This window comes from Babylonia areolata, chromosome 27 (assembly GCF_041734735.1).
Source record: "Babylonia areolata isolate BAREFJ2019XMU chromosome 27, ASM4173473v1, whole genome shotgun sequence".
Classification (NCBI taxonomy): domain Eukaryota; kingdom Metazoa; phylum Mollusca; class Gastropoda; order Neogastropoda; family Buccinidae; genus Babylonia; species Babylonia areolata.
Window position 1 is genome coordinate 23,903,963 of NC_134902.1, and position 62,719 is coordinate 23,966,681.

Consider the following 62,719-nt stretch of genomic DNA (forward strand, 5'->3'; position numbering starts at 1 on the left):
TATATAGCTGGGTCTGTTTGGATCTTCCAGTGTATTACTAGGTACGATCCGGAAAAATAATCATAATAAGACATGGTTTTCCAGGGGTGTGTGTGTGTGTGTGTGTGTGTGTGTGTGTGTGTGTGTCTGTGTTTGTTTACAGAACACGAACAGTTATAACACAAACAACAACAGTCACAAGAGCACAGAGACAGCAGCAAAAACCAGTGTCAGTTTATCAAGGCGTCACTGCATTCGGATAAATCCATGTAAGCTACACAGTATCTGCTAAGTAGACAGATGCCTGACAGCGGTATAACCCAGCGCGCTAGTCAGGCCTGGAGTGCTTCAGTTTCAGTTTCAGTAGCTCAAGGAGGCGTCACTGCGTTCGGACAAAACCATATACGCTACACCACATCTGCCAAGCAGATGCCTGACCAGCAGCGTAACCCAACGCGCTTAGTCAGGCCCCGAGAAAAAAAAAGAAAAAAAGGGGGAATAAATAATAGATAAGCTTACATAAATAAATAAATAATAATTATAATATAGAAAAGGTAGTAGTAGTAATAATATATATATATATATATATATATATATATATATATATATATATATATATATATATATATGTAACAGGGTGAAATTGTCCTCTTTGCCCCGCAGAGAGAGAGAGAGAGAGAGAGAGAGAGTGAGTGAGTGAGTGCACGTTTATGACCCGTGTTAGCTTTAGCATGATAACTTCACGTGCAAAATAATAATCATGTAGGGTGGATGTGCTGCATCTTGATATGTTTTTACGAAGTGAGTTCTCCTACCCTTTCCTTGTAGAACCAATATCATCAGTTCTCAGTTAGCTTTAAAAAAGAGAACAGGCAACAGCAGTGTGTGTGCGGGCCTCTGTCAACCTGATAGGGTGAGTGAAATATATCGTACTTTACAGTAAGCGTTTCTAGCATTGAGAAATTGATACCAAAATGTAAATGCTATTTGTATTTCCTTATTAATATTATTCTATCAGTTTATTTTGAGTTTAGATGTTATGCATTTGAACGGATTTGCAATTATTTTGAATAACCGAGTTAATCTTAACTGAACGTTTTGAAGTTGCTAGGATTTATATAAATATCTTTAAGAAATTAGACAATTTCGAATTGGGAAGCAATTGCTCATTTCAATTAATGGGATAGTTTAGTCTTATCACACGTTTGTAACAATTGTAGATTCATGTGAAATATTTGGTAAAGTGATGTTTGGAGTGAATGAGTGAATGAACGTCGATAGACATTACTGTACGCTTGCTTACGAGGACTTTGTTGTTTTGTCCACAGGGTAATCAATCATTCATTTATTTATTTATTTCCCGCCTTTCACGAGGACAGTCCCTTGCCCTTTAACCCCCCGCTCTCCTGTTCCCTTTACCCAAGTCCCGATATGTTCCCCGTCTTGTCCTGAATAAAGCCTTGACGAAAACTGGTGCTGACGTGGTGAAAGAATCCTGCCCAACCGGCTACAAAATGGCGCCCAATATGGGACAGTAGATACTGACAGTGAAGAGGATCTGGAGTTCGAAGTCTGCATTCAGCAGCGCAAGGATGTGCGTTCAACTCCTGAGTTACCAAGAGTTGATTCTTCCGAGCTGGGAGGAGGTGGCATACCGCAGGAAGTCCAGGACCTCAGACAACACGGTGACGACTGTGGCCTTCAGGAGGAAGGTGTCTCGGGTTCAGGACGAAGCGGCGATAAGGAAGGAAGCAGAGATGGTGTTGTGGATGCTGTTGAAGAGGAAAGCACTGCTCCGCCCCTGAGACGGTCATCTCGTCACAGACGGCCCCCACGCTGGATGACATCTGGGGACTACATCTTGTCACAACAAGACACGGCAGGCTTGGGAATTTCTGGGTGGACATTTACTGAACGGAAATTAACATTTCTCAAACAGCTGATGAAAGAGACAGAAGGAAAATCTTCCAAAAAGATCATTCTTGAGAAACTGATATCACTTGTCTAGGCTGTACAGTTTGTGTTTAGGCTGCATAGTTTTTGTTTGCATTGATTTGAAAAGTTTCGAACTGTGATTTATTCAATAACTGTGAAAAACGGCATTTTTGAAATACTACGTTTTAATCTATATCTTAAGATTCAAATAATTACTGGTCAAGCGCATTTGTAAGTAAATGACGGGACGTCATTTCATTGGCCAGGGGAGGATGTAACAGGGTGAAATTGTCCTCTTTGCCCCGCAGAGAGAGAGAGAGAGAGAGAGAGAGTGAGTGAGTGAGTGCACGTTTATGACCCGTGTTAGCTTTAGCATGATAACTTCACGTGCAAAATAATAATCATGTAGGGTGGATGTGCTGCATCTTGATATGTTTTTACGAAGTGAGTTCTCCTACCCTTTCCTTGTAGAACCAATATCATCAGTTCTCAGTTAGCTTTAAAAAAGAGAACAGGCAACAGCAGTGTGTGTGCGGGCCTCTGTCAACCTGATAGGGTGAGTGAAATATATCGTACTTTACAGTAAGCGTTTCTAGCATTGAGAAATTGATACCAAAATGTAAATGCTATTTGTATTTCCTTATTAATATTATTCTATCAGTTTATTTTGAGTTTAGATGTTATGCATTTGAACGGATTTGCAATTATTTTGAATAACCGAGTTAATCTTAACTGAACGTTTTGAAGTTGCTAGGATTTATATAAATATCTTTAAGAAATTAGACAATTTCGAATTGGGAAGCAATTGCTCATTTCAATTAATGGGATAGTTTAGTCTTATCACACGTTTGTAACAATTGTAGATTCATGTGAAATATTTGGTAAAGTGATGTTTGGAGTGAATGAGTGAATGAACGTCGATAGACATTACTGTACGCTTGCTTACGAGGACTTTGTTGTTTTGTCCACAGGGTAATCAATCATTCATTTATTTATTTATTTCCCGCCTTTCACGAGGACAGTCCCTTGCCCTTTAACCCCCCGCTCTCCTGTTCCCTTTACCCAAGTCCCGATATGTTCCCCGTCTTGTCCTGAATAAAGCCTTGACGAAAACTGGTGCTGACGTGGTGAAAGAATCCTGCCCAACCGGCTACATATATATATATATATATATATATATATATATATATATAAAATAAAAGGAGTGCATGCAGATGTACTTCTGTGTGTACCAATCAGAGTGAAATTTCTTCTACAGAAGTTTGCCAGAGGACAATACCTTTGTTCCCATGGGTTCTTCTTCAGTTCGTCAAGCGCGTGCTGCACACTGGACCTCTGTTTATTGTTTCATCCGAATGACTGGATGCTCAGTTTGATGTTCTAGTCCAGTCCAACTAGGGAGAAAGAGTGGGAGTGGGAATCGAAACCAGATGCTCACGACGGACATCGTATTGGCAGATAAGCGACTTAACCATTTTGCCACCTTTTTCCAGAGATAACAAGAGCTACACAAACAGAAACACTCAGCAAAGCAACAGAAACATCAACAGCACAACAACACAGACAACAAAGTGGGGGGGGAAAAAACACACACCAACAAACCAATTAGACTAAGAGCAGTAACAGCATGTGCAGAGGCTGGCAAAAGCAAGGGGCAGAAGCAACGACAAGAGCAGCAACAAGAGAAACGGTATATATATATATATATATATATATATATATATATATATATATATATATATATATATATATATATATATATATATATATATATATATATATATATATATATATATAACACTAGTTAAAGAAAAGAGAAACACCATCAACACACAAATAACATCATGAACGACAAGCGAAACAAAAATTTGTGCAACAACATTGGAACATAATCGTTCCAGTCTGATGCATGTGATCGAGAAGACAACTTGAGAAACAACACGAGCATCAGCAGCAACAAGAGAGCCACGAAGATATGGCGAGAAATTAGGAGAGAGAGAGAGAGAGAGAGAGAGAGAGAGAGAGAGAGTCCAATTCAAGGGAGAAGACTGCATGTAATGTCACTGTGCTTTTTATTGTTTCTCCATTTGTGAGGTCCCTTCAAACTCCTTGCTTTCCGTCATTTTCATTATCACTGAATAACTGAAACAGGAGATGTTCCTGTGGGTAGTTTTTGTAATAATTGTCACCATGACGAAGAACGTAACGGTGGTAAAGATAATAAAGGAGACAAGTCCAGCCTTCCAGACCTTAGAGAGAGTCCCTGCCTTTGCAGGCCCGATATCGCAGTCTCCTGGCTATCGAGCTCAGCTCAGTGCTCCTGGCTAGGCCGGCGTCCTGAAACTCCTTCAGAAACTGAGTCCCAGTAAGTCAACTGGTCTTGACGGCATTCCTTCCCGCCTGTCTGCATCGTCGCTGCAGAGACAACCCCAACTTTCACCTTCCTGTTCAAAAAGTTCCTCTGCTCTGGCAACTTTACAGAAGCCTGGCTGCGACGTGACATGCCCTTGTATACCTCATTTTCAAGAAAGGCGACCTCCGCAATCAAGCCTCAAACTACAGTCACTGACATTTCCGTGACTTCTATCTGCGGGAAGATGTTGAAGCACTTCGTCAGATCTGCACTGACTGTGCATTTTGACAAATACCAAATGCTAATCGACTGACAGCATGGTTTCACTTGGAAGAGCAGACCAAGCCAAACCCAGCTCATCCTCAACATCGATGATCTTGCCAGAGAGCGTGACAGAGGAAATCAAACTAACATCATTCTGCTCCATCGACTCTGTAAAGGCCTTCGACAAAGTCGCCTAACGACGCCTATTCCTGAAATTGAAAATCTTTTACTTTGGGATCCGTGGCTCCACCTGAACAGGAATCAAGAAGCAGTGTTTGAGCCAGGGCTTCGGTCACGGATTGGTCAGGTCATCTTTGGGGTTCCCCAAGGAGGTACTTGACCCTTCTCTCTCCCTGGTATACATCAACGACCTGAGCGAAAAACATCAAAGCAAAGGTGTGCCTTAATACTGATGACGCCATCCTCATCCTCTTCATCAAGCACATCAACAGTGCCTCGAACTCGTTCAAGTTGCAGGAAGATCTGTGTACTCAACATGGCTGCTGAACTTTCACGTTGGCAAATGCCAAGTCCCCACCATCTCTATGAAGATAACTCCAGTCCTGGTCAAATTACAAACTGCGTAGTAAGTCGCTTTCAAGAGTAAACAGTGCCAATAAGTACCTGGGAGTCAAAATCACGCGTCGAAAGATCTGCACTGGGGCTCTCACATCAGCACATCATCCGCTGCAAAGTCCAACAAAATATCAGCCTTCACCTACAGCAACATTCGTGGCTGTTCCACACCACTAAGGTATTTCAAGGGCATTATTAGATCCATTATGGAGTAGGCTCAGGCTGCCACCGGCCGGGATCCCCACAGTCGGAACATCAGGATCAACAATCTAGCGCTATCCAGCGGCGCGCAGTCAGGCGCATCATGCAAGACTTCAAGCACTGCCACCGGTACCTCAGAACTCGTCTCCAGGATCATGCTTGAACGGCTTCAAAGCCGCAGGAAAACTGCAAAAGCCATGTTATGTATAAGATTTGACAAGGTCCTCTTTGACCTAGGATTCCCCTCGGACCCCCCCCCCCCCCCCCCCCCCCCCCCCCCCCCCATCCCCCAACAAAAGTCCCTGGCCTTCCAGAGTGCAACTTGGGAAACTGTTAATTTTCATATTCCCGTACCGATGTCCACAGTCATTCCTTCTTCCCCTCTGCTATTCCGCGCATCTGGAATCCTTTTCCCTTCTCCTCCGATTCATGGGGATCGCTTTGGTAGCCGGCCGGATCGGCCCAGCTAGAGACGTGAACATTCCATTTTTTTAATATTTTTTTTATCCTAGCTCGCTCTCATGTCCATGTGCGGTTTCAGCTCAGACCCTTTGTTTGGCTTTTCACATTGTGTGCAGAAGAAGAACTAAGACTGAATAGAATGCAGGGTGCAGACTGAATACTTTCTTATCTCAACTTGACTCAAAAGAAATTCATATGTGAAGAAGAAGAAGAACTCATAAGAATTTGAGAATAACCGGCACCCTGTTCTGACAAAATCTCTCTTCCATCTATTTTCTCCCAGTCTGTCTCTCTACCGACTATATATCTTTGTTTCTCTCTGTCTCTCTCTATCTTTCTGTCGGCCGTGTGTTTCTCTCTCTGTCTCCTGCTTCTTTTGCACTGATGACTTATAGTACACACACACACACACACACACACACACACACACACACACACACACACACACACACACATCACACACACACACGCACGCACACACACACACACACACACACACACACACACACACCGACACACACACACACACACACACTGACACACACGGCACACACCGTGGCACACTCACACACACACACTGACACCGTGGCACACACACACACACACACACACACACACACACACACACACACACACAAAGCCAGAGCCTACTATCAATGACTACCTGGAGGGTTATGTTCAGTGTTATTTCTCATGTCAGTAAAATAAATAATAGTTCTTGTCAGTTCTCTCTCTACGCCATGTCAGTCAGTTGTCAGTCCGTCTGTGCTCTCTCTCTCTCTCTCTCTCTCTCTCTCTCTCTCTCTCTTTGTCTCCGAGTCTCCATGTCTGTCCCTGTCTCCGTCCGTCTGTCAGTGTTTCAGTGTCTCCGTTGCTGCCTGTCTGTCCGTGTCTTTCTGTCTCTCTGTCTGTCTCTCTACTGAACTCACTGGCCGCGTCTCAATCGCTCCCGCGAGCATCTGCACCGTGACACTCTGTCGGTCTCTCTGCCGGCTGTGTCTCAGTCCAGTCTGTCTCTCATCTGTCTTTGTCTTCAGTTCTTTCTCAAAAGTTTGGGATAAATTGGGCGCCGGCCGAGTCCGAGAGTGGATGCGCCCGGCGGTCACGGCCGGCCGTCCCACCGGTGTCGGAATGTCACGTTTGTCACGTTTCTTTCTCTTCACACGCACAGCATTGTATAAACATTTTCACTGATTCTTTTTAAAACAACGTTACAATTCAGATTCAGATACCAAAACAAATGGATCTTCCAAGCATTGTACCGGCCAACTCTTCTTGGTCTGATCCAAAAAATGTTTTGCCCGTTTCTGCAACTTTGGACTTGTGCATAAACATCCTATGAGCCATCGTGGATCCATTTCGAACTTCCGAATCCGGGTCTTGACGGAAGATATAACTTCAATCCTGGACGAAAACAAAAGAGCAAGCTGACATCTTTGAGTTTTCGTAAGGCATTATTTTCAGAAAGCTGACTGATACATCACTTTTTATGCTGACGTGCAGTCTCTAGTAGAATTAGAGTTTCTAAAACTTGTTTTGTTTTGTTTTTTTCAGCTTAATTGTAAGCTCAGACCGACCGAATGAAGCTGTGATTGGGTCAGACTCACAGACTCTGTCAGAACAAGAGTCGAGGAGATAGGCACAGACACATAACAGGTGGCTGCCGTTATCTGTTCGGTGTTGAAATGAACACCCGAACAGAGACACTGGAATTGGTAAGAAAATAATCGTTTGGATAACATTTGTTTTCTTTTTACTTTAACAACAATGAGTATACAGTTTTAAAGAATGAGTCGGATCAATCGTTACTATGTAACTATCAATACTCTGCTGGTGTTTCTTTTTCTTTGCCAGTGAATCATCCTGCACAAACCTGTCACTCATCAATATCACACCTCACAACAATCAGGAAATACATCTGTTGACGGTATTAAAATATATAGTATTAACTTATTAAGCCACTGTCACTGTGCCACGTTCTGTATACATCATTTGTACCCACTTTGGACAGAAAATTCTGCCAGCACTGTGTATAAATTTGTTGCACTATGCAGAATTGAGTGTGATTGATTAATCAAAATAAATTTGATCTATCCAAATCCCAACTACAAAGAGGTCATAAACCTGATGGCCAACATTTGCTTGCTTTTTTTTTTTTTTTTTTTTTTTAATTTTGTTTCATGATGATGGTCATAATGACATAAGCCTATGATTTTGATTCAGTTTATAGTCTACAGAATCTTCACAATGATGAAGGCGGTAGTCAAGAGAAAGAAGAAGTTTCTTAGCTTCCAGTTGTAGTGATCTGTGCTACTGTTGTCTGAGTAACTGGAAGACACAGACACTGTGTTAACAGATTTATAAGCATCTTAACCATTATTCCCCTTCCAATTTTTGTGGGTCATTTTCAAAGATGCACCAGTGATGCTAAAAGTGAAATGACCGCATGGTTTTGTGTTTGCACAAGAGAACAACAGGTTAGCCAGAAATGAATGCCAACTCTGTAACAAAGAGTCCACAGGTTCAGCAGTTACAAGTAGTTTTATTCAGATATAGGGGAAGAATTTTGATATAAAACAACAGCAAAACCTGTTATGGCATTGTATTTTTTTTATGCTCTGCAACTTCACAAATGTATCATTGCTGCAAAATGTGTGTGGCAGTTGTTTACAGAAATAATTTCTCTCCTACAGGACGTCTTGGGCGGGCAGATTCCAGAAGCTGTTTGCAGTAAGTTTTTAACGTTTGCCTGTTTTGCTTATACATAGATTGGAAATGGAGTTTTTACTCAGCTGTTTGATATAGCAGCACTGTCCTTTATTTATATGTTTAAGATTTTTGTCAGATTTATTCATACACTACAACTTTACATATGTTCATTCAGATCTGTTGTAATTTATGTAAATGATCACTGTTGTGCTTGATAACTCTGAATGGTGGTATTGACTGCCAACCAAAAAACAAAAAGAAACCAAAGGCACACAAAAAAGCAACAACTGCTGCTGACCATTTTCACATTGAAAAGTAAATGTTATTATTCACAGGCATATGTATTGCTTCATTTGAGGCGCTTACAGCCCATTCTAATTTCTATAGAGAGTTTGTCGATATATTATTAGTACTATTTATGATTATTATTATTATCAAATACTAAGGGTATAACATAACTAGAAATATGTACAATAACTTGTTTTGGCATTTTAAACAAGGAGAGTCCAGGTTGTTGTTTTTTTTTTTTGTTAGTTTCCTGTTTGTATTTTGCCATAAAGCATTTTTTCCCTCTTCATTTAAAAAAAATGCTTAAAATTCACCAGAAGAGACAAAGAGTATTATATTGCTACTGAGTACTGTGTTTAAAATTTTAATCACAAATATGAAAATCTTTGCTTATATTGTTATAACAGTAAAATGTAAAACCGATACTGTGATACAGAAAACATCATTAGTTCATGTGACATACACTTGATTATTTGATGTTTTCAGAAATTTTTCGTTTTTATACTATTCACAAAGAAAATTTATTCTGTTGCAGGTATTTTTCACACAATTCTGTTCTTCCGTAGCACAGGAAAGGTAAGTATGGGTCTTTGACTTTTTCAGTACTACTACTATATCACACACTTCTGCCAACCCTGTGCTGTGGACATCCCCATTTCAGTATTGTGTACTCCAGAAGGTTGACGTGTGATGATAGGTTCAAGTGATCCCACATATGCACAAGGCAGCTCGTTACTGACTTAGTAGAACAGAGGCATGATGTGTGTGAAGAGGGACATGAGAGATATAGTTGAATCTGGTTATGATTATAAATCATTCCTGTGGCTTGGGGGAAGGTTACATTATTTATGAGGCACAGGAACAGGGCTCCCTCTGTATCTGTGGTTCCAAACCTAAAATGGATTTTCAAAGCAGAATCATCTTTGTTGTAACCAACCTGTGTTCATCACAACAGTACAGAACAATTTTCCATCATTTAGTGGTAGCTCATATTTCTCTCTTGAATGATAACACATATTTCATGTCCCCCCCAGACTCCAGTGTCTGTGGTGGGTTTGTGTCAAACTACAGTTTTCATTGTCAGCAGATTCATGGGACCTGTAATTAGAAGACCATACATACCAGTTATCTTGTGTAGAATCATAAATCACTATAGGAGTATAATAAATGACTATTGTCATTAACTAAAAAGGAAGGTGGCAGAATGGTTAAGACGCTTACCAAGTTATCTGCCAATCGTCTCTGTGAGGGTCTGGGTTTGATGCTGCCTTTCAGGTGAAACGATAAACCAAGGTCTGGAGTGCAGCATACTCTTAGTCTTTGTGCACTGAAAAAGAACCCGTGGCAACAAAATTTTGTTGAAAAAATCTGCTGTGAAAAGTATACAAATAGATCAATATATGACCCAGCAGCAGTCGGTCTTGGTCACAGTTGGTAAGTGGCCTCAGTTATTGCTTATTTTTGGTGGATGGCTTCAGGACAGGTGCAAAGTCAGTGTTGTAAGGCTCAGCCCCCCGCAAAAAAAAGAAAAAAGAAAGAGAAAAAAGTATTTTGGTGTCATATACTGTACCATGTCAAACTGATGCAAACTAGGCCTATGGTTTGCTCTGTTTGGCCAAAAGTATATTACCTTTAAACTGCTTTGATTCTCGTTCCTGAAGAACATGTGCGGTCTTTTTATTATTTTTAAACAAGAATTGTTACAGTAAATGAAAAGTTCAATACTGGGGATTGATCATTTTGGTGTTGTTCGGATGTATTTTTACATACATACATAAATAAATACTGTATATTTCATTTTCAGTACAACTACAAGGACGAAACATCATACTCAATTGGGACGCTTGGAGTTGTTGATGTGAACTGCGATTTTCTGGACCTAACCTATGTGAGTTCACATTGCATATGTTCTTAGTACCACTATACACACATGCAGAATGCACTATCTTGTGTGTACATCTGCACACATAGACACAGACACATACACACTCTTACACACACATACACACTTAAACACTTATGCACATCAAATGATCCCTGGTGCTATATGTTTTTGTACAGTCTTTGCACAACATTTATTTGTAAATCATGAGTGAGTCAGTTTAGCTGCTCTTATGTCATATTGTTTTCTTGGTTCATTATTCAGAGTTTAAGAATTACTGTTAAGTAACATTGTATTATCTTTCTAAGATATGATAACCAATTTTTATTATAGAAAAAAAAGGTTTTTCAAGCAGACCAGCTCACCTTTTTTTTCTTTCTTGAATTAGCCTCTACCAGATGCAGATCAGTATATGTCATGATTTAGAGTGTGGTATTAAAGGCAGACGGAAAGGGGTATTGCACAATGGACTAAATATAACAGTAAATGCCTGAGACATATACATGCATTAATATTCAGAGATTGTACAGCTAGTTTCTTGCCAGTACGGAGGAAAGAATGCCAGTTTTTCTTGATCCCAATGAGTAATTAGCATGTGTGATTGCTTTGTGGTATAATTACACTGTGCTATGTTATTGTTTTTATAGATACGGTATGTAGGGGTTTGCTTTGGCATTTTTTCATCCAAGCATCACAGTCTACAGAGAGGGATATGATTATGATACACTGGGGAAATGTCTTGAATGAAGAATTTTACCATAGTGTTTTTCTGTACAAATGTTCTATAACATGCAGAAATGAATGATGCAAAAGTTGTAAAATGATGATTTTTTTTTTAATGTTTATACAGGCACATTCTGGACATAGTGTTTTTCTGTACAAATAATGAATTAAATGTATGATCTGCAAATATGAATGATGCTTAACAGGTACAGTGATCATTTTTATGATGTATATGCTAGCACAGTTTGAAAGTGTAGTGTTTTTCTGTCCCAGTGTAAGGTACGCGGATATAACTAATGCATAAGCAGTAGAATGATATTTTTTATGATGTGTATGCAGGCGCGTGCTGACAGTGATGACCTGGACCAGTACTTGAAGAGAGAGGTGGAGAAGTTCAGTAGAACCCTGAGACTGAATGAAGCCTCCCACTCCCCACACTCTGGTGAGGTCAGTATTCCTCAGTACAGCATACTGAGGCCTTCAGACACCTTCCCTGCACCCTTTATAAGCTTAGTGACACTGTTGTCATCTTGGTAGCACCTACAAGGTGAGACTGAGAAATGTTTTTAGCACAGTTAAATGGTTCAGGCTTTTATGGCAAGTGTTTTTTGTCTGCAGGTGGGCAATTTGATAGTATTTGGTGGTAGGACTCCTGAGATCGATCGAACTAGCGTAACAGTATCAGTATCAGTCGCTCAAGGAGGCGTCACTGCGTTCGGACAAATCCATATACGCTACACCACATCTGCCAAGCAGATGCCTGACCAGCAGCGTAACCCAGCGTGCTTAGTCAGGCCTTGAGAAAAACAACAAAAAAAACAACAACAACAAAAAACCAAACAGCTGGTGTGCACGTACACATGACCAGTCATGCAGCAGAAAGTGAGCACAAGAATTGGTGTCACTCTTGAAATCAAAACCTACTCACAATGGATATGCTTTGTTGAAGTTGCAAAAAAATTAAATATGATATTTAATAAATAATGTGGGAATAAAGACGCAGAGCAAAGTGGCAGAATCAGTCTGTGATGTTAGTAGTGTGACAGAACAGATTATTTATAAAAGTTACAGCATCCTATCAAAGTATCGATCCCTGCTTGTGACAGGTAATTAAACCAAATATTATTCTGTGTGTGTGTGTGTGTGACAGATCATACTGACCTTCTACCAGAAGAAGAAGAAGCAGTGGCCCTTTGCCCAGGAGTGTGTTCCCTGGGAAATGTGGACGCTCAACCTGAAAGTCATCCACTTGCCCAACGAACATGGTTGGTACTTGGCCGACATCTCTCTCTCTCTCTTTTAAAAAATATTTTATTTGTCTCATCATACACCACAAACAAGGGCTAGGACAGAAATAGTAAATAAAACGAGTCTGTGATTGAAGGGCAAGCAGAGACTGACTGGCAGACAGACCTTAAGACAGAAAGCATGCTAAGGCAGCTGCCATGAAAACAAGCCACCAAGGACAGACAGACACAAAAAAAAAAAAAAAGCTTAAGAATGATGAAACAAACCCAAGGAAATAAAAGACAGTCTTAGGCTTCCAGAAGTGGAAACGGATCAAAAGTGACAGCTCCACACATGAAAACGGGTCAAAAGTGACAGTTACAGGCATGGAAATGGGTCAATAATTACAGCTCCACACATGGAAACAGGTCAGTTGTGACAGCTCCAGACATGGAAACAGATCAATAGTGACAGGCAATCAGACACCTGCTAAACTCCACCACCAAATTTGGAGTGGCCCAGTGCTTATGCACCTAGGAAGCTAGTGTCCACAGGTTCGAGACCCATGTACAGACCAGGATTATTACTTACGCTGGCCCCCTCAAAACCCTGAGTGGTGATCTGGGTGCTATTATTTTTTCGGATAACATGATAAACTGATTTTTTACGTTCTCCCTGCTTTTAGTGCACACAAAACAAACCTCAGTAACAAAAGGGTTGTCATTGATTAAAATCTGCCAAAAGAATCCACTTTGAAAGTAAAACTAACACACTAGTAGATAGAAAAAAAAGGGTTGCTTTGCTCTCTGGCATCATGCTCTCCCTGAATTTCATGCAAAGAAATCTATTGAGACAATAGGGAGTGGGTTTGCAGGCCTGCTTTCGTGGGGGACCTTTCACCGCTTGCAGAGGGAGAAGTAGGTCACATGACATCATGGGCAGCCCACCACCATAGCAAGCTTTTCTGAGTTTGCACTGCCTTTGTTCAGACAACTTTTGGACAGAGTTTATAAATGGATCAGTTCGAAAACATAATGGCAGAGATGTGACCAGAAACATGCTCAAAGTAAACATTGAAGACAAAAGCAAATAATGGGTGTTATTATAAAACCAAATGTATCTTGTAAACTTGCAAAAATAATAGAATAATTCAGAATCTTTTTGTCAGGACAGCGATTTCCATGACAAAATGTCAGCCTTTCGGTGACCCAGAAAACAGGAAATGGAAATGTGCGTGTGAACGCGGCTCTCACAGAAAATAACTGAGGAATCTCCACAAAAATCAGATCAAAGTGGGTCTGTAAACACTCCTTAATAAGTAATACAATGCAGTACAATACATTGCAATACAATACCTTACAATACATCTTTAAAAAAAAGAAATTTATGCTGTTCGTTTAAATTCATTTATTCATTAATTTAATGATGTATCCATTTATTTGTTCATGCACTTTTTTTTTCCTCAAGGCCTGACTAAGCGTGTTAGGTTACGCTGCTGGTCAGGCATCTCCTTAGCAGATGTGGAGTAGCATATATTGATTTGTCCAAATGCAATGACGCCTCTTTGAGAAACTGAACTGAACTGAACATACATCAAAAAGGTGCATGCAAGGACAGAAAAATTGTCTTTCCCCAGATTTTGCTCACATAACTGTATAAATTGTAATAGATAACCAGATTACTTTGGGTGTTAAGAGAAAAATCATTTGATGATCAACAGCAGAAAACAGTCCACTGTTCAATGCCCTTCTGTGCATGTCACGGACAAAAATAACAGATGCTGTGCACAGCATATATGACATTGTTTATTGAACTTGCAATATTTCTACAAAATCAGTAATAGTATGACAAACTGGAAAAACTCCTTGTTTGGGTTTTTTATATTAGGGTGTCACACATTTTACATTCGAGGGTTTTTTTCTTTTTTTTAATAGAAAACTATGAATATGACTTTGTTATGTTTAGCTTGTGTTCTTAAAGCTTTTTATTGTTTTTCAGAGCATAGTGCATATGGCTTCAGCTCAGCAGTACCTGTTACCTTCTTCTTTTTTATTTCAGAGCGTAACGCATATCGCTCCAGCTTAGGCATGCTAATTGGGGAGAAAATAATGACGGCAGCTGAAATCATATCGAGAGATCAGTACGTTCCCAGAAATCCAAACCGAAGTGAGTTGGAAAATATATTCGACTCGCGTTTCGCAACTGTGCAACCATATTTGTTCAAGGTGAGTTGGGATTTTATTGTTCATTATTGTTTCTTGTTTGTTGTTATATGTCATTATTTTTTCTTATTCACGTTCTTTTGATACATCATTGACCAAGTCTAGCTCCAATATCAGCCGATGTGATGAAGTGGTTTGCATCGCAGACTCATGGCTGGGAGGAAGTGGGTTCGAATACCAGCAAAGGAGAGTATTTATAGGCGCACAGCTGACTCTCTACCAGGAGTTGAGTGTGCTATGGGCTAAAATGAGAAGACAGATCACACAGTTAAGTATCATCCACAGGGGAGACGAATCACACAGTTGAGTATCATCCACAGGGGAGACAGTTCAAATAGTTGAGTATCATCCACAGGGGAGATAGTTCACACGGTTGAGCATCATCTACTTCATGGATACATCTTTGAGTGTGTAGCTCAAATTTCCCAACCAAACACTGCAAGTGTCTGTATGTCTTGGGCCAGCTTAACACCAGGTTGTCATTATGACAGTAATCATAGAGTACAACCATGTGACATACTCCCAAACGTAAAATAAACCTCCAAAGCAGTAGCAGTGTTGTCGTCATTCCTTATCAAAATGGAAAAAGTGGTCCCAGATTCTGTGACCTTTCATACCGTGTTCTCCTGGTGATCTCCACGCTTGGATGAGTCCTGTCAGTCTTCAGTGTCTGCAGATTCATCGGGGACTGTTGTTGGAAGTAGGGGGCTTAGTAGGTGTGACTTGAGTAAAGGGTAAAAATCACTTCATGAAGTTTTTTTTATTAAGTTCTGTAAGAATTATGTCCCTTCCAGCTTCCAATACAAATATATTGTGTACTGTACCATTTGCAATATCTTCAGACTCCGTGCATAAACATTGTTGTCTTCACATAATGGCAGAATTTGTTAAAGCAGTACCTTGTTAAAGAAAAATTGATTTGCCGTCTTTTTGTGTGTATGTGTATACAACAATTATTTGTGTGATTCATAAGCCTAAAACATGTTTTGTCTCTCAAAATAGACTGGTGAAATCATTCATTAGGGTTGCATGGAAAACAGAATTTAAAAGTTATGGATTCAGCTTTTATCATAAACGTCTAGTGTGGGTGTTCCAGTAAGATATTTAAGCTCTTCCCTCCATCTCTGTCCCCACACCCTCTCCTTCCTCCCTGTCCTCCATTCCTCTTTTATAATTTTCCTATTTGCTTCACAAAATGGTCAGTTGGAGTGTTTGCCTTTTACGGTGTATTTCTTCAAATCATTCATTAGGTACAATTTCTTCGACATGCAGTCCTCCAAGTGGGATTCTAGGGAATCTTTCAGTCATGAATAGTATCCCCACCTTCTGGAAATTGTGCTTTTCTCTATTGCCCTCTTTGTTAAGGCTTTTCCATTTTCTTTCTGTTTTCTTTTCATTTCTTATTTTCTGCCTTGCTGGTCCACTCACGGACATTTCTTTCAAGAGAACCTTGAACTTTTTGGGGGGTGGGGGTGGGGGTTCATTTTCTTGATAATTAGGTACTCTTCTTATGTTTCATTTTCTTACTTCAATATCAGTTGATTGATATTGATAAGTATATATATATATATATATATATATATATATATATATATATATATATATATATGGCCTTGTTGTATGGCCCTGTGTGGTCAGCTGGGTGATGAGAAAACAAAAGATGAATATATTCAACATTGACTGTGACTCTGTGCCTCCTGTTCCAGATTGACTACAGCCTGCAGTCCCCACCTCCCAACGTGACAGGACAAGTGCGACAGTTCCTGAAGCACACGCTCAACCTCTGACCTTAACGTGTTCAGGGCTCATTACAGGTCATCGAAAACTGGAAAATCATAAAAAATTTCGCCCTTGCTCCCACCTCCAGACATCCCCTCTAGTGGTAAAGGGATAGAATTTCTCCCCCTAAACAACACTTAATGGAAAAATGATAGGATTTCTTCTTCTCCCCCCCTCCCCCCTCTGTCTTTTTTGTTGTTTTATTTTTTTGTTTCAGGGCAAGAAAAGACGGATTTTGAAAATTTGAGTCATGGAAAAATCACAAGTTACAGTTTAAAGATTTGAGTTGAAAATATGGATAGATTTTTTTGTGCTTTTGACAATACTTGTTGTTTGGGGATTTTTGTAATTTTTTGTATATTTTTAATAAGAGTACCTATGACTGACTGAATCAGAAATAGAGATAGCGCCTGACATCTGAACTAGATATGGTTAGTGAGATGTGATTAGTGGATTAATAGCTTTTCTGTGGGCTGTCCATGAAAGTGGAACAGCTGGTCAGCTGATAATAAGTATGATCAGTATACGAGTTCAGTAGAACTCAAGAGTGTGTGTGTGTGTGTGTCATAATGCATGAGTGTGTTTTATTAAAAGATAATGGCATGTTTCTCACAGAACAGTGTTTAATTACACATACTATACTATGACCCACTAGTGCAGATTCTGGCAGGGATGTGTCTGTATGTGTTTCAAAAGGTGTTAGTTTCTCACAAAAACTTCCTGATGATCAAAGGCGTATTGTCAATATGGGCTTCACTGGACAAGAAAAGTACGGACAGGGAAGGAGCATTGGGGATAGGAAGTTGAACTGAAAAAGGCCGTAACTGCTGCTAAAGGTATTCACTGTGGCAGGCAAGGAAATTGATTGGAAGAGGGTGGGAGGGTAGTCACTGAGAAAGGGACACATGAACACACAAAACCTCTTCTTGAGTGGTTGAGGAAAATAAATTTGTCTTTGGGGGTGGGGGGAGTCACAAAAAGTTGTGGAATTTTGCTAACAAAGAGCCCTGTCAGTTTGCTGCTTCAGTGGTCCCACTTGGTGGATTAGGTTAGTAGAGGCACAGCTGAGCTACTTTGGTGGTTCCACTCCATGAGATGGCGAGAACATCCTGACATATGCTTTCTCTGACTCGTAGGGTGATCAGGAGTGGGTCAAACCTGCCTTCTTGTGTATTGTATTTGTTGGGGGTGCAGCGGGGAGGGGGGTGGGGGTAAGGGGGGAAGTTGTATTACTCCAGTTGTGTTCGTGTTTATCAAGAGTTGAGGCTGTGAACATGTATCTGAGGTGAGAGCTTGAGGAGAAGTGAGAGGATCCTGGGATGGTGACTTGGACTTGTGTTCACATGAAGGGGGATGCCAACAGTGACAAGGTCATCGCCAAACTGTGTCGTGGATGCGAAGTGCTTCAGTGTTCTTCAGAGTGACTTCCACTTGGATTTTTTGTTTTTTCTTGTGACGATGACCTTTTGCTGCGCAGCGCAGAACAGTCATATCCATTTCATGTTGACAGAATACCATATCTTCCAGGTGTCTGGGCCATATTTCTTTTTCGCACATTAGCCAACAGCAGTGCCTATTCCTTTTTTTCTTCTTTTTTTTAAAATGTTGATATTTTGTAAAACGTTTTTAACTTTGCTTCAGAAGTATGTTTCTCATCTGAGGAATATTTTCATTATCATCATGATCACGTTTGTATTTTTTGACATAGTTTGTGATTTATTTAGTGTTTTGGAATGCTTGTGTGAAGTGTTAGGGGTAATCATGGGTGTGTGTGTGTGTCAGATTTTGCCTGCCTGGGATAGTCCTTACTGACAGGACTACAGTCAGCATGACCAATGAAGTGTCAGTAAAGGCATGTTCAGCTTGTTGCCTGCAAATGATTGAATTCAACCCCTTCTCACGTCACAACCAAAGCATGCATGCTGTAGAATTATCTGTTTAGAAGGCTTTTTGAGGGAGGGTTTGGGGTGGTGTGGAGGTGGCTGTGGTACTTTTTTCTGATTTATACTGTTGTTGTTTTTGTTTTGATCTCCTCTCTGTGTATTTTTGCTTTGTGTAAATAACCTTGGTGGTGGTGGGCGTGTTTTTGTAGTTGTTGTGGCAATTTCAGTGATGTGACTTTTGTGACTGATATTGTAGTGGCTGTGGAAAATGGGAGGTGTGAACAGGGGTATGATGTTCATGTGATTCCGCTGCACATGTGCAAACACGCATGCATACACACATATACACACACAGATGTAAATATTTTGTTAACTTTGTTTTAGCTTCTTTAGCTAGGGATGCGGGAGTGGTTGCAACAAATCACTGTTGTTGTTATTTTTTTACTGGATAAATAATGTGCACAAATTATTATCATCACTGTAAATACATGTGAATACTGTTAATTGGTCATTCTGGTAACTGATAATGTGGACGTGATGAAGGATAGAGAGTGTGTCATTAAATGATGAGGTGGGTGGTACGATGTGTTTCTTGCTGGTTGGCATTAGTGATGAAGTGTGTGAGAGGAGGCATGGGGAATGTGTACTTGTGTGATCTCGCCTGTCCTTCCATGCAGTCGGCACAGTGTCAATAGTTGGTTGTTCACGTGCTGAAAATGACTAGTCCATGTGCTGGGAATGAATTGCTTGAACCATGTGCAGCAGATGACATGAGTGATGTGTATATGTGTCACAAAGTGACGGATGAGTGCTTTGAGAGTGACAGCTGCTGTGAACAACTGGTGTTTTGTATTGGTAATGACTGATACGTAAGTTGCCAGTGACTAACTGTACCTGTCTGTGTCTGGCGCTGTGTACCGTTGTAAATGAGCAACTGATGGTTATATATGCTGTGTGACCTCAGCATTGCAAATGACTTACAAAAACGCATGTATTACAAATGACTAGCCTGTATGTTGAGAATAACTAACAGTTACATTTTCAAAAAATGATTGGTTTGTGTTGTGAACATTGTGTGTGTGTGTGTGTGTGTGTGTTGTGGAAGGTGGGCGTAAGTTTTGCTGTGAATTTACAACCTGCGTGTGCTGTAAATATCAGTCCATATGCACTTTGTGTTATGGCTACTGCGCTGTTGAATCTTTCCGTAATAGTGATGCATTCAAACCTCCATACAAAATTTTATGTTTTGTACATGCACTTGATGTTTTTTTCAGAGAAAACTTGATCCAGCATAACAAATGAAACCAAGCAGGACATTGCCAAGTGTCAAAACAAAACAAAAACAAAAAAAGATAATATATATATATATATAAAAAAAAAAGGGGAGGGGGGAACAACATCCACTCTTGTGTTCCAAAATATAAAGGTTCCAGCTCCGCTGTTTTTGGTTTTTGGGTTGTTGTTTTTTTTGTCAGTGAGGAGATAAATGTAATGTGTATAGAGGGTTTACATGTGGTGCTAACATGGTGTCAGGATTGATACCACCATTCACAAATGCTAGCCCAATATTTTCATAGTTGTGGTGAAGATCCAGAACAGTGTATAAATTGTATCCCTTTGTGTACACTGTGGGGAGGCCCAGGTCTCTTTCAGTATGAACAGTATTCCCACTCTCTGGAAATTGTATACTGGAAATCTATTTTCTATAGCCCTCTTTGTTTCTACTAGCTTTTCCATTTTCTTTCTGACATTCCTCCCTCCCATCTCAGCCTTGCAAATACATTTGAGCATCTATTTTTCTAGAAAGATGATAATAATAATAATAATAATAATAATAATGGATACTTATATAGCACACTATCCAGAAATCTGCTCTTGGTGCTTTACAAAAACGCTTATGTTATCATAAAACATTATGTCTATGTTACATACACACACCAAAATGTGACTACACACACACACACACACACACACGCTGCATACATACATTTTAGCATACATGTGTATCTAACAGCTACCCTAACACATACGCACACATAGGCAGGCACAAACTTACATAAACACACACACACACAATACACATTCATATACATGCATGTAGTTATGTACACATACATGGGGCATTCTTACTATATTGTATTCTTTTTTTGTGTCTGGGGCATGTGAAGCGCCTGTTTGTAATTCGATAATATTGATAGATAGTGCTTATTTGGCACAAACTCGCCATATAATGGGCTCTAAGCGCTTCACACAAAACAGTACATAATTGTACAATTGTGCATAATAGCATACCTCTGCATGTGCTAAAAAATGAACCTAAGCATGTATATCTATATACACCAAAACCATATTACAAATTGAAAAATAAACACACGCACACACACACACACACACACACACACACACACACACACACGGCGCAAAGTATGCCTATATTCATGTGAATATACTTCTTTGTTTTTTTTAATCCTCTGGTGAAAAATTGTTGAGATTTTCAACATCTAAGACATGTCCAAGGTTTGTGTGCCGTGTGCTGAATGATTGTACTTGAGCCAAATTTTCTTTTCCTTTGTTTTTTTGCCAGTTAGTATGGGATTATCAAAATAAAGTTTTTTTCAGCACCTAATAAAGCCCTCCATGGCCAGCTGGAATATAAGCAACTACTGCTACTTCGTTCATGGGTTGTAACTCCCACTTCACATGTATGTACATGAGTGGGCTTTTACATGTATGATCATTTTTATCCTGCCATGTTGGCAGCCATACTCCGTTTTCAGGGGTAGAATGAAAATAAGCAACAAAGAACAAAGAAACACTGCCTTTGACAGTTGATAATGCTTTAGGGAATACCAGGTCTGTGTAAACGTTGGAAATTATACTTTGTTCACATTTGTCGGTCATGTGTTTTGAGTCTTGACATAATTTCTTCCATTTTATCAAGAGAAGAAGAAGAAAACTGTGCAGATTTAGATTCTGATTTGTCTGTTGTGCACCTACATTAGGTTTTAACGTTGAAGCCCACCTTAAGTTATATAGCTGATGGGAACACCATCCCAGGAAAACAGGGACTTGCCTGACCCTAATCTGACATCACCAGAGCTAAACACATGATGGGCAGATGCTATTGCTCTCTTTTTTTTCTTCTTTTTTTTGTGGATGTGTTTACTTTGGAGAAGAGAGGAGAATGTTCTTCCTATCTTCACTGTTGTCTCCTTTTTCTGCCTTCCCAGTCCATTCCCCTTTCTTTTTTCAAGCAAGCCTTGACACTTTTTTTCTCTTTTCCACAGTCCATGATTTACTATCTGTGCTGTTTTGCTCTGGTGATAAGGCAGTGAGATGTAAACACTGGGATGGGCACTAGCTGCCCATTCTGCAGTGTTATTTGCTTATATGGCCTTCTTTATGTGTTTTTTGTTTGGCTTTTAAGTTAGATTGTTTTTTTCCTTTTTTACAATTTTTTTGTAATCTGGGGATGATAAATTAAGCGGAACGGCTGGCATCCTCAGCATGGCCTAGTTTTATTTGCCATAAGGAGCTAAATGGTTGGGATACTGTGTCATGAACTATGTTTTGTGGGTTTGTCTTAGTGTTTTTTTTGTGTGTAAATGTGACAGTTTGTGTTGAGGTGGTTGAGCATTTGTATGGTTTGACAGTCGTATTAAGGCCCTGTGCGGTCTGCTGGACAATAAGCAACAAGAAAAAGAATAAGAGAATGTTCAGATTGACAAGGACATGCCCTCCTCTCTCCTCATCCTCTACCTAATCTTGCTCCCCAAAGTTTGGCAGCAGTGGTTTTTTTTTTGTTTTTTGTTGTTGTTGTTGTTGTTTTTTATGGGGGGGTGGGGGGGAGTTGTAATTTTAAAGACAACCTGAACATGTGGACGGTATTGATAACCTGTGGATGTTGACCGGTATGTGTTGTGAATGACAAACCTGTGTATCAAGAATGGTAACTGGTATTTTGTTATTGGTGATTATCCTCTGCGTTTAAGGGCAGCAACTCCCACATTCACTTGTACATACCAGTAAGCTTTTACGTGTATGACTGTTTCTACCATACCTTTTTGTCAGCCATACTCGGTTTTCAGGGGCATGCATGGTTGGTATGTTCGTTTTTCCATAACCCACTGAATGCAGACATGGATTATAGGATCTTTCTTTTAAACATGTGTATCTGATCTTCTGCATATGTATACACACAATGGGATTAAGGCACAAGCAGGTCTGGATGTATGTTGGCCTTGGACATCAGAAAAACCAATTTCCACACAACAATTCAGGTACCAATACTGGGTTCGAACCCAAGTCCCTTGGATTGAAAATCCAACACTAACTGCTTGGTTGTTACGCCAGCATCATGGGTGATAAACTTTGGCATTTTGAAAAAACCTGTATGAGTGAAATTTTAAGTATGTGTTTTGTTATAATCTGTATGGTGGATGTTAACCTGTATGTGTTGTGCATTATAAACTTGTGCGTACTGTGAATGAGAATCCTGTATTTTTAACAATTTGTGTGTGTGTTATATAACTGATGAACTTTAAAGTGTTGTAAATTTCTACATCATATGTTGCTGAAGATTTTTAAGTTATGGATGACCACTGCATGGGCTGTAATTGACTGAAAGATATGGTTTTGAGATACTTAACCAGGTATATATATATAAATATTCTGTGAATGTTTTTGGTGTGTATTTGAATGTTTTGAAAGAGAGTGGATGTGGTGAAGTTTAAAAGAAAAAGTTTGTACAACTGTTCTTCCCAGCATGATGAAAATGTCATAATAAAGAGGCTTATGCTGTCGATTTAATACGTTCTTTGTCGAGTGTGTGCACACACACACACACACAAACACACACTCTCACACACAACTTACAAACGCATACACACATAACATACACACACCACCAAAAGCACAAGTATGCTCGCTCTTTCACATACACACACATAGGCTTCATACATTAACATGCATACACTCATTCTCTCTCTCTCTCCCTCCCTTCACACTGACTGCCACACACTGCTTAGATAAATGCCAGAAAAATCAAAGCCAGCAAGGAAATATACTGTTACATCCCACGGGTGACAACAGAAGCACTGTGCTAACTGGAATCAACAGCTTTTTGGATGTGCCAAATCCGATCAGTGCGTCTTCAACAAGATGTTAATGACCACGTTAACGACAATCTGATCAGTGTCTTGCTAACCTTTCATCACCTCCTGCCTCAGTTGTTTCTCTAGCCTTGAGTGAGAAAGTAAATGAGGCATCATGTGGGTCATTCTGTCAATAAGCTGGCTATATCCCTGCGATGTATTGCTGCAAAAAAAGAGAAAAACTTTGTTGCCACAAAAATCAAATGTAAACATGGGTCAAAATCTTTATAACAAAATACACACACACACACACACACACACACATTTGTATTGCGGATATTACTATCATTATAATTGTGTCAGGCAACAATGTTGTTTTATATTTCATTTTTTACATTTTTTCTTCCTTTTTTTCTTTACAAACAACAATAAAAAAGGAATTATTGTTTGCTCGATGTGATGCTTTCTGTTATGGGGAAAAACAATTGTTTGTGTATGTAATACACACACACACACGCAGTGTGGTTTGTTTTTGTTTTTGTTTTTTTATCCTTTAACTTCTGATCACTTTTTGTGGTATGAGTGAGTGTATGTGTGTTTTCTTTCTTTCTTAAACTTAAGTTCTGTTACTCTTGACAAGGCAAAGGCAAACCATTTCTGCTGAACGCTTCTTATCATTGGCATACAAATATATGTAAAAAAGAAAATGTACCCAGAAATAGTCTAGAAACTTACATTCGAAAAATATGCTTCTCATTTGACTTGGACAGCTGAAGAAATATACAAACATGAACGGCACTGATTTACTTAAAACATGACAATGCCATTGGTTTAGTTTCAAACACAGGGAACACACAGACTAAACATAACATTGTAACTTTGGTATATTATTTGATGTGACTTGCGCTAACGAGAGGTTATTCACATTCTGACAGGTTTCCGGTAATCAACATTGATCAGTATATCGGTAAGTTTGTATTATATCACTGTATATTATAAATAGTTGCTTTGATTAAAAAAAAGAAAAGAGATTTGAAAATACATAAAACAACAACAACAACTGATGTGACTGCAGAATAATCAGCCTGTTGATTGTGGACACTCTACGGATGATGATGATGATGACCCTGGAAAACAAATCTTCTGTCTTCATGGGAAGATCAGTGATCCACTGTGTGACCTTGAACTTTGCTCACCCTGAAGATTATCAGTTTTTGTTTGAATGAGGCGTCAACACGTGTGGACAGATACATGAACATGCCATCCATCATAAGCTGGAAATGAATAAATATATATATATATATACATATATAAAGAAACAACAACAGAACACACACATACCAAAGACATAATGCATACACACTGAGAAAAGTAATCTCACGCTCTTTACCGCACCCTCTACCAGCACACACACACACACACACACACACATATATATATCTTTGGTAAATCCAACTAACAAAGCACCCCAGTGCATATGTTAGCTCAGCTACACTCAGTATCCAGTTTTGCCGCGCAACATAGGCTATTGGAACATCCCGTAATACGTGCATCACATTCTGTGATGATTTATAAATCAGTTTTAAACTACACATGTACAAAATTTAGATAAATAAATAAATAAAATAAAAATAATAATAACCACGAAAAATCAAACCAAAAACATAATTGGAAACTACACCAAAATTGTCCAGAAAAAAAAAATTGGCTTAGCTGAATTGATGTAGCCAGTGATTCAACTATAGATAGATTTCAAAATACTATTTCTTGGTAGTTTTAAATGTTATTGTTGCCCATGCAGTGTAACACACTTTTGCACCAATTGCGTCCTGGTTACGGGCTTCTGTTGCTAATAAATCAATTTACAATTGATTTAGTTTACGTTGGAAAGTCTAATAGTATTCCAACAAGGCATAAAATGTAACATCGTTATAATGGGCACGAACCCAGGCCACGAATTTAACAAATAAATTGTCGAATAAAATGATATAAAACTACTGATGCTGTTGGAAACGAACAGGTGTGCAGCTAAACAGTTGTAAAATGAATTAATGATTATTTCTTCATGCAAAAGAAAATGTCATTAACCTATTCAATGGGGAAAAAATGAAAGAAACTGACTTGTCATTTAGTTTTAGTTTTCAGATAATTCCATGAATGTTAATATAGTATAAAGACAACAACAACAACAAAACAACTTTGCACACTTGAGTTTATTTGATAATTCAAGGGAAATACGATTCAGTAACTCAAGGGGAATAAGCACATTGTATCGTTCATGGAACTCTATGTAATCCAGTAAATCAAACAAGCAAACGAATTAACAGTTTAAGCAAAATTTCTGTGGATCATGGAAATGTCTTTGCGACAAGTATTTATTTATATATGATATACATAGGAATTATAACTGCAATAGGCTTATATCTATCTATCTATCTACAACTGATAAAATTGATTCTTTTTTCTTTCTTCTTTTTTTAATGCAACAAACAAGTTAAAAAAAAAAAAAAAAAAGTCCGAAAATTTCAACTTTAATTGCCTGGGTCGGAAATAAAGGCCGCTAACGATACACTCACTCCGCTTGTCCAAATCAAAACACGTCCTCATATATACTCTAAAACTTTGGGAGGCCGACCGTCAGACAGACAGACAGACAGACAGAGAGAGAGAGAGAGAGAGAGAGAGAGAGAGAGAGAGAGAGAATTCTTTATTTATTTTCGACTGGGGATAATTGATAAGCACTGGCGCGCTTTTTACATCCATATATATATAATATTTGTGTGTGTGTGTGTGTGTGTGTGTGTGTGTGTGTGTGTTTCAATTAACGAGTCCTTCTGCTTGAGGTTCGTTGCCTAACTCAAGTGGCACTGACGAACAAGTTCAGTGTTCTTTTCTGTTGCGGTTCATGATATAGCGAACTGACGTACCCTTCTTCAACTGAAGCTATTGTGAGAGTGGCTGATTGTATTGAATTTTTCACCGGCGGGGAGGTAGGGTACTTTGAAATACGAGGTAAACATAATGGCTCAAGGGTTAGACGAAACCTCGAGTTCTCGGGGCGGGGGCCGGGTTGGGGGTTGGGGTACCTGCCGCCGGCCGTGCGAACTACAATGGCTCTTTTTTCTTTAGTTTTTGTTGTTGTTGTTGTTGTTATGATGGCTCTTCTTTGTTGTAAAATGGCCCGCTCCCCCCAGCCCCCAACCGCCTCTCCCCCCCACCTCCCCCCAAGTGTTTTTTCCCCGGGCTCCCCCCAGCCCCCAACTGCCTCTCCCCCCCACCCTTCCCCCAACTGAGTGTTTCAATTCAATTCAAAATACTTTATTATCTGCTTCAACCCAAAACAGAAAATTTTCTTTAGGCTCACTTAAAATAAAATGCCCGTCAGCAAAAAAACCCACAAAAAACAAAACTGACACACCTTTCACTTATCACCATGCACACGTCAATTATTATGTAAAAAGAAAAACATGTGGGTAAGATACTATTACATTCAGAGTGCAACAACTGTGTGTGTGTTGCGTGTGTGCCCGCGCGCATGCATGCATTGTTTTTTCCCCGTTGTGTGTCCAACGTCCCGGGTCTCCGAGTGCGGCTGGCGCCGCCGGCGAGCTGGGGGTGGGGCCGGATGGCCGCGGGAGGGGTGGGGAGTTCCGTCCGCCGGTGGTCAGTTACAACACCGGTAAAGACTCAGTCGATCAAGTTGTTGCAAACTTTGTGTGTGTGTGTGTGTGTGTGTGTGCCGGTGTCGTGTGTGTGCCAGTGTGTGTGTTTAATAAACGAATCTTCATAAAGGGCTTCAGTGGGCTACTGACATGGCCGTAACTATAATGACTGACTGAATTTTACTGACGCAAGTATATGTGGAAGCCTTCGCCAGATGAACTCCGTGAGTTAAAGTAACTGAGACCGTGAGCTTGAGCTACTCGACTGAGGCGCCGGGCCACCACTGACGCGGGGATGGGGGCGAGGATATTAAATACATACGGCGGCGGGGAGGAAATATACCTGGCGAGCTGATTCCGAGTCAGGTCAAACTTGAAAGGAATTAGACTACACGGCCATTGCTGAGTTTTTCAGACAAATTGTGTCACTGATGAACTCAGCCGGCGGTCCAGTTGTATTGCCGCTGGCTTGACTGACTGACCTTGTTCAGTTCGAGATAATATAAAGTCGGTGTCCGGACACTCAGTGTTTTTCATTTCCTAGAGGCAATAAATATTTTACTGAAACTTGTTTTTAAATTCCAGGTTAGCCTAAATCATCATGTGCTGTGGACTAACTTGAGATCATCGACCCGCCGGCGAGGGCCGTGTGATTTTTTTTTTCCCTGTAGGATATAAGTGGTTGTAATTGACCATTAACAGCCGACATCAGTTATTTCCCAAATTCCGCTCATAATGGACTGGTACCCTGAACTGAAGTGGCCCCCTTGAGCCATCGGCCGGGTGGGCAATAAACAAAAGCGGTTTTGAACTTGCCAGCAAGTTCAGCCGGGTGACACCACTGTTGAGTCGACCCAGTCTGGAGCCGGCGGTGAATCGCCGTACGCGCGCTCGCGCTCGCGCGCGCACACACACACACCCAGAGGTCTATATCAATTTTGGTACTCTGCTCGGCTTCTGGGTCCATCAGTCGTTCTCCTCGATGGGCGATCCAGATATCTTCCAAGATAACCCTCTTGATTTTCATTTATCGGTGTCACAAGCACTATTCCCTTATCATTCCAAGAGTGATACTCTTGGAAATAATTACCTTAAATTGTTCGATGTAATCATTTTATAAATTAGGTACTGTAGGAAACTGCGTCGGCAATTATCAGCAGCCTTCCGTGCATTGCATTTTGTCAGTGACCCCCTTGTGTGGTTTGTTTCTGTATCAAGTCGTGAATGTGAAATGCGGATAGAATTTGCTTCCCACGTGATTGATATTCTATGGAAGTCTTTCTCTTTGATACTCTGGTGGCTGGCGACATGAAACACTTTTGTTTTTCATATAAACGGTCTGTGAATGCGCAGCTGAAACACACCAGTCGTGTGGCGCGAAAGGCTGGCTAAAATGTGCTCCCAAAACTCCGATGTAACAGACATTTTGATTGGGTGCAACTATTGTTGCGAACTGCTTTTAGCCACTCGGCCTTTCTTTTACAAAACTAACGTTCTTCTGCACCTCCATATTCCTCGTGCTCAGCGGAGGAGAGACGGTAAGCCATGTGCTATATTTTATCAACACCAGACATCAACTGTTCTAACAGGTTTATTTCATGAAAGCTGGAAGTGGTATATTTATGTTGTCCTTTGGTTTTTGAGGTTGATCAATACGACTTTATCCATTTTCTTGCTGGAAAGAGTACAACTGGCACATGTATACTCTCCATCCCACGGAGCTTTGCTCACTTGGCGATTTTGTTGGTTTTCACAGCAAAAGATGGGGAGGCTGGTTACTTCAGTTTGAAAGACTGCGTGTATATCTGTGTGTGTTTTGGAAAACCACAGGCCGCTCACGCCAATTAAGACTGGATCCAGTTGTCCTTACATTTAAGATCCGCCACCAAGATACAGCAGAAGGGTCGACACCACAGTAGCAGACGTCTACTCATCGTTACTGCCGTGCTGACAGTTGCACACACAGTGACAGTAGCTCATTGAATTAGCGTTAAAAAAAAGACAATATAAAGACAGTTTTTTAACGCTAAGGATACTTAGCGCCGCATAGATCATTTTAAAATCGCAACCCGGCATTGCACACAGGGTTGGAGGGGACGGGTGGGAAGGTGACGATGATGTAAGACAATTATCTAAATTAAATCACTCCATCAAGAGAAGGGAAAACGGTCGTCAGGTTCAACTCTCTCTCTGTGTGTGTGTGTGTGTAAGAGAGAGAGAGGGAACTTTATCCTTCCCTGTCTGAACCCTTCTCCATATGTTGTAATGTACTTTATTATTATTGTTTTATAATCTCAGTATGTCTCAGTCCGTCCGACTCTCTCTCTCTGACTCCCTCTCTATTTCAGTGTGAACTTTCTCCTTCCCTGTTTGCCACCCCTTCTGTTTGTGTTGTGATGTTTCTTAATTCTTATTAATATTATTGCTTTGTCATGACTGATGTCTGTGTCAGTGTGTGAAATTACAACTGCCTTCCCATACTTGTGCACCTCTTTGTTTCTCAATGTCTCTGTCTGTCCCTCTCTCACAACCACAAGTGACGCTCACAGTCTCAGATTCTGTTCATGAGTTTAAGGTCAAATATATGATACAGTACTTTTGAGGGGGTGTTTTCTTGGCTTTTTGAGGGGGGAGGGGGGGGGGGGGGAGTGCAGGACTGGATGGGGATCAAATCTTTGATACTAATCTTACAGTAACATTCCAAACCTTGTGAAATTTGTTTATGGAAGAGTCATGTATTTGCACATTGTGATTACAACATGTGTGGCTGATTTACATATTGTTTAGTAATTCAAACAATATAAACAAGGCATGCATTATTGTTAACAAGGTAACTGGCTAATGATGCAGTGATGTAACAAGCCGTTATATGTTGCAGAGTTGAATATTACTCCGTGGACAATCACATCATGGCTGAACCTGACAGGTTGGTTCAGATATTGTTGGCTAGTATGTTTACTGCATTTTTATTTGTGAAAAATAGTATGCGAATAATAAATGATTAAAGCATTTAAATTCTGTTTAAATCTGATAATTCTGTATGTCATGTGTTTGTGCTTATGTTGTTGTGAAATGGTGAATATGTGCGCATGCCTCAATGAGTGCAAGTGTGTGTGTGTGGATGTGGTGTTACTTTCTGTCATTGATTCACCACCAACAACAACAAAAGCAAGTGACATTCACAACATTTGTAATCTGAATCAAATATGGATTGAAACTTCTTTTTTCTCCAACAGCAAGACCCCAGATTGTGAGGAAGAGGTAGAAGATGTGGAAGAGATGGAAGACGGGGCAGGTAAGCATGAATTTTAATTACTATGTACAAATGTTTAGTTGTAGTTTAAAGTAGATTATATTTCTTCAGTGATTCTACCCACCAGTTACCACTGGAAGTGGTTTCTCATTCTATTTCAGACCATGTATGAGTTATCTTTTTTTCAGTATGAGGGGCATAGATGAAATCTTGGCAGTGGCAATTTTTTTCTGGTCTTTTAGGTTAACAGATTTGCAGAACTGCTTGTACAACTACATTAGCACCCTTTGATGAGAAGGCATGCAAAAGACTAAATCAGATCTATGTAAGTTCAAGTTCCCTTGAGCATTCTGAGCTGGTTAGCCTTGTCCAGAACAGCCCAACCCTGAGTGTGATTCACTTGGATCCATGGGCCTTGTTTTAGCATCAACATTGAACCTCATGAAATGAAACAACAAGAAGCAAATGAATTTATGAGTCAATCTGTTTGAAAACTCTTGAAAATTCAGTCACAAGCAATGTATTTGAAATAAAAATTTTATTGTTTTTGTTATTTAAAAATTTATGTTTGAATAAGAAACACACAAGAAAGGTGATATTAAAAAAAGAAAGAAAAAAAAAAGAAACACCACACCACATTTTCGGTTTGTATAGACCATCTGCAAGGATGAATGATGATGTTATTTAAAAGACAGAGAAAGAATTAGGTGCACATGATTTAGAAATAGGTTAACTCAGGAAAATCTCTGGTCAGTTAGTTCACATTATAGCTTCAGATCATTGAGAAAAGGGTATGTATAACATTTTGCTGAATTACAAAGTCATTGTTTTTTCTGCTCACTGATTGACCAAGTGATAATGAACAGGTTAAATGTAATCGAGATAGCTTGTAATTATATCCAGGTAGATATTGTTTTGGTTCATATTGTGTGTGTACTTCACCTTTGAACTCTAGAAAACCATTTTTTTGAAAACTTGATAACTACGTCTGTGTAATGCTCATGTGTACTGTGTCATAGACAAATGCATATGATACTTTTTAGGCACAAGGCACTACAAAATCTTTTTGAATTTAGTTTATGTGAGCAGACCTGAACGAACCATGTCCAGTAATGTATCATGTTTCACTTGAGCTCCCCCAAATCAGAGGCTTTCAACAATGGTTGATTTTATAGAAGACCTTCTTGTTGTATCCTGTCAAATTCATTCTATTTGTATTTTGAAATTTTAATTAAAAGACTGCAAGTCAGGGATACACAGGGGAGGTAACCTACTTCGGGAGGTTATCCGCCGTAGCTACTTTTGTTTTCTCCGCATAGGCGGGTAGTAGTTTGCACAGGACAGGAATCAGACCCCTGCCGGAGTCTGCATTAGTGGGTCACGGTAAGTATGTTACTTAAATGTAATTTTAGAAGAAAATTTCCTTTTAAAGGCAAGGGTTGGCTGAACTGTTTGGGGGAACAGGTGAGGGGTCTGGGGAGCAGACGTCAGAGACCACCAAGATGGCGGCACAGCTGATGAAGAACCCGCAGGTGTTGGCAGCCCTACAGGACAAACTGGGCTCTGCTGGGGGCTCCATCTCTGCCTTCATTCACTCGTAAGTGTACTCGAAGGGGGTTTATGGGGGTGGGGGCGGGATTGGGTAGGGTGTGGCGGTGAAGTTCTTTCATTTATTTTATGGCGGGGCTTTATGTACATTATATAATGTAACCCCCCCCCCCCAAAAAAAACAGGTCTAACAGGTCTGCCTTTCCAGGAGGTGAAAGCAACCTTGATTTTTGCATGATCTTTTTTTTTTTTTTTTTTTTGTCTTTTTTTTTTTCTTTCCAGGTGTGTCTGCCATACTTTAAGAATTTGCAACTTTTTTTTTCAGCGTACATTTGTTTGAAAATTCTTGCTCATTAAAAACATATTTATTTGTTTTTCAGTGTAGAATTTATTTGTGTTTGTTCAGCTAGTTAATCCTGTGTTACGTTTGTGATGATAATATACGAGGGTCATTCAATAAATAAGGTGAATTTTTCGGTATAAGGACCTAATACAGATAGAAGCTTACTTTTAAAAATTTTTTTTTGTTTTACTTCTTTTTCACATGGATTTAATTTGTTTTGCAGATTAAAAAAAACTTTGAGAGTTTTGGCGATTAACAAAGATGGCCGACCAAGAAGCATGCTCCAGGATTGAACAGCGGTCAGTTATCAAGTTTTTGGTTGCTGAAGGGTGCAAACCAGTTGAAATTCATAGGAGAATGTCAACTGTGTATGGTGCCACATGTTTCAGCCGAAAAAATGTCTACAAGTGGGCTAAATTGTTTAAAGAAGGACGGAGCAGTGTTGAGGATGAAGACAGGCCTGGAAGGCCTACAGAAGTGAGGTCTCCTGAGGTGATCAAATCAGTCAATGACCTCATTCAGTCTGACAGAAGGGTGACAGTGGATGACATTGCAAGGACTTTGAGCTTATCTCTTGGGACAGCACACAAAATTGTCCATGATGACCTTGGCTACTCGAAGGTCAGCTGCCGGTGGGTGCCAAAGATGCAAGGCCTCACACAGCAGCCCGAACGGTGCAGACCATCAACGAGCTGGGCTGGGAACTGCTCCCTCATCCCCCTTACAGCCCAGACCTTGCCCCTTCAGACTTTCACCTGTTTGGTCCCTTGAAAGCGTTCACGAGAGGCACGAAGTTTGAAAGTGACGATGAAGTCAAAAGTGTTGTGAGCGACTGGCTGAGACATCAGTCCAAAGATTTTTACGCTGAGGGAATACGGAAGCTTGTGCACAGATGGGAAAAGTGTGTGACAGTGCTGGGAGACTACGTTGAAAAATAAAAAAAAAAGTAAGCTTCTATCTGTATTAGAAGTCCTTATACCGAAAAATTCACCTTATTTATTGAATGACCCTCGTATTTGGAATCTGAATTTGATCTTACCATTGCCAAAAACATAAAAGGCAACCTAGTTTTTATGTAAAATGCTGAATTAAGCATAGTGTCTGTACTTAATTAGAGTTGATAGCTCTAATTAAAAATGTCATTGTGGAGGATTTGGGCGGTTATTTTTTAGCTTTGAATAGTTTGAGCCGTATTCAAATGGCCTCTGCATGTCATCTTCTGGTAGTGTCCAGCTGTTGATGCCAACAATTATTGATACAGGCACACATACAGCAACACATATTTGCATGCTAATGCATACACACACACACACACACACACAAGAACTCATATACAACACACTCACGCACGCACGCATGCACGCACGCACGCATATATATATATATAAATAAACACACTCACTTTCAAACTAAAATCTCACAAATATTCACACACTCCCAGAAAAATGATCTGCAGACAGGTACAAGTAAGTGGTCATGTTGGGCAGATTGCCCAAGGTGGTACAGCGACGACTGAAGGCGTTGAAGAAACTTCAGAATGAGGTGATCAGTGTGGAGTCACAGTTCTATCGAGAAGTACATGAGCTGGAGTGTAAATACGCTGCTTCCTATGCCTCCATTTTTGAAAAGGTCAGTGTGTGTGTGTGTGTGTGTGTGTGTGTGTGTGTGTGCGTGCATGCATGCATGCATGCACTTCTTCATAAGTTAATGTAATGTGCCCAAAATTCTACTGTATCTTTGTGTGTGTGTGTGTGCGTGCGTGCGTATATGTGTGTGTGTGTGTGGTGTGTGTTCTTCAATTTCATGCCTTTCCACTCTGATACTAAATGTGTGTGTGTTTGTGTCAGTACGTTTGTAAAACAGTATGTGTGGCAGATGTTACTGTGACATGGCCATTGCACGCTTACGTTATAAATTTATGATAGGAATCCCATGTGGAAGCTCTTGAGAAAGAAGCAGTGTGCATTTGTTGTTCAGCACAAAGCTGCATTGCTGTGCTGTGTTGTGTGGTGGTGTGCAGCGCAGTGCCGTAGTGAAGGGTCGGCATGAGCCCACTGAAGAGGAGTGTGACTGGCCATCAGACGAGGAGAAAGAAGACGATGAGGATGAAGCAAAGTTAGCTGTAAGTGTAACTACTTCTTTCCCAGAACTTTGGACATAGTCTTTGAATGTACACATCTTAAAAAAAAAGAAAAGAAAAAAAAAGTGTGAGTTCACATAATTTTATTTATAGAAAGGAAGTTATTTGTGATGCAGTGCAGAAGTGCAGTGTGTCCTGCCCCTGAAGGAAATATTCTGGTTGAAGATTTTTTTTTTTCCCTCATGGCAAAATATTGCATAGACGGTTTCTGGCTTGAATCCATTGGGTGCAACCTCAGTGCTGGAGTTGTTGGTATACTGTGAAGGGGATCAACAGCTAACAGTACAGATAAGTGAAGTAAATGGCACAGGAATGGGAAATACTTGAAAATGTCAGTACCGCTTAAATTGCATTTATCCTTCAGCAGAAGTGCAATTATTTCAGCTATTTGTTTCAGATTTTGATATATGCTCAGGTGGCTTTGCAAAGAAGTTGAGGTGACGGCATGAGATTGATTTGATCTGTGAGCAGAGTATCAAAAATTAAATTGAAAATATCAGTGAAAAGGGATTCAATTGATTGTTTTCTTAAAGCAGATAACTGTATGAATTCAAGAAGAAAAACACTGTCAAAGCTGATTTCATTGACTTAAAAACTTGAGGTGATGCATCGGTCAACCAATTTCAGAACAAAATGCCAATGAAATTTGTGTCCAGTCAGTGGATTCAATCAATCAAGCAAAACAGGTGCATGACAGCTTTGTGTTTGGTAAAAATTCATTTAGATAAATAGTGTTTGTTTGAGTCCCATCATTTGTTCAAATGAAAGAACAAAAACATGTGTGGTATGCTGATTAGTGTTTGATTTCAGATCTGTTTGGACTTTTGTAAACTCTTCAATCTGAAAGGCGTAAGAGCTCCTTTCACCACATCACCGCCATATGCTCTGTGGTTGTTAAAAAGTTATACTTCATTTATGGGTAGATATGCTTCATTTTGGAGGAATTTATGACAGAATTAAAAAAAACTTTAGACAGGTAGTGACTAGATTATGTAGTGAATTTTTGACTTAAAATTCCACAGCCAGAAGCAGTAAGTGGTTTTTGTATTCAGTGTTCTTGCTCCCTGGGGATGTAATGTGATGTGTTGTGTTGCAGGATGAGCTGAAAAAGAAAGCTACAGTCACAGATGCAAAAGAAGAGGATGCAACACAGGAAGGTAGATTTGTCTCTGTGTGTGTGTGTGTGTGTGTGTGTGTGTGTGTGTGTGTGTGTTTTAAATGATGCATGTTCTTCATCCTTCAAAGAGTTTGATTGGTGGAAGAACACGTTACTGGGTAGTAGAAGCTGTTCTCTTGTACAGCAGTCATGCCAGGGAAAGGCACAAAACTGGCAGTTAATAAGCAAGTACAGTCTGATTACCTGGTTCAAGTTGAAACCCTCCCAGAGTTAGTTGTTATTTAAACAAAAAAGAAGACATAATTTTTTCTTTTCAAGTGTTCTTCACCCTAGCCATCTTCTTCCAACAGATTTTATTTCTTTGAAATATTTGTCATTTGTTTGAACAGATGTGAAAGGAGTGCCTGGATTCTGGCTGACTATCTTCAAGAATGTGGACCTCTTACAGGAGATGGTGCAGGTAGGGCTTTGTTTATTTATTTATTTATTTATTTATTTCAGTAACCTTGGATGCATTATTCAAACAACAATAGTGATTTCAGTGTCTCGCATACTTTAGAAAGGTTGTTTGCCTCTAAAGTGTGTGCAGGTGCAATTGATTCTCATCACTTTCACAGAAAATAGTCATGACATGTTCTGTTGGAGTTTACTGGTTAAATTGGGTTTTCTGTACAGTTCTGTACTTGGAATAGTGAAATGTGACAGATGTATTGAAAAATGTGAACGAAGATGTTCTTTGGGATATCAGTATTTTGGAAGAAATTAAAGACTTTTTCTGTTCTCCCTGATTATTACAATGGGTACATATGCACATGTACTGCATGGTGCAAGAAACAATGCAAAATACAAAGTATAGATAGATTTTACCAGGGTTTGACTTCGGTGGTCATTTTTGTCTGCTGAAAAGTTAATTTTCGGTTTTCCACAGTCCAATAACAATCCAAACAAGTTTAGTCAGAATTTGGTGCTGACACTAGACTATAGAGGGTTGGGCTCAAACAAGATTTGACTGAACAAAATTTGTATTGCTGTTTGTAGCAAATCAACAACAACAACAACAAAAAGTTGAAACTTTGGTTCCTTGTTTAGAGAAAATTAGGTTTGAGAAAGAGAAAAAAAACAACAAAACACGTTCAGTAGTCAGGTCATTGGAAATGTCCCCCATTGCATGTTTGCAGCCTGTATGTGTGGGGCATTGTCTGTTTCAGCCACATGATGAGCCCATATTGAACCACCTGTGGGACATCCGAGCCAAGCTGTCCGAAGAAGAAACAAAGGTCAGTCACTGTTTCTGATGGTTTTTTTACAGGCAGGTGGACAGATACAGGTGTGACATTCCTAGTGCAAGGTGACGCGCACATACACATGCATGTGTGTTCATACACAGTGACACATACCACATTACCATTCCATGTGAGATGCCAAGCTTAGAAGCCACAGAGCATCATGTCTCCAAATCCATTCCACTGTCATCCACAGTCTGAGTACATTCATGAGGACCTTCAGGGCAAATTACCACTTTCAAAAGATGTGTGTGAGCAAAGTGAGTCTGCCTTGTAACCTTGTTTGTGTGTGTGTGTTTGTGTGTGTGTGTGTGTGTGTGTGTGTGTGTTTCTGTTTCTGTTTCTCAGCAACCACTATCAGCATTGGTAGAATGGTAACTGGATGAAAAATATAACCATTAGCTTAATGAAAATGCTGTGCATGTGTGATTTAGAATATTTAAAGATAGATATTAAAACCTGCCAAAAATTATGCATACTGCTTTCTACACAATCACATGTATATATGAAGTTATTGAAAAAAAAACTGTGTGTGAAGACCTAGTATTATAGTTTTTCAGTGAATTGAACTTGCTTTAGGAGTTTCAGCAGTCAGTGATTTAGTGCGTGTAAAACCGATGCATGATTGAACGATTGATGCGAATGTCTTGCAGGGCTTCACATTAGAATTCCACTTTGAGCCAAACGAGTACTTCACAGAATTGGTGCTGACCAAACAATACACTATGCGTTTTGAACAAGATCCCACTGATCCCTTTGGATATGAAGGACCAGAAATCGTCAAATGTGTGGGGTAAGGGTTCTTCTGTCATTAGGCTGTGCAGAAGTATGTGTGTGTGCCTCTCTTTGGACAAGAGAGAGGTAAATATGAAATACTGTCTTATGTTTGTGCTGTGTGCGTGTGTGTATGTCACTATGTGGTATTGTATATTATGCCTTGGGGGTTAGACGGCTTGTGGGGACCATCCCAGCACTGACTGTCCTGAAGCCCTCTTAGCCGAGAGAGTGGGGATGTAACTTGGGCAAGACTATCCACTATATTCAAATTCTAGCCCAGATAATTTGGACAGCTGTTGCCTCTTCTGCTGTTCCGATGATCATAGATTGATACAGCTGTCATACAAAATTGTGGGAAATGAACCTTTAATGTGAAACGTGTGCATTATTGTTTGACGTGGTAGTTGTTTGTGATTTGTCAGATATGTGAGAGAGGAGTGTTGGGTTGTTTACGAAACAGATGAGTGAAGATCGTTGTGACAGTTGTGTGATTGTGTTACATGCTCGTGTTGGGTGTTAAGGTGCGTGATTGTGAAAGATGTGTGACTGAGGTGAGAGGTGCTTGTGATTGTGAAATCAAAAGTTTTAGGTGTATGCAATTCTTAAACACAATTTTGTGTGAGTCACAGTGATATCTTTCTGTTTCATGTAATTTTGGTTCTTGATTTTTATCCCCCGTGCCATAATTTGGGCCAGTGGATTTAATTTGAAACTCTGTGTGTGTGTATGTGAGATATTGAATGGGCACTTGCAGTTTATTTGAGATGAGTTTGTTGACATTCAAATTTTGCATGATAGTAAGAAAGAGTTTTTTTGTGGTCATTTTAAGATTGATCATTATGTGCTCTTGTCTGATGAGAATGATTTGAGTAATGTATGTTTTGCAGTTGTCCTATCACTTGGAACAAGGGGAAGAACGTGACAGTGAAGGTGGTGAAGAAGAAACAGAAACACAAAGGCAAAGGCCTCACCCGCACTGTCACCAAGACTGTACAGAATGATTCTTTCTTCAACTTCTTCAACCCACCGGAAGGTTTGTCTCTACACAGTCTTTTTTTCCTCCAATCAGCTGAGAGCTTATATATGATTTAGCATGCAAGACATGGGATTTGGGCGAAAATTGCTTTCAGGGTGAAGAAAATGCCTAGAGTTCTTGTATTGGTTTCAGTGGAAACACGGGTGTGGGTTTGTTTCAGTAAGTTACCTGAGACAGTCCTGTTTCATTTTGCTGGTATTGTTTTAGCATGCAGACTGATGAAGAGTAGTTTTGTTGTGCATGATGAGGTAGAACTTTTAATATGACACAGGTGAGATTGTTTCAGTAAATTTGCAGATATGCGAAGATGTTGTTCTTTCACGTTGAAGTGAAACCATTAAAATATTTTCAGCATGAACTTTTTGAGATGTTAGTGTTCCATTGTCGTGTTCTAAGAAATACTACTGAAGTGTTTTTTGTGTGTCCTGGTTGAGGTGGGATGGAGGAGGATTGTATGATGTGATATTGGTATTCAAGATTTATGACTGTATGCTTGCATGGGAAAAAAGGGCAGTGGGGGATATGAACTATTGGCTATGATACAAGCTACTCCAGACTGATTTATGTATACTTTGGAGGTAGCCAGAAGGGGGACATTTTTTGTTTTGTTTTTGGTGATGGTTTTTCTTCTTGATGAGGGACTTTAAATGTGGTACGGTATTTGCCTATTGACATGGACGGTATGTTGATACAAACAGAATGTCTGACCTTTTTGTCTGCTGACAAGAACATGATTCCATAGACTTTTGTCCATTGACATGAACATGCTGCATACACAGTTATCTTTTGACATGAACATGTTTTCTATTGGTGTGGTGGCGAATGATGTCTGTAGACATGAACATGTCATAATGCTTGTCGACATGAAATTGATGACTGTGGACATGAACATGTTGTTATGTCTCTTTACATAAGAGTGATATCTTTGTTGGCATGAATATATAATGTCATGTCTTTGGATATGTGAACATGGTGTAATGTGTGTTGAACAGTGCCAGAAGGGGAGAACGAGGATGATCTGGTGAGACTTGAATTCTGTTATTTTTTAAAATCTTTTAAATTTATATACATGTCATTGTTTGAAATTATACAGAAGCTGAAAAATTTGTAATGGTCTGCTTTGAGGAGTTGAGGAGGTTTTGGAATCTTTTAATTACCTGTGAGTTTTTGTTTGTTTTTTTGTTTGTTTGCTTAAACAGAAAAAAATGTGTCCATGTGATTCTAACAGAAATAGAGAATAATGTTTTAGTTTGATATGCAGTGTTCTTTTTTTATTTTATGTTTTTTAATCATGAGTAGAAAATTTTGGTGCGCCAGTTTTGTACATGCAGTGTTCTTTTTTATTATTTTTTTTAATCAGGAGTATAATATTTTGGTGCACCAGTTTTGTTTTGCCAGAATTTGAAAATTTGTGGCTGTACGGTTTGGTTTTACGAGAATGAGAATATTTGTGTTGGGATTGTTTTCATTTACTTGTTTATGAAATGTGGAGGAGGAATTTTGTTTAATGTCCTGTCACACATATTGGTGATTGAAGACAATCAAATGAAATGTGTTGTGTTCTTGGAACTGGAAAAGGAAAAAGTTGTGGTCAAGTCTTCACACCTGTAATGATTACATGGGAGTTTTTATACAATGCATATATGTAATCTCTACATTTGCAGGCATAATTGCACCCACAGACATGTGCATAGACCATTGCACAAGCACATGTATGTACAGATGTTTAAAGAAAAGGGGTTGGTAGTGCAAGTGGTGTGGCTTGGGGGAACGACATTCCCCAAGAACACTTTTACCAGTAGGAAGATCACTGGAAACACCAGTCAATCACTCATCTCAGCAGTGTCGGTTTTTTTTCCCCCTTCCTTTGTCATGCAACAAAGTCGCCACAAAACTTCTTAAAAGAAAGTTACACATTCATCTTAGCAAAGTCTTGTTAGTTTTTCCTTCCTTTGTCCTGCAACAAAGTCACTGCAACACTTCATAAACACAAGTTACACACACTCATCTCAGGAACATTTTTGACTCACTTGTGTAAACAAAGTGAGTCTATGTTTTAACCCGGTGTTCGGTTGTCTGTGTGTGTGTGTGTGTGTGTCTGTGTCTCCTTGGTAAACTTTAACATTGACATTTTCTCTGCAACTACTTTCAGTTGGCACCAAATTTGGCATAAAAATAGGAAAAATTCAGTTCTTTCCAGTCATCTTATTTAAAACAATATTGCGCCTCTGGGATGGGCACAAAAAAATAAAGAATGAAGCCTAATTATATGCAAACTGCATTTACTGTTATATTTATATTTTTTGTATTCTCTAAACTTGGCACTTTGATCTGATATTCTGACCCAAGAGCTAGAGCAGTCATTATTATCATTTTTTGTTCAAACAGGAACTTCTTTTGCTAAGCATGGAAGTTTTATTTATTTTGCAAACGTTTTGGTGCAGATAGTAAAAAAGGGAAATTACTCTGTAATGCTAGGGGAGTTAATTTGCTTTAAACTGATCTTTCTCATCTTAAACATTACATTTTGAAATTATACTCAATACATAAAAAGCTTGGATTTTTTTTAAAGTGTATCACAAGTGAGTCTTGAAGGCCTTGCCTCTCTTGTTTATTTTGCTTTTGCTTTTCCTTTGTCATATGAGAAAGTCACCGCAACACTTCATAAACACAAGTTACATACTCATCTCAGCAGTCTATTTTGTTTTTTTTCCTTCATCATGCAACAAAGACACCACAGCACTTCATAAACACAAGTTACACACACTTATTTCAGCTAAGTAAATTTTTTTTTGTTGCTTTTCCTTCCCTCATGATAAATGTAGTCAGCGCAACACTTCTTGCTAAGCCAGTGGTGTGAATGTGATGCCAGGATGACGATATGGATGCCTTACTAGCGGCAGACTTTGAGATTGGTCACTTCATCCGGGAACGCATTGTGCCCCGAGCGGTGCTGTACTTCACAGGAGAGGCCATGGACAGTGATGTCAGTATTGGAGTCAGAAAGTCATTATTTGAGTGACAGGGTTCTTTCAGGCTTTTAAGAATTTGAGGAGGGGAGGGGTGGTGGGGGCGGAGAAAGAAAAAAAGTATAATAACTTGCTGTTTTTAAGTTCTTTAAAAAAAACAACTTACACTGGGTTTAATAGCTTTTAATTGTGGCCTCTATATTACTTTAACTTATAATAAAAAAAAAAGAAAAAAGAAGTTTCTGTCAGTGATACAGCACATCTGTGAAATGCTCCTTCTGAATTTGAATTTAAGGTAAAGTAATGATTTGTAAAAACGTAATCCTGAAAGAATCTTAGTGGATGAAATGCTGGACTTGAAATGTCGTGCATTTCATTTGGGTTCCTGATGTTTAAATTTTTTGGCCTTGGGTGTTTTAAAGTTGTTGATTTTTTTTTTTGGTTGTTTTTTTTTTTGTTATAAGATTTTGTGATTAAAAATCTGTCTGAACTCTGTCACTAAAGTTAACACTCGTAAAAGATGTAATGATGTGTATGTTCTTATAATCTTAATACTCTGTATGTTGGGTGTTTTCAGATGGAAGAAATCTTAAAGGTCATAGCATTGTGTTTGTCTTCATTAAAAGTCTTGAGAAAATAATTTTCTTCACTGTCATGAAATACATTATATTTTCATGTAGACAGCCTCAGCGTTCACTTTCATTCAAATTTGTATTTTAGCAGTACAATTCATCTTCAGATATTGTCCGGTTGATGAGACATACTTAAAGTATTTCCGAGTTGTTTTCAGTCCCTGTATTTAAATGGATCATGTGGTATTTTCAGAGTAACAAACTGCATTGTGATGTTTGACCAGTGTTGTGCAAATTCATCATTGAAATGTTTGAATGCTTGGTTTCAGTATGAAGAGGAGGATGAGGGAGAGGAAGAGGTATGTAATTGATTGAGATACACCTTTTCTCTCTGTTTGTGTATGTGTGTGTGTTGTGTGTGTGTGTTACCTTTTCTCTGTGTGTGTGTGTGTGTGTGTGTGTGTTACCTTTTCTCTCTGTTTGTGTGTGTGTGTGTGTTGTGTGTGTGTGTTACATTTTCTCTCTGTTTGTGTATGTGTGTGTGTTGTGTGTGTGTGTATGCGTTTGTACTTATATAGTGAATGTGTGTGTGCTTGCATTGCAGACTGTGTGTATGTGTGTGTGTTGTGTGTGTGTATGTGTGTGCGTTTATGCTTGTATAGTGAATGTGTTTGTGTGTGTGCACTTGCATTGCAGACTGCACGTTTGTTGATACTTATGTTTTAAAGATATTTGTGTGTGAGAGCATCCATGTATATACATCATATGCATATATCTGCATGGATTTGTCAGATCAGGTAGTTTGCGAATCAGCAGAACAGGGAATGAGAAAAAACAGGTGGAGAGTACTACAGACAGTACGCTTTGACACAGACAGCAGTCCTCATCAGTACTAAAATGACTGTGACAACTAGTTAACCTGTTCAGTGATCAACACCTTGCTGCTTGTAGTCAGAGATGCAGACTAGATACTTTCAGTTATCGATGATTAAACTGTGAAAGAACTGTTCTTTGCTCCAGTTTGCAATAACAGTGTGTTTTTGGTCAGATGTTGTTCTGTGGACAAATAAGATGACTTATATATTTGCAGGATTCATACAGGTTTTAAAGTTTAAAGAAAAGCACTTTAAAGCTGTAAGATATGTAAAAAATGACTTAGCATTTGTTATCTTTTAAAAAAATTTTTTTAATAGTTTTGGCTGTTTACTGAAAAAACAAGCTTATATGCTGTTTCTATCAGTCGTTTATATAAAGCACAGCAGCAAAATGTTCCACTGAATTTAAATTCAAAAGGAAAACAATGATTATAAAACAACAAACAAACAGAAAAAGAACAACAAAGTACATCTGATCCCAGAAAGATCTTTATGAACGAAATCATGAATTCTTATCAGTGTAGCAGACAATTTTATGAGTTAGAATCTGTATGAATCCTCAGTCATTTGGAGGTGAATGTGGGCATGCAAAAATGAGGTTGGCTGTCACAACTGTATATCCCTTGTTTGGTCTCTTTTCCAGGATGAAGAAGGGGACTTTGAAGAAGAATTTGTAAGTTGATTTATGATTTTTTTTTTTTTTTTTTTAAAGTTTGTTGTGCTTAAAAACATTTTTTTTTTAGATAGTTTGTTGTGCTTTTTTATGTGCAAAAAACCCCCAAACAAGCATTAACAGTTAAAACAAATTATATAGATGTTTTTGAATTGCTTGATTATAATTTCATGAACCTCATAATCAAATGAGATACTCATTACACATATTCAGAAAAGCTATTTGTTATTGGATGGCAGAAAAAGAATATGTCATTTACTGACTGTTACTGTCTCATTTCTTTCATGAGATGTTCATGTTAAACTGTTTAGCTGTGTCTGTTTAGTTAGATATGTTTTGAAGTTAACTTAAAAAGAGATGAATTAAGTTAATATGAAAAGAGGTGATTTATTTTCTTTTTTTCTTGTAATTTTGGTACTTTGTGGTCAGGTGGTAAATGTCACAAACTGATGACTGTGAAGACATGGGTTTAAACTCTGGCAGAGGCAGTGTTATTGTGTGATTTTTCAGCTCCTTCCCAGAGTTGTCTGCATTGGTATCAGTATTGGAAAGACAAGGATGGTAGTCAAGTGTGATGGTTATCAACATGTTGCCAAGCCTCTTGACTGACATAGGCACATTTTGAATATAGAAATAGGGTGAAAAAAAAAAATTCTGGAAGCAAAAAGATATTTTCACCGAGCTCAAATCTGTACAAGGTCCTGACGGACTGTGTGGCTCTGGTGTTCAGAGGATTAAGTGTATTAGGTTAACCCCTTGACTGCTGCTGGCATGTATGCTTGTCAGGCTTTCACCTCATTGGGATAATTGACTGAGCTTACATGTCAGGATGTCAGTCACCTCTTTGTAATTGGAATTCTTGCCCTTGGGATTGAATTACTTTTGTTCAGCAAATCAGTGAAACTGCTGTTGATACACAAAAATTAGTTTTAACTGCACTTCAAACTCACGCCACACTGACCTCTTTCGCCATGGTTCAGCTGTCAAGGGGTTAAGGCTTTAGCTGACCACTATCTGTAATGAATAGTGAATAATTGGAAAATGTTTTGCCCATGATTACTCACCTCTGTGATGTTTGTGAATCTTTTTGTAGCATTGCCACCGTATACGCACATGCCTTTTTGAGCAGTCTGTTCATGTTACAATTTTTAACAGGGGTGCTTTATGATCAGCAGTTGGTATTTGATTTGTGGACTTTGTGACTTGACCCTGATTTTGAATAAGACTGTGCATGTGGTGATGGCTTAAGTCACCCACCCTGGCTTTCACTCAAAGCAAGCCATTGCAGCTGACCTCTTTCCTGTGTTGTTCAGCATCATGTAGTATTTTGTCACCACAGGTTTTTCTCTCTGAAATTCAGGTTGTTTTCTGAAGGCAGAGTGTACCCACATGTATGTATAAAGTGCTCCTGTGAAAGTTAAAAAAAAAAAAAAAAAAAAAAAAAAAAGCAGCAGAATATTGCCAGGGACAGTTCTTTTGCTGTTTTGTGTCCTTTTATGTATTCAAAGTGAAAGCTGCACTTTCAGCATCTGTATCAGTTTGATCTGATGTGGTCTGGTGTGGTAGGTTGGGGGCATTTGTGACTTAAACCATGAACTTCACGCTCGTTTGTGTTATTTTATTTTGATTTTTGACAACACTCCTGATAGTGCGTTCTTCCCAAAGCCATCCTTCCTCATGTAATTAGGAGACAGTTTTTGTTGTTTGTTTTTTTTGTTTTTTGTTGCTTTTTTTTTTTTTTTTGGTTATGGGACAGTTTATTCACAAAAATTGTTTTTAAAATATTCTATTAATTTCTATTTGTTCTTGTTTTCTTTTAGGAACAGGCGTGATGTTCCTAGGTAATTTGGCTGTATGTGTGTGTTGTGGTAAGATTCCCCAGTGTTCTGTTGCCAAGAAAAAAAAGGGCGTTTTAAAAATTATATTTAAAGGAATTGCTTAACGGGATATCTGTTGCATGAGACTGAGTCTATGGCTGTTCAGATGATAAACAGTCTTTTTATCTGTTGCATGTTGTTATCTGATTCTCTGGTGTTGTCACTTTTTTTCATTATTGTGCATGTTTACTTGTAAATACATGGGTGTTTCCATCATTTTCAACTGCATCTTTCATTTGCTTGCTGCATGTTGCATGCATTCATTCATTTAACTGTAAGTCTTAGTTTAATACATGTTGTTGACTGGATCTTTGGTATTTTCATACTTAACAATCATATATTTATCAGAGGTGCAAGTCATAACACTTAACAGACCTGTCATATTTTAGAATGGCAAAATTAAATGATTTATAAAGAAATATTCTTTGTTGAAAAATATTTACTTCACCTTTTTCTCAGTGATTGCAAGTTTCTTCTGTTATCCAAGTGTCAGCATTTGCAATAGCCAGTTGGTTTAAGCGTTGAAATATCAATCACGGGATCTTGGATTCAAATGCTGGCAGCAGTGTCTGGTGTGTTTAAGATGTAGATAATAGTAATGATAGTAATAATGACAATGATATTAGTGATTAAATAGCACTGAATCTTGCATGGAGACAAAGTGTTTACACACCAGCCATTCACACAACCATTCAGGAAAAGGAAAGACAAAGAACAGTTTTTCCAGATGGGAATCTGCTTTTGTGTCAATTCAAAATGTCCCAAAGCATGCTCTCTGCACATAACTTTGATATGGTCTGCAAGGGATGTCTGCACATGCATAGCACCAGTTTCCACCGATGAAATGGGCCCCCTCTCCCTAGGCTGGGAACCTAACCTTAGTTGCATGCTCGCTTATGCTGTATATATATGTATATATAGATATATTTACTGATTACCAAATGCACAGTAGACTCACAAGAAATGAAAAAGATTCATTTTAAGTTCTCAAGTTGAATGGTTCAGATGGTTGTGTTTTCTTTTGTTTGAGGATGGCATAATGTCATGCAGAGTATGTAAAGACATTGGTTCAAAGGTGACTGAAATGTCGAAGATTCAACAAATCTTTATCAAAGACAGAGTTTGATATTTTAAGATAAGAAAAAAAAAGATCTGTATTAAGATTTGATGGCATTTTCCCCCTTTCGTGTGCTTTTCTGTCTGCTTTCTGATCGATGTTTTAAACATTTTCAAGATGTGCACATGCATGCATGTGTGTGTATTTGCAGGCGCATGTGGATGAGAGTAAGAGAAGTAACAAAAGACCTGTGTGACGTGTTACATGGTCACACATAATGATTGTCCCCCATCCCCAACCTTCACCCCTCCTCCCTTTCATTTTGGTCTATAATTGTTGATGTGGTGGTTTGTGCATTTGTGCACATGCATGTTGGTGCATGTGTGTCTGTGTTTGTGTAACTTCATAAAAATGTGTCTGAAGTGCACCTGATTCTGCCCTCTGAAAATGACTGTGGAAGATGGTTGACTTGTTTAATCTAAGTAACATTAGAAGAGATCCTGTTTGAACAAAATCAGATAGGAGCCCTCAGTTGACCTGTTAATTCCTGGCATGTTAAAAATAAATTACTTTTGCGGATTTATTTAATGTTCTCTAGTACACTTGAAAATGCATCCGATTTTGAGTCTGTAAAGTCTTAACATAGGTTGTTGGAAGTTTGGAAGAGTTATGCTAGATTAAATTTAAAAACGAAACAAAGGGAGGAAGGCAGAAATGGCAGTTTGAAAGCAAGGACATACGATTGATTTTTTTCATTGTTATTAGAGGTCCTCCATATCTGGCCCATGGAGTGATGGTTCGCAAAGAACTGTTCGAAGTTTTAGATAGTAGTTTATGTATGACATTCTGTCTTATGCTTTAAGAATTTAAAAGCAAGGCTGGGAATTGCATGTGATATCCATACAGCTTTTATATGTGTCCGTGTATGAGCATATTGCATTTGGTGAGTACAAAAAATCAACAAAAAACAAATTTTAGAAGCTGTGAACTGAAGTTTGATCAGTAACACATTGAGTTGGGGACAAAACATAAAACTTCCTCTCTTCATATGCTATCTTCCAGATGATGAAAGTATCCATATTTTTGGTTTGGAATTTGCACTCACTGATGAATTAAAGATAAATCCAGGAAAGTATAGTGATTTTGAAACAGTCTGAAATCAGAACGTTTTAAATAAAGTCGTGATCAGGCTCCTTCCTCTAAAAATCATCGTCTGCTTTGTGAATAGGAAGAAACTGGGTCAGATGCCATTGTTGGTATGCACTGTTCATGCGAACAGTCACCATAAAAAAATACTCTTCTGCTTGCTTGCATAGCAACAAACACAGCATTTATTGGTCGCACAGTGGAAAGTGGAAAGGTCAGTTAAGACATTTTAAACGTATTATGTCATTTTGCAAATACATTTTAAACGTATAACGTCTTTATGCAAATTTGGTGCCACTCCAAAATTCAAAACATTGTAAAGCCCTGTTCGGGCTACTTCGTATGAAACAGCTGTAAAGAACTAGGGCCTCGATTGTGGCCCATCGCCCAGACTGAGTTAATGTATTGTGGGTGGGAGCTGAGAGTAAGCTTTGCTGTTTTGTAAAACTGGAAAGGAGATCTTCCTCCAACTCAGATTGACTGGTACATTTTATTTAGAAATTGCTGTTTGTCATCGTCTCTTTCTTTATCTGTCTCTGTTCCAGTTGAGTATCTGTTTCCACCCCAGTTTTGTTAATGACAGTTTTCTGTGACATACAAAGCAGTACTTCTGTCTTCAGTCCTGTAAGTTGGAGAGCACTTTGAAAATGTCAGAGCAAAAGCTTTCTGGAGTTTGAAATGGAAGACAGCTCAGTTCAGTATTGATTACGGAAAGGTCCAGGTCAATAAGATATATTCATAACATATTTAGTTCAGTAAGATATATATTAGGGGGAGAATGTGCATTCATTTTAATCTGAATTTAAATACTGTTTCCAATGCAGCTCTTAGTCACTAACCTCTGATGCTCCTTGCTTTGTATAAATAGTAATTCACACATATCCATGATTATCGGCATGACCAGATACATGACTTTATTTTTTTCTTTTTGGCATTGAAGGAAGCCTTTTGAATTTGAATCCATACACTCATAAAAACAACAACAAAAGCCCCGTTACTAGCATGGGGCAAATGAGTTCGATGGTTAGAATTTTTGTCATGATAATGGTTTCATTAGGGTACACATAGATCAGATATTTTGCTGTCAGTCAGAATTATGAAATCTGATGTTTTGAAGTATATCTTCAGTTTATAATGGTAAGTAGTGCAGGATCAGATGTGTGTCGTAAGATATTTTAACATAAGTTTATATTTTAGATGTATTTTCATAGTTGGTGTATGGCATCTTTGGTAGAATAATCTTTAGTAATTTATTTTTGTGGAAAACATCTTCAGATATCATACTAAAATAGAAACATTTTAAGAATTCCAAGACTATGCTACACCAGCAGGTCCTGGAGCCCATAAGTGGTGATTTTGATAATTGATAATGATTTGCTCTTTTCCTTATCTCATCTGTCTTTCCTCTTACCCACCTTTTTGAAGGCTAGCGCAAAATGCTCTCCCTTCCTTTACCGATAGCTTAATTGAGCCTGTACAAAGGGCGTAATTTCGAACTGAGGGAGGAGGGGTGTGTGTTGATCTTGAGAGGCCACAAATAACTCTGGGTGGTTGTTCGAGGCTAGTTGGGAAAGACCCAGGGGGTTAAAACCCAGCAGGGTGTTGGGTTTTAGGCTGTCACAATGGTACTGTGTGGTTGTGTTGAGTGTGATCGATTGGTTTTATGTTTCAGGGAAAGGTAAACCCAGCTGAGTGCCAGCAGCAATAGCAAGAACAAAGGAAGGTGTCATTAAGGAAGATTGCAATAACTCCAATAAACCCTCCCCAGTCTCGCTCTTCTCTCTGTCTCTGTACCTTTTCCTGTTTATCTTTTTCTTCTCACTCTTTCTTTCAACACACACACACACACACACACACACACACACTCACTCACTCACTCACTCACAAATAATTCCTTCAATGCCACTATACGGCTGTTGACATTCATTCCTGTTATGCAGTCCTTTTCTTAATTTTTCTCCTTCACAGATTTTACAGCAACTAAAAGTAACCCAACTAAATGTATTTATTGTTCCATTTGTTAAGATTACAAATTATACAACTAAAGTAACCAAGCTCACATGTGCGTTTATCGTTGCTTTGTGCGTGTGTGCATGCCTGTATGAGCATCAGTATGAATGTGTGTGGATGTGTTAAGTGCAGGCTGTCCATCCCTTTGCTGTCTATAGCATGCTCAGAAACCAATCTACAAAACTAAGAGATGACGATGTTTTATCTAAATCTGTTTTGTTTGTGATCACCTAGTTGATTGTGCAGCAGATATACAAAATTTTGGGGTGTTTATACTTGAGAACAGGAGAGAGATCTCTGTTTTTTCTGCGTAGTCTTATTTTTCTTCCTCTCTCTTTGATGTACAGGAGATTGGAGAAATAATAAATCTGCACTTTGATGGACAGGAAATTGGAGAAATAATAATTCTGCAACAAGCAGAATGAAGAGAAGAGAAGAAATGCAAGTCACGTGTCAGAAAGCGTTGTCATCACCAGGATTAGCATTGTATGTATAGAGACAGCTTGATGTGTTTTGTTTGGGAAGTTGTTTAAAAAAAGATGACATGGAGCTGGGTTTCTTTGTTGTTTTTTTCAGTACAATACAGTTTTTGTGAGTCAGATGTAGCAGAGATTGGATTGATCTAGTCGCCAGCCTCTTTTCAAATAGGCTGAAGGTCCAGAAGTTGAATTGTTTAGGTTAGAGCAGTTAGATCTTAAGTATTCTGTTTTGTCAGTGCTCAACATTTTTGTTTGTTTTTTCATCCCAGTTCTGTTCTTGTTAAGTTGTGTGTCGCAAGTTTACAGCCAACTTAACTCAGCAATGATTTTGTGTAGAAAGTTCTTTTTTCAGAAGTTTGAAACGAATCTGGAGCAGTGTATGTCTTAAAGCTATTTCGGACATAGTTATACCAGATAGCAAAACATGTTATATGTTAAAAAAACAACAAAAAAAACGTATCAGAGAGAGGGAAAGATTCAGCTCTCACCATACACGCCATGTCTGGTTGGAGTACAAGTTGATCCGCAGTGAGGTCCAGGCGACTGATTTTTGGTTTCTGTAGCATGTGTATGAGGGTGCTGTGGCAGTCAGATGTTGGACCAACGATCCTCTTTTCACCAGAAATCCTAAGTTTGAGGCCGCATTTCGGCATGGCATTGTGTCTTTGGGAATGGCACTTTACTTCCGATTTTCCTCAGTTTACCTGGGTATGAATGGGTATCTGAATTCAGTCAGGGAAGGTTAACTCATTCTACCCCATGCATGCACCAAGAGTTTCCGAGTGTGCATACAAATGTGCATGTGAACATAAATAGTGATAACTCCTGAGTTTTTTTTTTGGATTGCTTTCAAATTTCAGAATCTTAGTGTCATTTGTATAAACTACTTGTCTGCTATTTTTTTGTGATTGTTGAAACAAAAATAATTGTTTTTGTGATACAATGTATAGATAACACATTATTTGTAAACATACAACACAGGCTGTTCAATTGGCCTGTTGATGTTGACATAACAGCTTTGTTTTCACTTCCTCTATCACTCTGCTTGCTTATACTAGCATCTATAGAGTTGTTATTGCTGTCGTAGTTAAACCCCATTCGCGAACCCTCTGGGATGCGTGTTCAGCTAAGAGACTTTGTGGGTGTTTATCCATGATGATCGAAAGTCAGTTGATGCACGAAAATCCAGTGCAGACGAAAATAGTGCCAACTTGGTATGTAAGCAAACCATTTGGGAATTGGTCTAAGTCACCTAACTTAATAAATACTGGAAATAGCTGAACGAGAATACTCCATTCTCAGTCAGTGTTCTGTTACAAGTATATTGTGAATGGTTAGAAATAGATGGCTCAACATTGCGAACATACTTGTAAACTGGGAAGAATGAGTTGAAGCAGTGGAAGGAGAGGACTGGGTGGGCACCACTGTCCTGTGCCAAGCCCTAGACACAGTGAATATAAATTCACTGCCCTTTCGGCAGTAGAAGGTTGTGTGATCCCTCAGTCTTTTTAGGGTTGACGTTCTACAGCATGGCTTGGAAGAGATGGATCAAAAGCCCAGTGTCCCCATTGATCAGACTGTAAAGCAGTCATCTCTCCCTTTGGTCTGCCATGCTTTTGGGGCTGTGCGAAGAACATTGTGATTGACTCAAAAATTGTCATTCCTCAAAATATGCTTTGGAAAAACTGAACATGTTTGTTGACCAGTAACATGCGTGTTAGAATTATTTAATTATTTGTTATTTTCAATTACACATCTTAAAAGCAAATCTGAGAAGCTTGTATGAAAAATGCGGTAGATGTTGTCTGTTTGTCTTTTCTTGAATTTTTTAATTCCCAGAACAACTGTTTTGAAACTGCTGTGTGACACAGGCCCAACAGAGGAGCTGCTCTTCAGCCGGAATGTGTGTGTGTCAGTTGTGAAGATTTTTGTGCCTCTGGAAGCTCACTTTATTCTGTCATTGTTAAATGTGCGAGAGTCCAGTGTAGAAATGATAGGAGCTAAATTATTGTACCAGCTATGATGAAGGTCTTGTGTGGAAAATGAAAACCAGAAGAGGGTGATATGGGGTTGGGAAAGGGCGGGCCTGTGCATGCCTGCTGTTCCTGAATAGCCATGTTTATTATAGAAAAACATACCACTGTTGCGGCCGCTGCTCAGGTATTTTGTGAGGTAAAAAATGGGTGCACCTTTATTCATGGATGGACAAATCTGATGGCTGATGAAAAGTCTGAATTGACAGTGTGCGCATGCACTCCAGAACTGGGTACTGAGGAGTCAAAAGTCAAGAGAAAGCATGCTCAACAGAAAATACAGCTAGCTATCACAAGTAAATGTATGAAACAGATGGGGGACAGTAGAGAGTGAAAATCGCAGTAAACAAAACAAAAAAAAAAAAAGAAGAAAAAAATCCTTATGAATCTTGAGGAAAGACTAGAATGGAAAGTGGCAATATTTACTTCAAGAACAAAACTGAACAACGCCACACTTTGAAGAACATGTGTGTTCTGAAAGTTCTTGAAAATTTCAGTTTGTTCTGATTTTTACGTCATCTGTTCCTGATGCTCAGGTTTTTGTGGGTGGGCGTGTGTGATGGTCCCTTTCTGTACTCGGGGAGGTGTTTTCCTTCTTTTTCTTATTTCTGTTGTGACTGTGCTATAGTGTGTATTATATATTGTGATGAAGTATTTGTTTCTTGAGATGAGGGCCATATGATTTGTTCAGCTTCATGGCGCATGGGTATCAGAGCTTTTAAATGACTGAAAATATAGTGAAATAACTCCAGTTTTGACCAGATATAACATTTTACAGGCAACATTGTCTTTATTTCTCGATGCAAATGTGTGTCTCTTTGTGTGTGCATGTGTGACTGTGATTGCTGGCAAGAGACATACATGTTTGTGTTAAAAACAGTGCAGAAAAGATGTCATAGTTCATGCTGTGATGTCACGTGATTGGAACCTATTCATTGTTTATTATGGTTTAGGATGATACAGTTCATTTGGAGGTCCCCCTTGCCTTTTAAAATAAACGTTTTTGTTGTTGTTAATCATTATGTGTGTTGAGATGCTTTCTCTGCTGTTAAAAAGATATGTAAGCTTTGTTGTTCTTGCTTCTGATTGGACTGTCAGCTTGTTCATTTCTCTGTTGGTTCTTGTTTGCGTTGACAGGGTGATGACAAGAGACCTGACATGTATACGGGGTAGCTATGTTTTGAAATGCTATGTTGTAATCTGCAGGGTTTGTCTGTGTGTGTAGCTGAGGGACTTGTCTGAGTAGAGACTGCTTACAAAAAGTACATCGTCAGTGATTTGAATTAGGGTGCTGTGACATAGAACAGAACTGATTGTCAAGGGGCTTTCATAGCATTAACTTATGATGCCTTTGTCAGTTTCTGCACTTAAATGCATCATGTCATGAGTGAAAAGTAATGGATCTTTAGTTACAGTACATGTACATGTACTTGTTTAAGAATCAGACAAGCAAGAAAGGCATTGATAATACATTTAAGCTTGCTTTCAGGTTAGTCATCTTGACACAGTGATGTAAAACACTTGGATGTGCAGTGTTCGAAACTGTCTGGTCCACACTGTCCATTATATTCTGTCCAAGTGCTGTGGAAGATGTGGGTAGGTGAGGACTATCTCCAGCCCGCCTGAGATGACATGGGAATCTTTGCAAGCTGTTTCAAGCTGACAAAATGGCTACAAAACACTGAAAACTTATCGTCCTTTTCATCACGAAAGGTAACCAGTGTTACTCGCTGGACTATTTTTGATACGCAATAAAAACAACCACCAAACTCCTGGATTTATCTTGCTCATGTTTTGAAATATGGAGAAAAAAAGTAATTATTATATGTCAATGAGAATAATGATAGTTATGAGATATGTTATGCAAATCAGTTTTCTGGAGTCCGAATTCCAACCCTCTCCCATGCCTGTGAGCATTGTTTTGAAGAACTGAATGAAAAGTAAGTGAATGCATCAGTGGTCCAGGGTACTGGTTCATGTGTTTTCACAAACATGCAGAAGTTGAATTTGGGTGGATTAAAAAAGAAAAAGAAAAAAGAACAACCCTGTTTTAGTTCTTGTGCTTGGCTAGGCAGCAGGCAGAGTTGAAGCAGTTTTCATCCCACACTAGATTAATTGCACAGGGACTGGATATCAAAATTTGGTACATGTGTGCAGTGGCTGGTGTGATATAATTTATTGTAGTCACTATATTTCTGTGGATTTCATCAGCATGACCAGATTTAGCTCACTCTTTAAAACTGAGTGGAACCGATTTGTACCATCATCTTGTTTACACTGTATCTTTTTCATCAATGAAGAATGGGACTTTCCAGACTGAGAGTATAGGAAGGGAGCACCCTTTTTAGATACATATTATTTTCATGTATATATAAATGATGATTTCTAATTAATAACAATCATCATGATGATAGAAATGATAGTAATCCAAATAATGATATTAATATTTATTTTCAGTCTAATATCATCATCTTAGATGAACAGACTACAAATAAATAAATGAAAAAAAAAAAAATATTTTCATACCTTTCACAGCATTACGAAGGAACTCCTCTTTTGCTTTACACCTCCTTAGTAAGGTGTATTCAGAGATGCCAACTGTTATCATTTCACCGTATTTTGTTGCGCTCGATCGCAGTTTTTTTCTGACGTTATGTCAATGTCAAAATTGTTCCGATGTGTTCATTTTCAGCAGCATAGCATGGTCACATGCTTTCCTGTCGTAACATTACCGAGAAGCTCTAGACCTATCGATCATGAGGCCACGGCAGTCACCTTGGTCTTATGTAATGATGCTCAGCTAATTGCGTGCTTGTTTATATTGAAATAGCATTAAGTGGACCAATCAGCTTAATCGTAGCAGTTATACCGTGTTGCAGGTTGGCCCAAGTGTTTGTATGCATTGTAGATAAAACATAGGTTTGCTGATGTGGCTTGGAGTCTTGAGTGTTCCAACCAAATTCAAAATGTTTCTACCAAATGTCCTGATTGTTCCTACAAACACTTGACAGGGGTTGGCATCACTGTGTACAGAAAAAAGTGGAGTTCCTTTGTTTATTCAGTATTCATTCACACCAAGAGCTTTAACTTATTAAAGGGCGAAAAAAAACCTCAACAACTTGAGCATGAAACAGAAGGGAAATGATCCATGCTTCTGCTGAATGCACAGAAGAAGAAAAATGATCAGCACTGTCAGAATGACCATGGGAAGAGTCCTGTAAAAACATTTCTCACCGCCCATCAGTTGTTTTAGTGCCTTCTTGGCCAGCTCAAATCATTATTGAATGAAAGTCTAGAGACTGAATGGTCAAGTCAAAATCAAACTTTTATTTTAACCTGTTATCTTTCCCTCTTCAGTCTGATTTGACTGAGCTGAGGAGATTCTGAGATGGACTTGATAATAAGTGAGATTCTGAGATGGAGTTGATAATAAGAAGTGTGTCCCAGGCAAAAATCTATTGCATTTGTTGCGCAAGAAAAGAAAAAGAAAGAAAAAAAGTGCATATGCAGATTGAACAATAGGGAAAATAATCATGTTTATAAATACATGTGAAAATATCAAAGAAAAAGAGAATGCCACATGATGGTGATATACATGCTCTTGACATGGAAATTTTATATGGAGAGATTGATATCTTGGTGACCAGAAAGTAATCTGTTAAACATAACGGTTGATGATGGTGGAAGCTGTATCATGAACAAACTCCTTTTGTTAAAAAAAAAAAAAAAAAAATCAACTTGCGAGACACCAGAACCAACTCTCCCCCCCCCCCCCCCCCCCAGTACTTGCTGGGTCAAGTGTATGATGTTGACTGGGCTACATTGTAAATCAAACTTTATTGCATCATGTTCCACAACATTGTACACCCTCTTCCACACTATGCCCCATCAGTGTCTTCAGAATCAACTCCTTTACATGAACTGAAAAATATGTTGCTCTGCATTCATTTAATTGGTTTCACCAGCCTGTCAAAATGCCAAAGCTTTTAGTATGGGCATCATCTGTTAGTACATTGTTTCTGTACAGTTATGTCAGGTGCACAATATGTAGACTTGGAACATTACAATTAGTATTTTAGAATAGTTTCTCATCTATTAATTTCAACCCAGTACAAGTATCTTAGTATATTTAACATGAACTTTCAATAAATTCTTATATCAACTTAAAAAAAATCAAAAATTGCGAAATGGGGTATTTATTTATTATACACTTCATCATAGTGTATTAAATGTGAGCTTTAATGAATTATAGATTTATGAGATTAATCTTGTGATAGTATATTGAACACTTGCTTCAATTGATTATAAATAATGAGCAGCTTCATTAACTGTATATCAATCCCTGGTCCATCCATCATTGTGAGTTAAAATTGTGTCAGAAAATATACTTGTCAGGGTAATCTGACTTCAGTGGAAATGTGTTTATTCCTATTTTGTGTGGAAATGCTACAATATAACATGTAAATTGTGATCATGTAGATGTGTGTATGTGGAGTTCTTTTTACTTGGTGTTAGTAGATGTTTTCAGCTTGTGTTGGACAGAAAACCATTGTGAATTTGGGGTGAGAATAACTATGAAGTGATTACAAACATGGAACTGCACAACATGGAACAATAACATGTTGCTTTTGCTGTGTTTTTACATACATGTGTAGAATGAGGTCAGACTACGGGTGCTGGATCAATGGAAAATATGGCAACCTGACAACGAGTAGTTCTGTAAATTCATTGCAGTTGATCTGGAAGGTTTAAAAAACATGTGTAGTTGATACATTTGCTGATTATATATATATATATATATATATATATTTATACCAGTTTTAATCCTAAGACGTGCCGTTATGAGAAATGTACATCTACATAATGATGCTCCTGTCATAGGTATACAAGCAGATGGCAAGACAATTTACATTCCAATACACACACACACACACACACACACACAGAACTACCCCAGCCAGTGGTAGGCTACAGTCATCTTAGGGGACTTCTGTAGGATTGAGTGAAAACACTAAGTTGGGCTGAGTGGAAGTGAGGCACGGAGCAGAGAAAAACAACTGTTAACTCTTCAGGAAGTATGTCCAGCATGACGTGTGTATCACCACCACTGTGTTCAGAGTTTCACACAAGTTCAACACTTGCAGGACACATTCCGGGTTATAATTAAACATCAACAAATTACTGACTTTATCATTAAGCCTCAGTGCAACCTCCAGACTGCTTGTTTAGTTATTGCTGCTTAAAGTCCAAGCTGACCACACTCCTGAATGTTGGGAACACACACTCCATGCAAGGTGCTGAACTGACCAGTGGCTTGTCAGGACAGTTGTCTCTGCACGACAACCACCACCCAAAAGCTGTCATTTCATCGCTCAGCTGGGCAAGGCCGACTCATCCATTCCAGTTCCGCTGATTTCAGGACAGACACATGGACATATTGGTGGTGCAATGCTCCCAGTCCCCCTCTCCTTGTCCTGTACTATGAGGGAACATCAAATGAGAGAGGAAGCAAATTTAGTAAAGATCATCACTTTGATTGTGAAAAACAAAAACAGCTAAAGAAAAACAGTGTAGGATGAGAGAGGAGCATTGTTAATGATCATCACTTTGACAGTAAAAACTGTCGGATGGGAGGAGTTCAACCATTCTGCACAAAATACTAATCCTTTGAAGCCAAAACAGCACCCTCTTCGCTACCTATGACCCATTTATAATAATAATGATGATAATAATAATAATGGTATTTATATAGCACTGAATCTTGTGCAGAGACAAAGCGCTTTCGCACCAGTCATTCACATGCATGCGTAACTCTAAAACTGGAGAAACTGAAGACAAAGAAGGCAGGGAAGGGAGGCTATTTTGGGAAGAGGTGTTTTTAAAGCCAGACTTGAAAGAGCTGAGTACGGAGACTTGAAGTGAAAGAGGAAGTTCATTCCAATGCAAGGTCCAGATATAGAGAAAACGGCGGCCAGCAGTTGAATGTTTGAATCTGGGAATGCGTAAACAGAGTGGAGCCGAAGCTGATCGTAGAACGGGAGATGAGTGTAGAGGTGAAGGCAGCCACAGAGATAGGAAGGAGCAGATTATTGAATACATTTAGGAAGGAGCAGATCAGTGAATACATTTATAAGTGCTGATCTTGTACTTTATTCTGTGTGAGACAGGGAGCCAGTGGAGATGTTGCAAAAGAGGAGTGATGTGTTCAGTTCTTTTCTTTCTGAGGACGAGTCGGGCAGCAGAATTTTGTATGCGCTGAAGGGACTGAATGGATGAAGCAGGCAAACCAGACAATAGAGAGTTACAGTAGTCAAGGCGAGAGAGAATGAGAGAAACGACAAGTCTAGTTGTTGCGTCAGTGGACATATATTTCCAGATGGAACTGATGCGCCGCAGTTGACAGTAGCAGGATTGACATGTCTGATAAATTTTTGCACGGACAGTGTGTTGTCAAGGACAACGCCGAGGTTCCGGACTGAACTGGAAAGATGGATGGATGTACAGCCAAGTTTGATTGTGTCAGTTGTGACGGAAGAGAGTTTTTGTTTAGTTCCTATGATCATTGCTTCAGTTTTGTCTGCGTTCAGTTGTAACTTATTTAGACTCAGCCACTTTTGAATGTCCAGAAAGCAGTTGGATGTTGCAAGAGCGACGACAATTTTTCAGGGGTATCACTCTTCTGGAGTTCGGTGTCATCAGAATGATGACTGACATGGCGGTTGATAATTTCAGCGAGAGGAGCAGAGTACAGTGTGAAGAACACTGGGCCTAAAACAGATCCCTGTGGGACTCCATGTTCGATTTTAACGGGTTCTGTTGCGTGTTGACAGTTTTCAGTAAGTACCTGGAACGCATTCATCTGGGAGGATAGGTATTCAACAAAGTAATTCCAAGCACGATTGGCTTGGCTATGGGGAGGCTGCACTGTCACTGGGATTCTAAACAATGGGCACTGTCTGCAAAGCTCAAAGACAACCCAAGAGCTGATGTCTCGACTTTTGTCTCCTTGTGGACAGGAGACCTGAGCTCTACAATACAGCCCTGTTAAGCAACTGGAGAACTCTGATTTTCCTCAATACCATCCTTGATGTCCCAATCCTGCGCATTTTGGAGATCATGGATCACGTTCACTGTTAACGGGAATGAAGCTTCGCGGATGCAACCACTGCTGTGATAATTTTATGGGGCCTGTCTTCAGGATGGAAGGTTCGTTAACTGCTACGTGGAAATTTAGAGACTGGTGTCAGGGGATGGGGTGGGGTGGGGGTCTAAACAAGAAAGCCGTCCACGTCACAAATGGCACTGAGACACTGAAGGGGAACCTGCAGGCACTGCAGAACGAACCTGTACATAACGATAAATCACACAACACCACTGTTGTGGAAGGAAGGACAACACTACGGCCATCACTCATACATACACGCATTAGAAAAGTATATATATAGTGTGTGTGTGCATGGACATAATCTGAAAACAAACAAACAACAACAAAAAACAAAAGCGGGCGTAACTGCAGCGTTTAAGGTGTGGTGCAAACATTGAAACATTCATTTCAGCTGCATATACTAAAATCTGTTTTTTCCCTTCCTTTTCCCTTTTTCTTCCCCGTTCCTTCCCTGTCCCCTTCTTTGTCCAGTACCTACGATTTTGCTTTATTGTTATGTTTGATATGATTTGCATGATTAGTGAGTTTGCCGTTCAGCATTTGCCTTGTGTTTCATTGAGAAAGTAAGTGATGATAGCAGAACAGTGTCACAATGGATCGAGTCAAAGCAAGCATTGTTGATAATGTACGGCAGTTTGAGGAAAAGCATTTGAATATGAATATGGTGCAGTGTTTGGATTTTCCTCTGAACTGAGGTGCTTTGTGTTGTCCGAACAAACACATCGAGGTGTGCATGACTTTTGCCTAAATAGACAGCTAACATGTAGTTTGCATATCCTGATGCTGACTGAATAATAATAAAGTTAAATTTACAGTGGTTCTCGGTATTGCGTGTCATTATGCTTGTCCATTCTTTCCCCTTTCTCCCCGATTCACTGTTTCCCCAGATAGCATTGCATGATTCTAACTGCAGAACCAGAAAAAAACAACTCTCATGCACATGTAGTTAACGAGTTAAAAAAGAAAAAGAAAAGTTACTGCTGAGCGCACCGTTCATGTTAACACGCATTTTGATCTCCCATGCTTTCTTCAAGATCCCAAAGCATAAATTATGATACACAAACCTGCAAAAATATTTATTAGCAGTGTTACATTTTGATGATTTCTTGCCATTATATTCCTTTATTTTGCTTCCTGCCTTCTCACGTCCACTCATATGTACACGAGTGGGCTTTTACTTGTAGTGACCGTTTTTATCCCGCCATGTAGGCAGCCATACTCCGTTTCCTTCCAAATTCTAATATCAACCATAGAGGAGAGCTTTGGCGGGTCATGGGGTTAAGATTTATCTTCCGCAGACTGGGAACAACCATTCTGAGTGGTGATACTTGATACATGTGTTTTGTCAATTTTTTTTTTTTTTTTTTTTTTGTAAACTAACTGGTGTGTCTGTCAGTCTTCTGTTCCGATATATACGTTGAAAAATATCACGCAACACAGTCGTGATAATTGTTTAATGATCAACAAATAAGTGTAAATTCTCATACTAGTGTGCGTGCAAAACATCTCGGTTCTTGAGTCAGTCTGTTTGATATCAGAAAGTCTGTCAGTCACCAACAGAATTTGTTTTACAAGGATCACCATGCAGTAAGAGTCACAAAATAGATGTCAGTGCAAACCATGCACGCACGCGCGCGCGCGCGCGCGCACACACACACACACACACACACACACACACACAGATGGAAAATGAATTGTTTTAGGACAAAATATGTCAGTAATGTTTCGACTTATTTGATATTCCTTTTATATCTCGATAAACTGCGTTCCCAAGTAACATATTTGATATTGCTGCGGTTTCGTTGTTGTTGTTGTTGTTGTTTGTTATGTGTGTGTGTGTGCATGCACTATGGAAGGCATTTTACAAACTGAATTTGAAAAGTGGAGAACCCTCTTTGCAAGGGAAACAGCAAAACAACGACAACAAAATAGGAAATTCCCTCACTCTACACTCAGTCTAACCCTGAGTCAAGTCTCCACACCTGGACTGAAAAGTGAATCTCCACACAGTGTGCCTACGCAACTACCCCCACCTCTCCGTCCAACCCTTTCCCTCCCTCATCGGCGACCAGCAGTCAAAATCCGGCCGCCAACCGACGACACTTATCAATATGTAATAGTCCATCCACACGTATGCCATAATGACCAGACAAACCGTGTTGCTTACACTGTCCTCAGTGTCTCAACCCATTCCCTCAGACACTCGCACGTTTTTTTTTTTTTTTTTTTTTTTTTTTTTTTTTTTGTTATTAGCTTCGATGTCTTTTTATGTGAGGGAACGTTTTTCACCTCGGCCACCAATCAGATAATTATACATAATTATGCCTACCTTATTAGTCCCTCGCCCGTCCAGTGGCGTGGGCAAAAACGATTGGTCAGCTGTAGGTGGCCCTGACACAGAACTGATTATATTACCAGCGAAAGCCTTTAACCAACCCTTACGCTTGACAAAGATAATGAAATCTCTGTCTGTCTGTCTCTCTCTGTCTCTCACACACACAGAGACCAACAACGAGCCAACCCCGGAAAACAACCACCACCACCACAAGCATTACCATACAGGGGTCTGTCTGTCGTCGATAATAGTACCGACTTGACAAGCTGTGGGTCTCTTTACAAATCTGGGTTCTACTACCAATACTTCTTCTTCTACTACTACTACCACCACTACCACCACCACCAACAACAATGACAACAGCAGCAGCAGCAACAACAACAACAACAATAACAATAATGATGATGACGATAATAATAATATAATAAGTAATGGTAATAATGATAATCACTTATACTGAGCACTTTCAACCAGTTAAAAGCGCTTCTCAGACACAATCCATAACCCCCCCACCCCTTATCGCACCCCCAAACAGACACACAAACACACACACACACACACACGCACACGCACACACACACACACTTGACATATTTGAATATCATTCATTTTGTGATCTGGATTCTTAATTCTCTTACATGCGTGAGCTGATACAGTCTTAGAAATTAATTTAATTTTGAAATTCTCTCTTCTGTCTTTCTGCTCCACTTGCGATCTCTCTCTTACTAGGCCATATGATGCACACGTGAATACATGCATTCGGGAGAGAGAGAGAGAGAGAGAGAGAGAGAGA

At 39.1% G+C, this 62,719-nt stretch overlaps 2 protein-coding genes across 4 annotated transcripts; both read left to right on the plus strand.

Annotated features, from left to right (window-relative positions):
- The first annotated feature begins 7,145 nt into the window (after positions 1-7,145).
- LOC143300928 (autophagy-related protein 101-like) lies at positions 7,146-23,307 on the plus strand. Its single transcript, XM_076614863.1, has 9 exons — positions 7,146-7,216; positions 7,325-7,485; positions 8,464-8,500; positions 9,303-9,343; positions 10,572-10,655; positions 11,712-11,819; positions 12,523-12,637; positions 14,658-14,824; positions 16,528-23,307. Exons 2-9 carry the CDS (start codon positions 7,456-7,458, stop codon positions 16,606-16,608), a joined length of 663 nt encoding a protein of 220 aa, XP_076470978.1. The 5' UTR covers positions 7,146-7,216; positions 7,325-7,455; the 3' UTR covers positions 16,609-23,307.
- Positions 23,308-28,722: 5,415 nt separating this feature from the next.
- On the plus strand, positions 28,723-60,408 carry LOC143301253 (nucleosome assembly protein 1-like 1). 3 transcript variants are annotated; one of them, XM_076615395.1, is made up of 17 exons: positions 28,723-28,776; positions 30,117-30,164; positions 30,475-30,533; positions 31,956-32,088; positions 33,870-34,011; positions 34,403-34,504; positions 35,619-35,679; positions 36,029-36,099; positions 36,848-36,916; positions 37,576-37,715; positions 38,587-38,732; positions 39,728-39,756; positions 41,608-41,721; positions 42,606-42,635; positions 43,795-43,824; positions 45,645-45,692; positions 49,577-60,408. In XM_076615395.1, the coding sequence occupies exons 2-16, from the start codon at positions 30,148-30,150 to the stop codon at positions 45,654-45,656; spliced, it is 1,155 nt and encodes a 384-aa protein (XP_076471510.1). In that variant the 5' UTR covers positions 28,723-28,776; positions 30,117-30,147; the 3' UTR covers positions 45,657-45,692; positions 49,577-60,408. The 3 variants fall into 3 exon arrangements, with proteins under 3 accessions (XP_076471510.1, XP_076471508.1, XP_076471509.1); XM_076615394.1 differs by having other exon boundaries at positions 28,724-28,776; positions 45,645-45,665; XM_076615393.1 differs by lacking the exon at positions 45,645-45,692.
- Positions 60,409-62,719: the final 2,311 nt, after the last annotated feature.

Excerpts from the sequence above, each read along its gene's own strand:
- LOC143301253 (XM_076615393.1), top strand. Across the intron at positions 34,505-35,618 it reads AGGATGAAGCAAAGTTAGCT|GATGAGCTGAAAAAGAAAGC; the intron begins GTAAGTGTAACT and ends GTTGTGTTGCAG. Across the intron at positions 39,757-41,607 it reads GGGAGAACGAGGATGATCTG|GATGACGATATGGATGCCTT; the intron begins GTGAGACTTGAA and ends ATGTGATGCCAG.
- LOC143300928 (XM_076614863.1), top strand. The coding sequence starts at position 7,456 with ATGAACACCCGAACAGAGACACTGGAATTG. Across the intron at positions 11,820-12,522 it reads ACTCCCCACACTCTGGTGAG|ATCATACTGACCTTCTACCA; the intron begins GTCAGTATTCCT and ends TGTGTGTGACAG. Across the intron at positions 14,825-16,527 it reads TGCAACCATATTTGTTCAAG|ATTGACTACAGCCTGCAGTC; the intron begins GTGAGTTGGGAT and ends CTCCTGTTCCAG.